Source organism: Thunnus thynnus, chromosome 8 (genome assembly GCF_963924715.1).
Source record: "Thunnus thynnus chromosome 8, fThuThy2.1, whole genome shotgun sequence".
NCBI classification, from domain to species: Eukaryota; Metazoa; Chordata; class Actinopteri; order Scombriformes; family Scombridae; genus Thunnus; species Thunnus thynnus.
The window spans coordinates 4,558,000-4,630,088 of NC_089524.1; the positions used below are offsets into that span (position 1 = coordinate 4,558,000).

The 72,089-nt window shown below is 39.1% G+C and overlaps 1 protein-coding gene and 1 pseudogene across 1 annotated transcript; both read left to right on the forward strand.

The window, feature by feature from the left end:
* Positions 1-5,513: 5,513 nt before the first annotated feature.
* Positions 5,514-56,881, forward strand: LOC137187349 (BMP/retinoic acid-inducible neural-specific protein 3-like). Its single transcript, XM_067596183.1, has 9 exons — positions 5,514-6,392; positions 21,817-22,185; positions 35,571-35,761; positions 38,328-38,518; positions 44,083-44,188; positions 44,436-44,672; positions 46,429-46,651; positions 51,385-51,727; positions 52,784-56,881. The coding sequence occupies exons 2-9, from the start codon at positions 21,965-21,967 to the stop codon at positions 53,552-53,554; spliced, it is 2,283 nt and encodes a 760-aa protein (XP_067452284.1). The 5' UTR covers positions 5,514-6,392; positions 21,817-21,964; the 3' UTR covers positions 53,555-56,881.
* Positions 23,162-24,705, forward strand: LOC137188487 (uncharacterized; annotated as a pseudogene).
* Positions 56,882-72,089: the final 15,208 nt, after the last annotated feature.

Sequence of the window (72,089 nt, forward strand, 5' to 3'; positions counted from 1 at the left end):
AAACCATATTTTAAGTCATCTTATTGGATCGACAAAAGTCCAAAGATATGTCTTAACACAATAAAAATAAGTTAATAGATAAAATACTAAGTAAATAGATAAAATAAAGTAGTGAGGTCAGGGTCAGTGAAGCTATTTTTCACAACTAATGCTAATAAACAGCTTTAATCCCTTGTTACTGTGGCTTGATTTTTGGTTCCCACAAAGACAGTTGGCAGTCGTCATCTGTGGGAAGCCAGTGAGGGATCATGTCTTTGTCACTGCCACTTGATTTGTCAGGGCACCTGCATTAAGAGTGGTGATTTTCTGCATTAACATCTTGTTTAGCACCTCGCTAGCAGGCGAAAAGTCCCACATTTACTATAGTAGGCACATGGTTGTATACCTAGGCCAACAATGGAGTTTAATTTCATCAAATTAGAAACATGCAAGCTGTTATTTGCAGCATGAGATAATTTCTTCTTGCTCATTTTGACATGTTTCACTAATCAAAACAAATGACATACTTACAACCCATACATGGGCAAGCAACAGCCCTGCAAGAGCCCTGCACAAATGTACAGTAATTTGTGAGTGTCAGTCATTTGTGAAATGTCACCATTTGCATTCTGCATGTAAGCAGTGTTTAAAAAGTCCCTTTTGTGAAATGTCCCCATTGAATACAGTGCTGGTTTTGGGGGAAAAAAAGAAAAAAGAAAAATAGTTGCTTTGAATCTATTTTAGCAAAATTTCAGTCAAGGGTCCATGATGTTAGTTTACAATTTATAATAGTTTATCCAGACTCTTCATTGAATGGATCAGGTAGGCTATATTTTCTTAATTAAGCCCACAGTGGCACTATGAAAGAACATTTTAAATATCGGGTTGACCAATCAGCAGACATTCAATTTTAAAGAATTAAAATGTGGACTAAAAATTTTAGTGACACATTCCTATGGGAATTATTACTGCCAGGGAACTATAATGGGAAGCTGAAGGTCATGTTTTTGAGTGCTTTTTTAAGACGAGTCATCTCTTTGGTAAACCATGTTTATAGACTGGCGAGGGTGCTTATGTGGCTGTTTATTGATGTCCACAGTAGATGATTCCTGGGCATTAAAGTCCTCAAAACAAAGTATTTCCTCTTGCTGCAATTTGGTGCTTTTAACTTGCAAAACAAATTCCTGACTGGTCATCAGTCATTTACAGAAAAAACACATAATGTAGGCTAAGCTGCAGTTTGTTAGTTCCTGGTGGTATGAAATAAAAACCAGGTACTATTTGAACAGGTTAGGTACAGGCTAGTGAAGATGCACATCAGCTGCACAGTGTGAGAATAGCCTTTTGACTTCTCCTTCAAGCGCTGATGTTGAGGAGGGGGGTTTTCTATCCCATGTCTAGAGACAAATTGTGTGTTTGTTCTATTCTGTCAGTGCACACACCACCCCCAAAAAGTAATAGTGTAGATATGAGTTCCCTTGCACAGAGACAAGCTCTGACTGTTGTATTGAAAAGAGGGGGCTGTGTACGCTGGGATGGCCATGGGGGAGTTTTCGCTTTCATCAACGAGGTCAGTCTCTCAGCAAGAGCTTGTTGCTGCCTAGTAGTTTATCTGCAATACATCATCAGTGATGGATGGGTAATGGAGAAGCCATAGCCTTCTCATTCACAGCACTATATCATTTCTGATAAATCTCCAACCTATCTGTTCATTGGGTTTCAATGATAGGCTTCCTCCATGGCAGCATACTCTAGGTATAAAGGCACACTGGTCTATCCTTATCTGGTCTCTTGGTTTCTGGAAGAGAATTGACTGACAATGTCTGCACTGTTGAAATGTGTAACTACAAAGAAGGATTCCAGCTGTGCTGCAGATCATAATTATTATTTGTTTATTTTGTATTGTTATTTTTTTATTTTGTTTTACAGTCATGTTGAAAAAGAATACATTACAACAACAACAAAAGGGGAGCAGCTACAGTGTTAATTCTTTGTCAAATGTTTATTACAGCTACTAACCAAACTAACCAAAGGGCAGTTTGACAGTAGTTGGTGTTTGACTGTTTCTTTTTTTTTCTTTCCTTTTCTTTTCTTTTGGTGCCTGTCTTGAGATTTGTACCAATAACTTTTTTATCATTTCAATTTACTTCTCCAACCACACACAGAAAATACTATTTGCATTTGCAGTTATGACTCAAAACTTTGCTAAAGCACTCTAAGCCCACAGTGCATGTGGCATTGTATGACTGAGTGAATGATTTTCAAAAGAATATAGCACATTATCTGTATGAGATTCGGAATTTGATCTGTGTTTACTGAAGGGTAGACAAAGCAGCTTACCTTCCTTATATCCCCCACAGTTGTTTTATCAATCCTACAATCCCACTGAATTAGCAACCACACTGTTAAGCACTGAAGCTGCCATACCATGATAAATATCTTGAATGCAAACTCTGATTACTATCGCAGCATTACTGTTGTTGTTTCCAACCCAAAAACAAGGTTATCTCACCTTAATAACACAGCCTCTGGTATCAACTTAATTCCTCTTCTCATCAGGGTCATCATTAAGCCTCATATTGGCCATTACACAAAGTGTTGTTTATTGTATAATAAGTGAAACAGTAGGGTACATTTGGGAGCACAATCCTATTATGGTTATTATATTATGGGAAGTTCTGTTACAATAAAACATCACCCAGAAGAGGCTTCGTCAAGCCTGTTTCACCCCATAAGGAGGAGTGTCAATGAGGTTATTCTTAAAATTTTGTTTTGTTCAATAAAGGCCAAATAATGATGATTGCTACTTGACTTCTTAAAATGTCAAGAGGGAGAGCAGTAGAGACAAAAACCTGAATATGCTCCCTGAGCAGTTTAAAAGTTCTACTTTTCATGAACCCTTTGTCCTGGGTATGCAGTGATAAGATTATACTATAATAAACAGGGTATGATACTGCTGGCACTTGCTTATATTTTAATACCAAATCTGTAGTGCAGCAGTAGATAGAAGGTAACACAAGATAGCTTGAGGTAATCTGTATGAAGTATGAGGTATATTCATTCCCTGCACCAAATAATCCTGGCTGTTTTAAATATAGAATAGATAACTGCTGGTCTGATGGTTTTCTGGGGGAAATGATAGACGGTGAAATGGAGCCAAAATGAATGGGCTCTTAGTTGAACAGACCTAAATTCATTTCACAGGCCCACTGGTATGGAGTTATCTGAATCAACTGTCCTCCATGGCTGCCTGAGGGATATTGGAGACGGCTAAGGTCAAATTAGAGGGGGGTTCAGCTTGTGTGTGACTGTGGAGGAATTGCCTTAAGAGTTCACAGGAGTCTGACAGTCAGTCAGTCCACTACATTAAGATCTACAGAGATGGAGCACAAAATCGTGAGAAAATGCAAATACTGATGAGTGCTGAAGTTGCTATTGTCAAAAAACTAAAATCAAATAAGCATGCAAGTGAAACCAAACTGCCCAAAAAAAGTTATGTTTAATTCAAGAATGAGTCATCACTGACATGGATGTGAACTCCTTTTTGAACAGAACACTGGCATTAGAAAATGAAGAATGACAGTGAAAAAGGCCAAATATTACACGTGACACCTCTCTTCCTATTGGAGGAACATTTTCTGTGCCCATCTAGACCGAGACAGAACTGAAATGGATGTGATGCTCTCCAGACACTCCCAGGTCCTCTAATGAGACTGTGCTTAAGGTGTAAATTAGTTACACAGCCTTGCTCATCACAGACACTGGAGCAGCAAATCCACCGGGTTGCTCTAGTTTCACCAGACATGATGGAGATCCATTTCATGAACATCACTCATTAATATGCTAATGGAAGTCATTAATGGTTGATAGCAAAATTAATGGAATTACAGTACTTAGCGGGTCATGGCCAAGAAGAAAGGGACAGTGTTTCCAACGGAGCCATTTTGAGGGGAAAGAAATGTATTTCTGGTGGAATGTCAAGTGTTTTTGTCATGCAAATCACAATAAGATAAAGTGGCTAGTAATTATTATGTTTTTATGCTGCTATGTAACGAGAGTACTTTTGGCAAGGCTTTGCTAATATAAACACTAAGTACAGTGAATCATTTATCCAAATAGCCAATTAAGTAGGTTTTAATCTAAAAGTTAAACTTTGTTGATCCCTTTGGCTTAAAACAGTGTGAGGCTGGTTATTCAGCACCATGGACAGTGCCCCATCCATACGCTTATCAGCAACAACAACAACCACTGAGCTGTAAGGGTTTAAAATGAATGATAAATGGATACGGATGGGAAAAACCGCTGTCATTTCCTCTAATGTTGCATACAGATGGATGAATACACTTAAGGAAGTGGTTAAATTAATGACATTTTTCTAACAAGTTGTCACTTTTCGTGGAATTGACAGTTAGGAATATAAAACCGAGTGTATGTCACACCGAATCTGGCACAAATCTCTGCTGGGACACAACATAAATCAACTTCAGAACCAACGACAGCTCCAGCACAGTTGCGGCATACTAAATGGACACTGAAATACACGGGGAACTGGGTTAATTAGCACCACACCGAGGTTGCTGTGCCTGTAGAATTCCGAGCCCTGATTGCTTTCACAGATTAATTTCTGCTGTTTCTGGGAAGATTTAGTTTTTTTCCTTAAGCCTCAGCAGAATCATGAGTTAACAAATGACCCCCAGACACCACCCACATTGTATTGCATATGATACATCACCCTAACCCCACACAATAGTCTGTGTTTGTCAGTATTGATAACATACATGTGTAACACTATTTTGAATATATATTTAATATTTAAAGCTTATAACTATTTAGAATTCACTTTTATCCATCTTGAGGTACCTATTCAGATCACTGAGAGATTTAAATTGAGTTTCAGACAAAAGGCTCTTTTTTTCTCCCTGCATATTAATTATTCCTGCAGAGCAGTAACAGCCCATAAAAGACAACAGAATATGCCTTCCTGACCAATTCAAACACTGCGAGCCCTGGCACTGGTTTTGATCAATGAAATAAAATCAGGTGCCTGGGCATACAGTTTAACAGGGCTGATCGCTGTTGCTATAATGTGTGTTGTCATAGTCATTATGAAAATGCCAGCATCTATTCATTCACTCAGTGATGCTTATAGTCTCGGCTGCATGGTGATTTTAGCAGAGCTGCCTTTGCGGTGCCACTTAATGACTCATGGTTCATGCATAGGCATGCTCCACAAGACAAAACCAAAGAGGATTAGGCATCATGCTCAACACCTTCGTTCTTCTCTAACTAACGTGACAGCTCAGACAGATAAGGACTTAAATGTTGACGTCCTCTCCGGAGGCTCTTTTAGAGTGGACCAGCCAAGCAGTTATGGGAGGTATTCAATTAGCTTCCATTGCCCATGTCTTTATAAATAACTGCGGTATTAAGAAGAAGAAAAAAGACAATATCGGGGCATAAAGTTAATGACAAGAGTGTCATTTCACTTAAGTGCACACTAGCGCTTTTCATTTAAAGTAAGAAGGAGAGAGGGAGACTTAACAAAACGCTTGTTATTATTCTCGCCGCGTCGTCTACCTTAGTCTACCCTCCTTTGGCAGCTATTACAGAGGGCTACTTGTGTCTTAAACATGTGACTAAGTGAGAGAGGGGCACAGGAGAGAGCTGAGGCGCCCGTGTCTGTTATCTGCTGCTGGGCGCCTACCTACAGTTTCTACAGAATCTGGCTCCTCCGCTCCTGAGCTCCTCCAAACAGCGATGCGGAGTAGGCGGGTCAAGTAGGAAAAAACGGTGTTGGGGTGGAAATTATAACGGGATATTTAACCATCTCCGTGGGGCGTCTGTCCGCGTCCCGGTAGCCGCATTCCGTCGCATCTGTCCGACGCTGGACCCAGCCGTTTTCTGGCTGAAAACAAATGCGCAAACGCGTCTTTTTAATCTTCTAATCGACAGCCCCTTTGCGCTCCTTGAGTCTCTCTCCTCCTCTTCCTCTCTCTCTCCTCCTCTACTTGTCTCTCCTCTTGACTACATCTCCTGCTGGATGATTTCATTTTGTAAAGTCATTATCCCCTCAAAGGTCAAAGCCTCTGCTTCTAGGAACGCTGAATTACACTGGGATAAGCCGACTTTCACCCCCAGCGCACCCGGGCTGCTTTCTCAAAGTTTCTCACTGGTGTAGAACCGTGCGACGGATTGGTCCGGAGCAGTCTTCCTCACCGATCACATTTACCTGTTTTCGGATCCCTGAGTGTGTGTACCGGTGTTTTCGGAGTGCTGTGTTTTCTTCGGAGTTGCTATAGAACGTCAACAAACTGAAATGAGTTTCTCTACAATTTCGGCAGTTGAGAGCCAACGAGATTCACCAAGAGAATGGGAAATACTGAGTTAAACTTTACCTGCTGTTCCTAACCGCGGTGAGTTCTTGTAATTATACATCTTTTTTTGTCGAATTTGGATGGGTGAATATAAAGTAGAATCCCTAAACATTTAAACACTCTACCTGTGGACTTTCTTCTTATTTCTCTGGAAAGATAACTACATAGCAGCAGTGTGCTTGACCTGGATAGCGCTCTGAAATCTGCTGTGCTGTGACATGTGTGAAATGCTTTCTGAGGCTTGACCACAGTGTGAGAGGAAACTCACACAGAAACACAAATACACTCAACACATCTGCTCAAACGTGACTGCAGCCTGACACCGGCACATGCATACAAAGACATACACACATCTACTGCAGCTTTCAGGAAAACATACACAGTATTGCTTTTCATGCCTTGTCAGTATAGGAGCACAATCAGACTTATCTCCTCCCTCTCTCACTGCCTGCCTGCCTCCTTCCCACCTCCCCCATCACCCACACTGCCACCCTTTATCTGTCTTTCCAACAAACATCATTAATCTATATTCCTTAGGGTGTATTGGCATTCTCGCCTGTAGAGGATCAGATTTCTAACACTGATATGTGCACAGAGCATGATTTGCCAAACACCAGTGAGGCAGAAAACCCAGATCGCTTTCAGCTTGGAAAAAAAGAAAAGAAAAAAAAAAAAGAAAGTCCCACTCGTTTCATAATTATACATTTCACCCTCAAGCGTCACCCTCGAGGAAGGCACACATGAGTCAGGGCAGTCTTATGGGATCGTCAGTGGAGGGTCTGATACTGAGCCAAATGCCCTTGAAGAAAACAAATAACATTTTAAATGCAATCATACTGGCCCAAGGGCAGGCTGGCATAGGTGATATTTGTAGTATTTTACATTTAACTTTATATTAAACCAGTATCTTAGAGTGAATAACCCACTCCGGAGGCAGGAAGGTTGTTTTGTAGCTGAGCTTTATGGTGGAAAAAAAACAGTGAATCACTGCTGTAATTCTCATTGCCACTTGCCAGTGTTAGGCAGAGGTGCCAAAGCTTCAGACTGTTTATAGGGCCACAACAGGGCCACTGTTCAGCGATGTCCTCATCTATCCTGGGAGACTGGTGAACCCGACCGTGTCCAGGCCTGAAAGGCACACTGTCTCCTCCTATGAAAAGAGAGATTTCTCTCCTTGTATTGGTCACCTGCCCCACAAACAGAAAGAAGTTAACAGTTCCAGTTCCAGTTTCTACACTTTCCCTCTGTTAGGATGTCCAGCCTGACTGCTCGCATGCATGGGAGTGAGTGGATTTGCTTGTTTGTCAGGGTTTTGATGACAAGACCAGCTGCCTGAGATGAATACTTGAGAAGAGACAAATTGAGCTTGAAAAACACTTTTACACAGCAACTGTGACTGAGCAGGGGACCATAGGCTTCTAGACTAATGCCAACAAGAGGAATTACATGCCTGAGAGGGCTCCTTGTTCTTACAGTTTACTGTCGGGTGGCTGATAGGTCCGAATGAGGAAATCATTCGTAGATGTGATTGCTGAGGAGAGAATAGGAATGGAAGGACGAAGCAAAAGGAACACTGCCACCCTCCTCCCACACTCACCGTAAACACAACACACAGGATTGAAAAGACATAAGTTTGAATGCAAAATGATTCTCCATCGTTCAGTTTGGGGTAGAGGGGTGGTTGGGACGGGGTAGAATGCTAACAAGTCTTCGACTGATAAGGGTATGGCACTGATTTAGCATTGAACACCTTCATCATAGTCAGAATCACGATGGACAGTTTTTACGTAACAATCAATGCATCAGATTTATTTATTTTTTATCATTATTCCACACATTGGGCCTCATGCATGAATGTTTTCTTATTTTTCTCTTATATTTGTTCTTGCAATAAGAGGAAAATAAGAAAGTCCTACATTGGATGCAAGAAAGTCTCTTAACTGCCTGAACTTGTCGTAAATCGCTTGTTTCAGCCTGATAAATACCACCTGTTCATGAGGACGTGCGGATTTGTGATATGTGATCATTAGCATCATCCACACCCCTGAAATTGTTATATAAGGCTCCATGTTCCACTCCGTTTGTGAGCAAGATTCATTCGCAAAAAGTTCCCAAAGAGTATAGGGCTTTATACATATATATATATATATATATATATATATGCATATTTCACATATGCAGTGGTACGCCATGTCTTGTAAATAGACTTTACTGTGTAAAATCAGTGGAGTTCCACTTTAATGAATGGAGGGCCCATGCTGTGTGTAATACTACTGCAGTGTATTTGATCATAACTGCTTTTTTTTCTGGGAAGTGGGAGTTGGAAGAATTAAGTAAAAATGAAGTCTGAAATAAGAAGATAAGTGAAAGAAATAATGTAAGGAAGATATTTCAAAAAAGAAAAAAAAAGGATGGAAATAAGAAAAAAGATTGATTCTGCAGGGTTTGTGGTATTTCAGGGTCAAGTTTTGCCAGGATCTGCTCAATATCCACAGCCCATTATTTTATGATAATGAGCAAACTGACGAGTTTGACTTCAATCTAAAATGACGGAGTGGAGCAGTTGGAGGGAGAGAGGGAAAATGTGAGCGATGAGAAGATGAGAATAAAGCAAAAGAGTACAAAATCTTAAAAGAGTAAAAAATGTCTCATTGGGGGATTTGAGACTGACTAGGGTGTTAAAATAAAATCTCTCAGATTAAGACCGACTGGGGCATTAAACTAAAATCTCTCTCTGAGGCGAGTGGTAATTGAATGTTGAGTCAGAACATATTCAGTAAAAGCACACACACTAAAGGACAGGCACGAGACTGCATTTATATCAAATTTGTAGTCAGTCACAAAAAGTAATGTACTCAATTTCATATGTTTTACAAGATAAAGGGCAGATTTTGTTATTAAAACAGGCAAGCATTTAACTAACTGTAATCATTGTCAAAAACACTGACATAAATAATGTTACGCTAATGTTAAGCAAATTATTGTTACGACAAATTATGGTTAATGCTGCCTTCAAATTTAATTTTAAAGTCTTATTTTTGACATGGATAATAGAGCACTCATATGCCTGGCATTCACATTATCGTGAGAACACTGTTGCTATGTGACTGACTGAAATGGACGTTGTCTTGTTTCCTTTTCAAAAATGGTCAATCATTTATTTTCTCTGTCTTTCAGAGAAAAGAAAAGGGTTAACAACAAAAGTAATTAAAGGGGTACTCCAGCAATTTACTATTGCACTTCTTTAAAGGTGAGGGTTGAGGGTGAGATTTAAAAGATGGTCAAAACTGATGCTGCACTGGTCGCCAGTACTGACTTTTAGTCCCTAGTATAGGTCAAACCTACCTAAACTTCCATTTCCCATACTGCAGCTAAATAATGTCTTTCATTGTATGCCAGTTTCTTTCAAACTTGACTTCTCCATCTTGTAGGAGCGGGGGAAAAAAATCAGTTCTTAGATGCATTGCGACGCGGATGTGGACTATTCTGCACCGATTCACAAATGTCAAAAATCGATTTTCTAAATGTTACTTAATAATGTGATGTTGACAGAACAAAAAAAGGCAGAACTCAACTGCGAGAGCAGTGCAGCACCCAGACAGTCTACAGCACGCGCACACTAGAATTATCTTGTAATTCATCTTCACCAAATGCAGCAGTTGCCAGCATGTTTTGATTTGATTATTACCTTTGCAAGACAAATGTTAAGTATATTGTCAACTTTCTACGCCGTCACTCAGAGACTAACATTAGCGGAGCAGAACAGCGAACTCCAGCAGTAACAAAAACGAGACTGGCTGACCAACACACACTGCAGCATTAAACAATTTAAACCAACTCTGAGGTGAAGAAAATAACACAATGCTCTGTCTGTTTCACCTCAAAAACCCTGCACCCGCTCAGCATCTTGGACAACGATGGCTTTCCCCAGAGCTAACAGTGCAGCAGAAAAGCTGCTCTTCACTGCTGGAGATATAACAACACAGCAGAGCACTCCACCTCCCCTTCATTTTGTTATTCTCATACAGGCAGGAGACTGTAAGAATCTTTCATATTAGTTAATTCTTTTTTTAAATGCATTTTTACTCAAATTTTACAAACATAATATACAGTAGTTACAGAAAAGAAATAACATTTAACTTACATCACGAACACAAACATAATTATACAAATTACAACAGACATACCACACATATATATACATATATATATATATATATACACCTATACAAACATACATACATGTATATACATGTCAAGCACTATATCTAATTGTAGTACAAAAACAAATCACTTCTACAGCATTTCAAATTAAATATGCCGTTCTATAGAGGGAACTAAATGAAAAAGCTAGACAATATTAATTTATATCATAGAATAATCACAGCTCTGTAGCCCAAGTTTTTGATATTGTCAGGATCTCCGGTTTATTTATGCCTGAGCTCTTTGCTCTACATTTCATAATTATCCTTTCCTGCAAATAGTAATGTTTGAGAAATAATATGAAGGAGCTCAAATCCAGCTTTGTTGGAGTATCAAATTATATTAAGTTTGCAAAGCAACACAAAAGTGTTCAATAACATATTTTGATCATCTTGACACTCCCAAATAATAGTGAGAGGGGAGAAAGGGAAAGGGATTGTTTGTTCAGATAACCAATTCACCACCTGCTGCCAAAAAGATACAACCACTGGACAATACCAAAATTAATGCATAATATCCTCCTGCTCATCATCACAAAATCTACAGATATCCTCAGTTATTCTTCATATCTTAAGCATTTCTTTTTTGTCGGTAATATCTTACAAAAAAATGAACTGGAAAGCCCATGAATAAGTAGAGCGAGATGACCAGTAAATACACCTAAAAATGTATAATCAAGGAGTGTCAAACACATTTTTCTAATATATTTAATGATATGTATGAGAAGTTATATTCTCAAAGGACATAATGAAATGATACATATCAGAGTTGATTTTACATTTCCACCAACCATTTGTAATTTCTAATGCAAGGATGACATCACCTAAATTATCCTGAGAGTTTTTGATAGTAGTTCTCCATAATGACGGGATTGCGGACGATAGCTGCATATAGCAAATGCCTTGTACATATATCCCACATATAATTCATTAATTAATGCAGTTAACTTCTTAAAATAAAAAGGCTGCAGACCATTTATCTTAATTGTCAGTTATGTTCATATTGTATTTCAGTCGAAGGACACCAGTGAATGGTTTGGCACACAGTATACTGGAGCAAGAGACTGAAAGGGCCCCTTTGCTTTTCATTCACTAGAGAATTGTCTTGAGAATCGAATCTGAATGGAATCAGAATCAAATTGTGAGATTCCCAAAGATTCCCATCCCTACCAGTTTGCCATTCAGGGTTTCTGTCATGTCTGTCATTGTCAAATTTGTAGTCTCCAAACTGAAATTACTCAAGCGAATGTCACTGGAGTAATTTTCTCAGACTCGTTAAAGCTCCCTCTTGAGCCACTGAAGACTTTATTTTCACAGGCTGCGTAATTCTAACTCGGACCATTAAACGGATCTTTATGTGTAAAACTAGTGGAATGACCCTTTAAATAAAAGTGAAAAGTAACTTCCATAGGCACCATCCTTTTTGAAAACATCAATATACTTCACAACTCCTGAGTTCTGATCTTTTAGAAAATGTCAATTTTTGAAGTTATGAATACCATATTGGAAGGCAATTGAAATGGCTCCTTTCATAACCACTGTAATCACAACACCACTTGAAGGCGGCTTCAAACAAGACGACATACAATCTGCTTTCTGAAAACATTGCATACTTTCTACATCCCTCGGCCTACCTCTTCCAAACTGAAAGGACACGGAGCAAGAATGGCGGGAGAACAGTATTTAACTCTTTTCCATTTGTGGGTATTAAAGAAGTTACTGTAGCAATAGAACATACCAGAAAAATAAATACAAAGCCAGCCACAAGTGAGAAAGAAAACCATCCTTTTAATTTAAGAGCAACCTTTGTCCCTGTTTGTACAAGGCCACCAGCAGAGGAGGTCTATTTGTGTTTTACTGTGATTTATAGAAGCTTCACTTTGCTCTGTATGTTCTCAGCCACTCAGTGATATGCAGCCATATAAAACCGTGCAAGTGAGAAGTTTACAGTCTGGCTAGCAATCATTAAGGTGACTTTTCTCCTGTTTGCTTTCAACTTGAGTTTTTTATGTACAGTACCTAAACAATGATTTACTACAATCCCCTTGCAGATCAACAATTACACACTTAGTTTCAACTCGCTACACATGTACACATGTATAGATACTGATAGAGATCACCAGTCGAGTAATTGATTGTATCCACCTTAATAATTAATCTCCCATTACTGCCACAGCCACCAAGGACAACACACACATACATGTACTATATACGGTCTGACAACCACACACACACTTTCTGCCTGTGCTAACTTAATTACATTGCCAGTCAACACTCAAAAATCAAGGTCTGTTTTGATTTGATTTTGAGGAGCTTGGGCAGACACGTTGCAACTTTTTTGGATGTTTCTTTTTTTTCATCCTTGCATAATGATGTGATTTTTTGATGTCTGTGTGTGAGGTGACAAGGCTCATTGTTATCCATCTTCCATAATGAATTGTCACTGTATTAAAAGAGGAGGGATTGTTGTGTTTGTTATCAGTTTATTGCTTCATCTAGCCAAATTCCCTCCTTGCTTTTGTGAGAGGAAAGGATTTGTTGGCCTGAGCTATTACTATGCAGGCCTTGAAGTTATCTGCTGTGGAGTTTCTCCCCCTTAATAAGCCACTGTATGATTTTTTTTTTTTTTTTGAAGAGTGTGAGAAATATTAAATTGGATTTCACATATGCTCCTTTAACCGAAGTACATACTGTAACCAATGGTACCACTGTAAAATCCTGCAGTGCATTTGTGGCAGTAATATAGGCCTATATTTATTTATCTTCTTTGTGGCTCCACTGTTGATTAACTGCCTTCGTCTCATCTCATTTATGAAGAATACAGAAATCTCATTGGGTTTCATTCTAACATTAACAACCATACTAACAGCAAACAAACTCTTTTAGCACATAACCTACAATACTTCCTTGAGAAAGATACAGTTTGTGTCAAAAAATAGATCTACATGTACAGTAGTCTACATCATTATAGCAGCTGTAAATAACAAATGTAAATATGTATTTGTATGTATGTTGCGTGACTACACAAAAACTAATTTGCATACAAAGAGGATTATAGGAAATAAAGAATATTGCAGCTAAATGTAAAGCACTATAGTTTAAGGCAAACTTTACAGTGTTAAAAGCTTGAATTATTTTTTTTGGACTTGAAGACCAGAGTGGGAAATTTTTTTAAGATCTGTCTAAATCTGTCTTGAGTGGTTGAGGGAAAGTTTTTGTTTAGGAAGTTCGATCCACAACATCTTCTTGAGGCTCAAAAGTAAATTTAGGCATCCACAGAGCAACACCTACACAAGACTTTGTGCAGAAAAACACAACCTCACAAACCTACACACTTTAATTTGACCTTGCCCACGGCAACCCAGCTCTGCTGTTTCTTGTATTATGCATTGATTCTTCATGTCTGATGCTTACATATGCATGTTTGCAGATCTTTACATGTGTATATTCATGATAGAATGTGTGTGTCCATGTAGCGCTAATATAGTGACATTTTTTTCTCTTTGATGTTTCCTTCTCAAGACACCATGGGAGCTCATTCTTTGTATTTGTTTAAGACAGCCGGATGAGTGCAACTGGCAAGTCATATTATAATTTCACAAAGGCTGTGTTTTACCTCCGGCACTGGTATGAGAGGTATTGTTGACAGTTGTAGGAGTGAAGATAACTGGGTTAATTAGGGCCAAAAACCTCATTAGTCAGCATGGAGGGGAAGATGTAAAGTTTATCAGTTCCTGTTTCCCTACTTTGAGGATGGTTTGGGGGTTGGCTCGCAGACAAGTTACAAAGTGGATCCTGTTGAAGAAATTCTAATGAAATGTTTTAATCAAACCCCCCCCGCAAAGTGTGCGCCTCCCCTACATCGCTTTCTCTACAATCGTTTTCCTTCAAATGTGTTCAAAGTGTGAGGTATCACAAAAAGAGACTCATTTGAATTTGCATACTTCCAGTGCCAACAAAGAGGATCTGCTGTGGTGAGTGTTCCAATCATGGATATGGACAAATATTGTTGGAAAGCACATACACATACATACATACATACATCCACACACACAAAGCTCTGGTAGGTGACCGTTACAGCTCTGGCATACCACATTAAGCAAGCAGATGTTTAGAGGCTGAATGCTCTGTTTTGTCCCAGTCTCCAATGAAAACGGCTGCTGAAATTCTCAAGAAAGATTAGGCTTGGGAGTTCCCACATCTCATCAAGTTTACTGTATCCTCTAAAAGGTGAGAGTCAAGCTCCAACACTGCAGTCAGTGGCCAGGCCTATATCTCTAGAGGAAACATGTAATTCTGGCAGTCACACAAAGTTACAGGATGTGCTGCAGCACAGCCTGAGAGACGTGCTCCGAAATTTTGTGAAGACAGATAAATCCATTCAATCACAAGTCTAGCAGATTGGTAGGAAAGGCCAATAAATGAGTTTGTTTTGGATGTTCTCTTTAGCAAAATCAATTGAGATATTAACTTGAAGTGGCAACACTGGCAATTTAGTTAATTTAGCTCAAGGAGTCTGTGAGTCAATCATATCATTTCGAACAAGCTCTGAATAACGTCAAGAATATCTGCAATCATAGTTTCTATGACATTATCTCTTTTACTTAATGAATGACGGATTTGCAAGCAATTTATTTTTTTCTGAAGGCTGCCTGTCTCAGTATGTGTCTAGGACCCGACATTAAACAATATTTTATTTCCATTCTTTCTTGATTATTCAGAGAAAAAGTGGAAAAAACAAATAGTATTGTCTTTTCACACAGGTTTCAAATAGCTGGAGGACATGCCAAGCCGACACTACGCACATCATACCTTAATGTAACCACCAGTAGTGCTTGTAATGAAAAATGTCTTCACTTTCTCATCGTTTCATTGACTTTTTTAACATTATGCCTCAGGGAAGAACATTTTTTAGATAGAAGTTATGAGCATTGTCTTTCATTTTTGCTTGACTGGTTGTCTACTAACATGGGTTCTAGTTTTTCAATCTGATGTTTTCAGAACTGCATGAAGTTGCTGAATGAACTCACTGTGCAAAGTAATGTGTTCTTTTCTCAGAAAGGAAACATAATAGTCTCAAGAACAATGAATAGAAATACATTTCACAATTGCATGATTCACCTACATGAGAACTAGGTTTTGGATTCAATAGAATTGGATTGAATCAGAATCCAGTATTGAATCCACAAATTCAATTCAAATATTTTCAAATGTCTAATTGGACCTATTTAGGATGGTCTTTCAACAAATGTAAGTATTTAAACAGACAGATGACTGACTGAAACATTAAAAAGGAACTAAACGTTTTGCCAAATAGATTAGATATCTGTTGTTAGATATCTAGATATATTAAAAAAATCAATCACTGGACCAATCTGCAATGCACAACGTATGACCAGTGCCAACATTTAGTGTCATAGCAGGAAGTAGTGTGACCTTTATGTAGCAAAGTAGAAAGTAAGGGTATGGAGTTTGGGGTGGTGGACGGTTGTGTAAAGTATCCTTTCCCAGCTGTAAGTGTCTTAGTTGCCTTTACTTTACCATAACCATACCATCTTTAAATGTAGGTTTTTAATGCTTAAAATCATTGTCATTGAACGTTATTTGCTGTTTTGCAAAATCATCCACTATCAATGATCTTTTCTAGTGATAGGGTTGATTAAATGACTATCTGAATGATTTCTAGAGTGCTCTTTGCAAGTAAAGAGAGAGAGAGGAGTTATACTTAGAATAAATCCAGGTATTTTACCAACTGAGAACCAAATCCAACATGAAGTGTTGAATGAAGATGTAGCTGTAATGAGTCCAAAATCTCCTTTTTATCTAGTCCTACATGGCTGACATTACTCATCATTTGTATTTGTTAAAATTTTTTCAAATCACTCTCAGAGAACTTGCATTTTAACGACAAGTTTTAGTTCTAGTTCTAGTGAATGGCGTGCTTACTCAGCCATTTATCTCCGGGGCCTTTTGGTCAAGTAATAACAAGATATTAAATCTGACTTACATATGATGGGAGTCATCACAGAATACTTGAAGCATTTTTGCAGCTGAAGTATTTGATATTCAGTGGTGCTTACTGAATATAGCTCACCATTATGATGGGCAGTGGGTGTAAAAATGTTGTAGAATTTGATCCACTGTTGGCAGCACTTCACTTGAACGGTCATTTGTTCAACACCCTCCTTTCTCTATCAAACTGACAGAACAAAAAAAGACTTCCAAACTGATATTTCTTCCCTGCAGAGATAAACAGAACCTTGTCATAGGTGTCATTTAAAAGATAAATTGCAATGCCTGTGCTTTCTCTCTACTCAAAGAAACTTTATTGGTGATCCTGTGCAAATTTGTTAGACAGTTGTTCTTTGTTATAGGTATGGAAGAAAAATTGAGCATCATATGACAAGGTTGAGGTGATTGTGCATGGGGGCACATGCTGACTGTAAATTCCACCAGAGAGCCATTTCTAAACCTTGAGGGCTCCATGACAGATGTTTTCAGAAGCAGTAAAGAGTGCTTATGAAAGCGCATACATCTTTTAATTGGACTTAAAATTGTGATTACCTTGGTGCTCTGAGAGTATGTCTGGTAATATTCATAATCTACAAAAACTAAACAGTCACTTGATAGCCAGAACTTACATGAAAGGGTTTGAATTTGCTATATGATGTCACGTTGTGTCAATATTATTCTTGGCATTTGCCTATTCAGGGAATCCAAGTTCTCATTACATTCTTGTGTGGGAAAATCTATCCTCTCATCATTTGCACTCCTCTCACAATTCCGTTGAGAGGACCTCACAGGGACACACAGAGCTTTCATTTTATACAGAGGTCCCAAACAGCCTCAGGTTATTGCTGGCCCACGTTGTGCAAAATCATATTTGAGTGGATCCACTGGAGTCCCAGTTCTTGCCTACTGCTGGAATTGAAAATATCTTCCTGTTATATCAACCAACATTTGATTTGTTGTTTCTAGATTGTGTGAGGACTTCCTGCCTCAAGGAGGAGCATTTGCTAACATTGTCTGATGAAAAGCAGTGTTTGCATAAGGTTGGAAATGTGACATAATGCCCCTGTAAAGTGGGAATGGCATGTATCTGATATCATCCAGGCAGCTGATAACAAAGGCTTAGTGGATGGCTTTGTTTGGGTGATAATGTGATTATAAGGCTGACGCAGACCTGTCTGAAAACAATGAATGTTTACAGACAGGACTGTCATAGCAAGTGTGTAAAGCAACATGGAGGATGTGAGTCAAAAGTGGGATTTAGATGTATTCCAGAATGCAGAGGAGGAAGAGAGTAGGTTGTTTGAGTAGGGAGAGACACAAAACAAAGACAAAGGGGTGTGAGAGGAAGGAAAAGAGAACAAGCTAGCAACACGGAACGAGAGCCCAGCCCAGAAAGAGAGAGCTCAGTGTTCTTCGTCACTGTTCTCCTGCATCAGCTTTTTGGACAGCTGCCTGTTGGATGATAGGATTAAAGAGTCTTTTAATATGACCTCTCTGCTCTATTCTGATATTAACACGCCACACACTCCCCTCTGACCAAGGTCACTCTATACATTACATGCACCATGTTTCACCTATAATATTTAGGTCATATTTAGTCAGAGTAGAGGCTAAAGGTTTTAGATTCAGCTAAAAAAAAAAAAAGAAGCTGCAATTGTAGCTATTTTGGGGCCAGTTTTACTGCCGCATAGACACGTCATCATGGTTGTCATACATGATCATGCAGGAATGTATTCTTAAACCTCCCCCTATATGGTACTGTGCCATCATTTTAGTGTCACATTTTGTCAAATCACACACAAAGTGGCGACCGCTTGCTGTGTGGCGGTTCACAGTTGAAGGAATAGACGGAAAAGTGTGACGTTCAAGCTCGAACAGAGAACTTAGCAGAAGAAACAACAACAGTAAAAACTGGGAAGACAGACATCTCTACAGTACGAATAAACTATTCAACACTGCTGGAATGAGAACGGAAATTGCTAAAGGACTCGTTCACAGTTTAACTGCATCAACAACAGAGGAAGTTAGTAGCAGTGCTGTGCAGAACTGTATCAAATTCATGCCTTCCTCCTACTTCATGCCACATATAAGATCAAATGTAATGTGTAAGCAACAAAGACTTGAGACTGGAGACTTAGACATGATGCAGACCTAAGGCAAGGACACATATTGCGGTTATAAGTCCAGTTATATGATTGATTTGGTATAATGACTTATTGAACCAAGTTGGACTGAGTCGATCACACTGTGGGCCAGTTGGTGTTGACAGTTGAGAAATAAAATACTATAATGTGTGATATTTAAAGATTATTGAAAGATTAAGTCTCTGTCCATTGTTACTGGCCAGATTATTTGATTGGTGTGATTTTTACAACTGGAATCAGGACCAAAGAGCAAATGGTAAATTAGAAAATTATTTAATCAGGTTTCAGTGCGGAGCCACTGCTTAGCCGAAGTTCACCTCACTCTAATGAAATGTTCTTCTCCAGCTCCTCGTTGCTCACATCTCTCCTTTCAGGATCTTATCTAAATCAAGATTTTTCTTTGTTTCTTTGCATTTTTACAACATAAATTAGCAAGAGAAACGGTTTTTGATGCATGTCTGTTTCTGTTTTGGTATAGGAACAAAGGATTTTAGGGGTTTCCTATCGATCCAACTTTAATCATTGTATACATGTCGTCCTTAGTATCATCCATTCTTTTCAGCCCCTCAGGAATAAATTTATGATTTAAGTCACAAAAATTAAGATTTGAGACCTGACTTGGACTTCACTTCTCTAACACTTGACCTACTTGATACTTGCCTCACTAAAGACTTGATTCAACATGAGTCTTGAGGAAGGAAAGGAAAATATTCAAAAAAATATTTGAAAGACTTGGATTGTGACTTGCAATTTGCTAACTTGTGACTTGACTTGACTTGAGACTTGACTTGTATTTGCTCCAAAGGACCTACAAAGGACAACTCTGGTGAATATGCACATGTCAACTCAGGAAATAGATGTCACACAGATATATAATTATTTAAAGAAGGTGGAAGGCTAAGGCTATATTCTCCCACACACAGTGGGGTCAAATAGGCAGAGTCAGAGGAGCGATGACAGCGATGTCAGACTGAAATCAATTTCCAAATTGCCAGCTCATCTCATCTCATTAAAACTACAAAATTAAACTCCTCCTGCATGCTTAACTTCCAATAATTAACCCTTATCTCTGTCTCTTCCTGTGGAGGATTGTGTAATAATATTGAATATCACATTTTAAATCAGTTTTTGCACTTTCTATCCACCCCCAGCTGTTGTGCGTTCTTCCCATGCTGTCTGCTGTGTTGTCTGAGAGTAATGATTTTTGAAACCCACACACATGCGAGCACACACCCACACGCACGGTCACATGGCTGAGTTAACTTGACAGATTGTCATCAGAATACTGTAATGGGACTCAAACCCCCCTACACCCCAACACACACACACACACACACACACACACACACACACACACACACACACACAAATGCACAGCAAAGCAGTGTGTCACTGCGGGGGAGATGATTGACAGGGCTTGAGATGGTGATAGAGACTAATGTGAGCCCTGGACAACAGTCTGAACAGCAGGTAGTCTGATAAAACACAGAAACTAAGATTTTTTATGTCAGCAACAAAAGCGTTTCTGTGTGTGTGTGTGTGTGTCTCTGTGTGTGTGCATGTGTTTGAGGGCTTGTCTTGATTGATTTGCATTTGAGTACAACTTATAATAGATCTGCTGTGGTGTAAAACAAGTGTTGTAGTACGATAAGTATAATTTTGAAAACAGCAGCACAGCAATTATTGCTGAAGTTAAAGGGATGAATTCACAATTAGAATCACAACTTCTACCACTTTAAAGCACTTGCACTATATGGAAGACTTTTACATCAGACTATTTATTTAAATCTTTTAAAAAAAACTTTTCCCTTTTTACCCAAATTAAATTCTTGTGTCATTTCTTGTATGAAAATCTCAACTCACAGGAAGCGATGAATCAAAATGAAATACTGTATTCTAAAAAGTGCGCTGTGATTTTCTATTATATGACTTATTTCCTCACAGGCCCCCAGGAGAACCAATTTTAGTTTCAAAGAGTATAAGGCTGCAACTAACATTATTATTTTTATTTTTTTATTTTTCATTATTGATCAGTCTGTCAACAAATCATTGATAAATTATAGTAGAGTTTGACCAAAAGGTTGTTTCTTGTTTTTGATTCAACTGAGTTGAAGGTAGAGGACAAATATTGACAATTATTATATTCTTATTGGAGTCAGCATACTATCAGTAGTTTTTATTAGTTTGTATTGCAGCATCCTTGGTGTATAAGCCTTCCAGCATGCACTCGGCCATCAAACTGACATATGTCAGATATTTTTGTTGCTTGACTGTTTTCATGCTGTTTTGTGTCATGACAATACCCCCAATACAGTTTTTCAGAGCAGTGTGAATCAAAATAAAAGTAAAGTTGTCCATTAATCTTTGGCTTGGTGGCTTTAGCCTTTTCTCCTCCTGTCCATATGACTAAACCCCAATTTGTGTTCAGTGAGCAGACCAGTGCTTGCATGGCATCCATGCAATACTGCAATATTTTACATGGTCACAACTCAATAAAAAGAAAATGACCCTATCACCAACCTAAAACAGTGTGCTCTGCTAACATTTCTACAGTTTGTCTTGACATTTAAATAAAAAAAAAAAAAAATGTGTCAGTTGGATGAATGACATAATGTTCATTCAACTTAAAATATTTAGCGAGAATCACTAACTCAATGTTTTAACATTTGATGAGTCAAGGTTAAAATGTTTTAGTGTAAGGTGATGTTTTCAAGTTCCATGTTATATTCAACAGTCCAACATGGGTGTTAGCCATTAACAATTTATGCAAAACAGCAAATCCTCACATTTGAGACTGAAACAGAGGAGGTTTGGCATTTTGATTGTAAATGACATTGTTGATTAATTTTCTGTTGTTTGACTAATTCATTAATTAAAAAATTATTTCAACACAAAAGGAGTGTACAGTTTGCTGTTGCCATGTCTTAGTATTTCTGTGTGATGAAACCCTTCAAACTAATAAAAAAAAAACCAAGCAGCTATATCTTGTTGCCACTTATAGCCGTTAAATTGTGAAATAACCGTAATGTTTCTCTGCATTTGTGGTTGGTTGTCCTCTTTTTGGATTGTATATATCCTTATCTGTGTGTTTGTGTTATTTTTTAGGTGTTCGGGGGGCGTTGAGGTGATGCAGGTCCCCCGGTCATCCCAGTGGAGGAGCCAGCTAACGACAAGTGGCTTTGGCTGTTGAACCCCCCACCCCACCACCACCACCACCACCACCCTCATCCCTCTCTCGCTCCCTCCATCTCTGATGGCTCTATGGGGCGTCGTCAGCCTCAGCCTTCACTGCTGGGTGTGTTTACGGTCTGCGGTAACAGCAGCAGCAGCAACAGCCAGCCTCCCAAATGACAAGCCTGGGGGCCCCCTGGACTGGCTCCTGTCTGATAAGGGGCCCTTCCACCACTCCCCTGAGTACATTGACTTTGTGGAGAAAAACCGACAAGGCTTCTCCACCAGATACAAGATATACAGGTGAGTCATGGCTTCAGAGCCAAAAACTGATCAGTTAGACCAATGCAGAAATAGCCTGTGCCTGTTAAAAGAATAGTTTAAGTATCAGTTTGGGAAACAGCCTACTCTAATCTGCTTTCTTGCTAAGAGTGAGAAGAAGATCAATATGTTTGTATGTTGATTATGAACTTACAGCCAGCAATTCACCCCACAACCACTGTGAAACCACAACTCATTTACAAGGACTGGAAATTTACTAAGCTTTCTCAGCTAAGCAACAACTCCTCCTTTGAATACCATGCAATCAGGGTTACTGCTATTAAGCTGTTTATGGTTGTCATATACTGCTCACCAGGGTGTCAACTGGGGAACTCTGTAGAAGAACTAGAAATGTTATGTGCTAGCCATGACACACCACTGATTGTCGTGTGAGACATGAATATCCATACTGACAAAACCCAAGCAGTTGACTTCCTGTCAATTCTGTATTCATTTGACCTCAAACAGGTCTCTACCCCTCCCACACACAAAGCAGGCAATACTCTTGATCTGAGTTGGAACTGCTCCACAGCAAATCTGACTGTCACTCCCCTACATCTATCAGACCACTTCTTTATTCAATTCGCAATCTACTTACCAGAACATCCTCATGTTCCTCCACAATTGGTCTTTCACCGAAACATCCGGTCCCTCACACTGACTCAATTTTCTAATCAGGTCTTGGCTACCATGCCTACCCATAATGAATTCTCCTCATTCCCTGTCAATGAGGCTACAGACACGCTCTGGTCCTCACTAGCCTCCTCTCTTAGCAATATTTGCCCTTTAACATCCACAGCTGCTTGCAACCCCTCCACTAGTCCATGGATTTAAGCTCAAAGCGGGGGAAAGAAAATGGCATAAAGCCAGAGAGTCCACTGACCTCAGTGACTATCATGGTCTCCTAGCATCATTCTCCTCCAGTTTAAAAACAGCCAAGACCACTTACTATCAGAACATGATCTGTGGAGCCACAAGCACTTGGAAAAAGTTCTCTGCTTTTAACTCACTCCTCAATCTAACTCCTCCTCAGCCCTTCACTCTGCTCACTGCAGACATGTTCACCTTGTTCTTTACTGAAAAGGTCTCTGCCATCAGTAACCAGTTCTCTGAGCCTGACCGACTCAGTCTGCAGTCCTCATTCTCCCCTCTGACCAAGGAGGAAGTCTCCAAACTCTTGTCTCACCTGTCCACTGGAACCAATACCATCCAGTCTTCTACAGACTATTCTACTGGCAGTGTGTTCCCCACCACATTTAAGCAAGCTTGGGTCAACTTGCTGATCAAAAAAACTACACTCAACCCAGCCCAGGTTGAAAACTACAGACTGGTTTAACTCCTGCCCTTCCTATCAAAAATACTTGAGCGCACAGTCTTTAACCAAGTCTCAGAATTCCTTTCAGAGAACAACCTGTATGATCCAAATCAGTTTGGCTTTAAGTGGTGTCACTCTACTGAGACTGCACTCCTGTTAATAATAGAATCACTGTGTTCAGCTAGAGCTGCTTGGTCAGTCTTCAGCTGTTTTACAGCTAGATCTGTCCGCTGCCTTTGACACAGTTAACCACCAAAGCCTCCTCTCCATACTCACTGAGATTGGTATCTCACCTCAACCTTCTCTTCTGAGTATACACCACCTCACTTAGTGCAATCATCCACTCCCACATTTTCTCATGCCATTGCTATGCTAACGATACCCAGCTCTTCCTATCGTTCCCGCCGGAAGACCACACAGTCTTGGCTCAGATCTTGTCATGCCTTGCCAGTATCTCAGCATGAATGAAAGAATGCCACCTTCAACTTAACCTCTCTAAGACCGAGCTCTTTGTCATCCCAGCCAATCCGTCTATACAGCAACAGATCAGTATCTAGCTTGAATCAACCCAACTCATGCCCACAAAGTCCGCCCGAAACTTGGGTGTCATGGTTGATGACCAACTAATCTTTAAGGTTCATGTGGCCTCAATTGCTTGGTCATGTTGATTTGCCCTGTACAACAGGAAGATCAGACCCTACCTGTCTGAGCATGCAGCACAACTCCTGGTACGGACTCTCTTAATATCACGCATTGACTACTGCATCTCCTTACTGGCAGGCCTCCCTGCATGTACGTTCAAACCTCTGCAGATGATCCAGAACGTGGCAGCACAGCTGGTCTTCAACCAACCCAAAACAGCATGTCACCCCGCTGTTCATATTCCTCCACTGGCTTCCAGTTGCTGCCAGCATCAAATTCACAACCCTGACACTCGCTTACAAAACAGCAACTAAAACAGCTCCTTCCTACCTGAACTCCCACATACAGGTCTATGCCCCCTTCACTCATTAAGCTCTGCCAATGAAAGGCCTAGTACTACCATCACAACAGGGCCCTATTCACTAGCCAGACTCTTCTCTTCAGTAGTTCCCTGGTGATGGAACTCTGTTCGATCCGCAGAGTCTCTCTCAATCTTTAAGAAAAGACTAAAGACCCAGGTGTTTCGCGAACACCTCCACACTTGATGGACTGAACAAAACAAAAAAATCTGCTTCTACACATCCTATGCACTCTATGCCTCTGAGCACCGCCTGTTGGCACCTACATCCTATTGGACTCGAACTTAGCTTTATTCACGTTACTTACTCACAGCGCTTACTCACGTTTTTCTCTCCTGACTAGATCCTTGCATGTGTTGTATCAACTCTCAGATGTATGTCGCTTTGGATAAAAACATTGTCATTTTACATTTCGGAATTAATTAGCTTCATATTTACAGGAGTGGCATCAATCTCCTCATCTAACTCTCAGCAAGGAAGGAAATACGTTTACACTATTCTTTCAAATGCAGTTAGCACACTCCTGAAACAGCACTGTTGAAAACCACAGCAACCCAAAGGAACTCCAAAATGGCTGCCAGTTTGCAAATATCGTCTGCTATAATTCACCAACATTTCTTTCATTCTGTGTGGTCTATATGTTGGTTTGAGAGGAAAGATTCAATACAGTGTTTTTTTTCATAATCAATGTTGGAAGAAAGAACTCCTCTATGTTTTTATTAATACTATGTATTAGCTGCAGGCATCACAACCTGAGTAAACACAAGTAAATAAGTAAGTGGTTAAATATTTGAGATGTATAGTAAGAAAAAATATAGATTAGACATAGTCAGTGATGTGACTCTGAAATTTCAGCAACCTCAAGCCTGCCCAAAAATTGTCCAAATCATTACTTGACCCTTAAAACACTGTGGTAAAAATCATATTGCTTGCATTGAAATATACTGCAGTTAAATCAGGTAAGGTTGAATTAAATGAAGGGAGTGAACTTGCATCTGTCTTGGTTGAATTATTCTGCAAACTGTACATCTGTTGTAATAAGGTGCTGGTTAAGGTACAAATTATAGTGGAGGACATTCCAAGGACATTTTATCCTTATAACATGTGTGATAAGGTTACTGTAACAGTACAGCTGCAGCTGCAGAGGATTTTTATTACTAGCACATTTGCTTTTTTATTGTAACATCAAAATGAGGAACGGGTGAAACTGCAACACAACAACATATTCGATATTATTGCACACAGAGGACAATATGGTTTATGAAAACCTTATTTCTGGCTATCTGGTAGGCAGTAGTCGTGCATTATTTGCTTTGTGTTGTCATGCAGAAAAGGTTTCTCACTGCCAATGTTCACAAGATATCTGGCACATGCCTAGACAGACCCATGATGTATTACATGCAGGCATGTTGCTATCAGCTGGTTGTATATCACATTCTTCCACCTTCCAAACCCTCAGGGAGTCACCTGATCAGATGGTCAACTAAAATATGTTGATTAGCACCGGGAAAAAAATGATGATTTGTCATGACAGCAACACAGTCTGAGGTATCGGCATGTGACCGAATTAGTGGTGATTGTGTCATGAATCATATCCGTCATCATTTAGGAGGATGTTGTCCAAGCTCCTGGAAACAGATGGACAGGGTTCCTGACATCTACGGATCGGTGCAGGGATGCTTTATGGCTTCGGTGATCAGTTGCCGCATTAGAGCTTTTTAATATTTCCTTCTCTGGCAAAAGGCAGTGGTCCGTTGGAGCTGAGCTGCATGGGCGGCAAGATTAATAGTCTTATCATGTGGCCAAGTGATTAGTGAGCTCTTAGTACTTATTACTCTGCATTATCACAGAATCCCCTGGGAGGCTTCTGTCAGCTGCAAGGTTGTGTTTGAGGCCTTCTAGATTACCACAATGCGGCAATGATTAATAGTGATGATATTAAAAGGAAAAACTAACCTAAAAAGTAAATAGCCTGTAAATCTTCCTAAATTGAATTCACTTGGATTCAGGCCCATTTGATTTCAGGAACGAATCTGATGAAGACAGGAGGGATACAGCTGTGGGACAGCTTCTGTTTTTCTGTTTTGGCTAATAATAGCTCTCTTTCAGTGCCAGTGTTGGTGGGGTTGGTGGTGATGATTTTGGGAGCTCACACCTGGAAATGGCTCATAAAAAATTCAGTAGGATTGTTTTATTAAAGAAAGTGGGCCCACTGCAGTATTCTCTCAAGGGGTACCAAACTCTCCCAACTATGTTCCTGCTGTGTAACAGAGGAAGAGATGTTCCTTGCCAATGGTTCCCAACCTTTCTGTCTTGTAAAGAGCAAAGCAATGTCTACAAGCAATTCCTCGCCAGAAGTTGAAAATGTGGCTGAGCTGTGAGCAGTTCAACTAAAGACTGGTGTCCCCTTTTCAAAATGTTTCATTTGAATAATAGCAGTCTGGAGAGATGTGATTGTATAGCATTTCTCAAAAGTTGACAAAGTGTAGAAAGTGGATATGTGTGATACAAGATGCAGAATCATACAATAAAATGCAGTGTGAAAAAAAAAAAAAATACACAGACATAGTTATACATTAAAATAAATAGAACATGACAATATATTACAAGCTAACTTTAGCAGTGGTTTGAGAAGTTTCTATGAGCATAATTGTATTTTTCCCCAATGTGAAAACCTTTCACTATTGGAATCCATTGTAACTCATATAAATTCAAGCTGACCATAGCTGTTTCTCTGTGTGTACAGATTTAATAGCCATGCATGTTTCAAGTTTATGTGGCATTTGATACAAATGAAAATGGGTGGAATATCATTTTATGGTCAGATCTGGAATAAATCAAGACCCTTAGGTCACTAAGGATGAAATATTACAGAGATACAAAGTGTAAAAATATTGGTCAGCAGTATGGACAGACAATACAGTGTGTGTACACTTTTAACTAGATTCAGACAGTTATTCCTTGTCAAAAGCTCTACAGAAAAGTTACTAAAGCTGCTGTCAACAGAGATTTTAAAATCACTGACAGTAAGTAATTGCTTTATACTTAAAATGGACAGCCAATAACAAATACTGTAGAAAAGAATCTTGGGTTAGTAGATTATAGCACAGATAGTTTAAATGTGTCATCACTTTGCATTAACAAATAATAAATTAAAACAATAGGATTCTAATAATTATCTGCAATTACTTTATTCTGCAAACTGGAGCACGTAGGATGTGCCCACCCATTGTGTTTAACTAAATCAAAAGAGAGCAGCTTACTGTTTGATGTAAGAGCCACTTCAAGTACAATGAACAACAGCAGATTTCCTAAACCACAGGGGAGTCTGCAGGTGCTCTGAGGGTTGAGGTGAGTGTATAGAGCAGACTCCCTCAGCGCTGTTTCTCAACATCCCACTACTACATTCTTACTGATGTTCTTTGTCTCTTCTTTCCTGATATTCCCTCAGAGGTTTTAGCAACTCCAAGTTGCTCTTGGTGGTAAATAGGATAGTGAGAGAACTGTAATGAATGATAGTTTTTCACCTTTAAGACACTTTTACTCAGCCTTTATGTAAAATATCACATAAAAAATATCGGCCTCTTAGCACTTCTTTATCTAGGAAGACATATGAGACAGTCCTATTAATTGCTCAGTTTTTACTTTTGTTCTCACTTTTATTAAATTTGCAGACCCTGGAGGCAACTAAACTCTGCAATTTCTCTGTCTCCCTGAAGTTTAATTTAATAAAGATCATGAGTGTAAAAAGAGGTGATAATTCTACTGTAAATTGAGGGAAGCTTCATTATGGTTTTCCCTCTAATTGTTCTGTTTTCTGTTTTTCCTCTTTTTTGTTTTTACTTTATAATTTAAAGCTGTGTCAAAAATCCATAAAAAAGGAACCTTTAAATTACTGATAACTTTCATGATACTGAAAGTAACAAATTTGTTTTTTTAGCTTTAGAGTCACAAAACTTAAACAGCTTTTTTGCCTTTTAAAGAGTCACACAATGTCATATACTACAGTTATTGAGGCGAAACAGGTAAAAAGAAAAGAACAGGAAAACATAAGCACCTGCTGACGTCTCATCATCTCAGCAGTTTCTGTGCTCATTACTAGTCGTGTTGCTGTGGAGGAAGTTACATCAGTAAGTGTCAGTGGCCATTGCTCAGATCCAATAATAGTTACATGCACAGATAAATCTTAAGCTTTTGTTTGTTGTGCATAATAATTTTTGACAGTTTCTTTTTGGGTGAAAGGCACATCACTTTGTGCAGAAAGCAGGGCAGAGGTTATTGAAAATGACAATATTATTTTCTGGTCTGGTCTTGCTCATGTGCAGTGTCTGCTAAATCCTAATAAATGCTCAATGACAGGAGAAGATGAATTACCAGAATCTGTGCTTCTAGTTACAGAGTGAGCTACCTCAGCAATGATGGAGTAATGAATTCACCGTATTATCCCTCTACTCAATTTCCCGCCTTTCTTACTGATTGAATTTGAAAGAATTTTCAACGAGCCCTGTGAGGGAAAGGAAAGAGGGTTTGTGTTTTTGTGGATATGTGTATACTGTATGAGGGTGTATGTGTGTGTGTGTTTTGGGGATTCACTGGAGAGTATACCCATTGCTTGCAATGCAAACACAATGTGGGCCTTCCGCCTGCACCACCTGTCCACAGCAAACATTGCCAAGGGAAAGCTGCCGTATTCACCAGGGTGAAGGCAGGAGTGTTGACATGTATTTGGCCGTGTTCTGAACATAATTGCGCTTGGATAATGCATGTGATTTTTAAGGGGTTTTTTTTTGTTTTTTTTCATTATAAATATCATTTAACTGTGGAAAATTCACTACACTCATTAAATATTATTAAATGGTTGTTTAAACCTTAGGCAACATGCCTGTTGCCATGCTGTATTAGTTCTGCAGAAAAAATGGCCCCTGTGAGATATTCTTATGTTCTGATGTGATATATAACACTGCAATATATATATATATATATATATATATATATGTAATATAACAATGTTAGATTGTTACTGATGCATCAATATTTAAGCAGCATTTTACTGTTGTTGCTGGTCTAAGTTAATTCCAGGATCAAGGGTCAGCAGATGAATCTGGGGGTTCGTGAGGTTATTAATGGGGCAGGAAAGAAGAAAAAGTCAAGTTTTGCAACATAAATGTGTATTCATATTTTGGACTTTTCTCTAATTGTTGCTTTTGTGGTGAAATATTGGATAATTTGACCCCTTTGGACCTCAGACAGGTATTTAAAATATTTAGGGGGAATCATTTTTTTTGAAAAGTGACCATTACTAGACACTAGATGCTTTGTTACCTCAAGCCAAAACAGGTTGGGAACCATCGGTAATAATAGTAAAAAGGACATTTCCCTCTGAAATGAATTAGAAGTATAAAGTAATATATCTAATGTTAATATGCAAGTACCTCAAAATTCTTCTTAGTACAGTACTTGAGTACATTTCCTGCCACTGTAGATGTAGATATCATGAGCCAGCTAGGTAAAAAGGGGCCTCTTTGAATTTGGAGAAAATGTAAAAACTCTTGGCCATGATAGCGTCCAAAGAGTTAAATTGATGAAACTGATGTACCCCACCGGAAAGGAGCAATGAAATTGATAATAATAATGACTTAGTTGGTTGTAGGGAGGATTGCAACCCCTAAAATCAGCTCTGTGGTGAAACCCATTTCATTTCCTCCTCTCCCTGCAGGACGAACCATTTGGCCTATCAGGGGTTTAAGATAAGACGGGGCTAGCTTATCACAGTCAATGATAACTGAAGAAATGAACGACAGTGGGGATTTGCGAACACTCTTTCTATACCTGTTCTGTGCCCCGTTCCCCTCTTGCGCTCACTCCCTCCCTCTCTGTGTATTCCTCTTTTTCCACAAGACGTGCTGTGGCTTTGAACTAGTGCTTTCACATTGCAAAGTGGAACTCAAGAGACACAGTGTCCCATTTGAAGAGGTCATTTATTTGTATGGCATGAAATGAGGTGAAGATTAATAGCTACATTGGATACAGTATATCTGAGCAAGAGATTAGTCAAAGGCTTTGTCTGAATACTACAGTGTCAGCAAAAAGGTCAACGGGTACCACATATCCATTTAACATCATTATGTTTGCTTCCCACACTCTGCCTACAGTTTCTGCTTAATATTGTGTGAATCAGTGTCTCGTTTCACGATGCAATAACAGAAAATGAAATTGATGCAAATCTTTGCCACAAGCTCATCATAACTTCTGTTTGTAGTAGTTTTGTATTCTGTTGGATTTATACTTTGTATCATTCAAACATCTGGGTGTTCAAGCTTTCCTCATTACTCCTGGTTTAATGTGATATATACCCTTTCAAAAGGCCACACTCTGCCCATCCATCATCAGCAGCCAAGGTTGTTCAACCCGTTCTGATTACAGCAGTCAAGCTTTTAGTTTGCAGATAGAAAAGTGCAACATTTGAGTGATTGGACAATGCAGTTCATATATATTTACTGATTTATTTCCTGCCACACAATGAATTCTGACAAAAAAAAACGTGTCAGTCAAGACAATTGATCATATTCATTTCTATGTGACTCATCCATGGTTTTAATATACATAAGAAAGTATTCTTTTTATTGCGTTCTAAAAAGCATTAGGGATGTTGCCCCTCAAAAAACTTTTTAAAATGAACAGAGTGCTCTTTGAAAAAAGCTGGAGGCTATTTGAGGAATGTTTTTTCTCATTATTTTTGTCATATAATGTTCTCATATAAGCATGAATGTGAAAATTCACTCTTACTGAAACCGATACGACTTTTTCTCATATTCAGCTCACAACATGGGTCTCAATTCATTTTAAGCTTCTAAATTGGTTCACTAGAATGGGCATCTACATTGTTTGAAGTGTTTATAGAGTTATGTGCATATACTGTATGGTGAGAGGTACTCAGCAGCATTTTGACATTTCATATTTAGAGGCATAAAAGACATACAAACCTGTGGGATGCCCTTAAAACACAGCTCTTCTATTGTTTCAGCAGCAGTGAGAGAAAGTGGGAATAACTCAAATGTTGATAGAGGCAATTTATTAATGTGTGGGTTGGCTTTAATGTGAAACCATGATGTAGAGGAAAAATCAGCTTAACATATTAGAAAACCCACCTACAGGGAAATAACCTATTTTAGTGTTTGTAACTAGAACTAATTAAATATGTACTGGCAAAATGAACACGCTGTTTGTAGAACAGAACTATGTTTGATGTTAAAAAATGAAAACCCTGATATAAGACCAGGGAGGATATTGTATTTATTTTTTGCAAGCATCTTCCCTCCATCACAAATGTGCATGGAAATTAATTTATAAAGAGACAGTTTTGAAGTCATAGACAGGTATCACAGCTGTAATTACAATGGATTGGTTGTGATTACTTTGAAATTTCTCAGGAAGGCTACAGGAGTACTTTGCCTGTCTTGCACACGATTTGATGCAATGTAATGCAAAAGCGGGTTAGGGTTAGGGAAGGGCATTGTGTTGGGAGCGGACTTTGTACGTTCAACTCCTGTTTGGTCTGCTGTGGGTGGGCTTCAGTCCATTTCCAACTGCAGCCAATCAGCCGCAATCACACCTATCTGAATCCAAACACCACGATCTCTGGAGGAGGAGGGGGGGATATAGTAAATATAATAGGAAATACAAGATTTGTAAAAGGTAACAAAGCGGGCTGTCTTTGTCTCCATAGCAACGTTGGCTGAGGATCATGGGGAATGTAGCCTTCTGCTATCCATAACTGACAAATTAAAACGGACGGCCATAACATGAACCTATCATATTGTTAAGTTATCAAGGACACTTTCGTGTTTTTGCGTTGAGAAATGTTGAAGATATCATTGAAAAAAAAGCTTAACACAGGAAATGACAGTGAGAGAAATACTTCCAGGCAGCAGGTCCTCTGGTCCTGGCTGATATAATTAAAATAAAGAAAAAAAAAAAAGAAGAAAGAAAACAAGGATAAAATCTTGTGATTAAATTTGAGTAACCTAGTGGTTATAGACAGAAAAAAAAAAAAAAAAAAAAAACGTGGTGCAGGCACAAAAGATATTCCAATCGAAATACGTTAGTTTTAAAGTCGTGAGTGTCTGTCCATGTACACAAATCTATGGATTAAATTTCGTGACTATTTCACAAACTGCCATGATACTGGATTGGACTGTGGCAGGTAGTGGTGTGTTTTCATAGGATCACTTCCAGTATAAAGCTGATTGAGAAAATAGATATTGTATAACCTTTTAATCCCAAAGCAGATTTGGATTTTCTGAGGTCAGTGTCTGTTCTTAGAACATATTTTCTGTAAAGCAAGCTGTTTTGACCCTGCATTTATATCTTGTGCTGATGTAGTCATATGAAGTTTGGCCGTTGGTTCTTTTATCCAGTTTGTTATGACAGCAGGTTAGCAGTGGTCAGAGTACAACTTGTAGCCTCACCTGCTCGGGGCAAGTGGCAACACTTTCACTGAAATTAGTTGAATTTTTCTTTGGGAGGTACTGAGCTAAAAAGCCTGGCATTGCAGGTCACAGGAAACATGTGCTGGCAATTCTGCAACTGTGTTTGTGTGTGTTTGGAAGCTTGGATTCATAAACATTTTTGAAGAGGGGCAGAGCCACAACAAGGTGAACAACTAAGTATATACTATACCACAGCAATGGGTTTTGTTTAACAGTTTCCGTGGTTCATATTGAGCTTTTTTTCAGGCTTGTGTATAAGTGGAGCCAGCTTTTCAGTCATTTTCATAATGCGTTTTTTAGCTGCACCACTAGGGCTGTAGGAGCAATCTCAACTTTATGTCAGAGCTCACAGCTCATCCTCCAAGAAACTACAGAAGTTGCTGATTTAGTTTTATCTCTACTTTTGCTTCTTTGGTGATTAACTTTGCACTCACAAGGTTTCTTCAAAGCTTTTCAGTGATTAGTGTCTGGGATCAAAACTAAAATGAGCTACCCTCTGCTATCAATGTAACTCTGCAAAATAGTCTGAATTCAAGCTCCAGATGTCATAGGTACAACTTTATATTGACTATAGGCGGAGATAAATACGGGGTTGATCAGTTTAGATGCATGTGATCAATCTTGTTCCGTATCAAAATTACAGATAAGGAAGATTTTTTCATGTCATCAAAATCCATTATATTGTGATTCTAAAACAATAATTCCCACTTACTTGACTTTGCAGAGCCACTCAGGTGAATGATGTCATGCGCACCTCTCTCCTCAAAACATTTCCAGCCTTTGTGGAGAGATTTGTATTGTTTTGCCAGACAAACACACACATCTCATTTTAATTCATGATGTCCTCTCTCCGTTAGTGTAGAACTGCAAGTGAAAGAGTGCAAAGAAGTATCTGTGAAGGACACTTCACATGGGAATCTTCCACTAAATACCTTTTTTGGTAGTGGAATAACATTGTATATGAGTCGAAGCACTGTCAAGTGCGATAGCAGCTCAAAAAGCTGTGCCTTGGGCAAATATTCTAGAAAAACATTGGGAAAAGTGCATACGGGGTGCCAGGCTGGTCTTCTATTGATTGAACATCCGTATCCTTTGGTTCATTGCTGCAGTTCAGCTTGCCATGCTGCCTTTGACATATCTATTTTTTCTCCTCTAATGTATGTGTGCCAGGTTTTTACATAAAAGAAGAGAGTCACAGTAGCTCAAAAGCTGCAAGAGGGAGATAGGCAGGAAGAAAGTTCTGCCTTTATTAAGAGTCTTCATTTCTGCTCCCTGGGTGGTACCTTTACATCCGTCATTGATTATCTTCCAGCTGTCAGATGTAATCAAATATGAACATGTCCAGACATATTCTTATCAGTGAAGTACTTGGGATAAATGCAGCATATAAACTGCACTCATCTATGAGGTCAGACATATTAGTTGTCAGAAAGGAACAGGAGAACATGAAAAGGCAACAAAGGCCAACAGAATCTTTTGTTCAGGTTTGCTTCATGACATTTTTGCTCCTACTTTGTTTCCTTTCTCATTACAGAATACATTCTCTATTTGAGCAATTGGGCTGTTTCTTGTAGCATCTTGTACTTTATTCATTTCAAAGTATTTCTCTGTCATGATGTGGCTATTAAAGAAAACATCTGTCAGCTGTGTAGTCAGAGCAGATTTCCATCCCAGGTGACAAACATTGTTCCAAATGATACCAGGTTTTTGTCTAGATGTTTTTGTGTGTTTTTTTTTTTTTTTTCTTTTTCCTGGCTGTCCTCTCGTTAGCTTTTTCTTTTTCCCTCATTCTCTCTTTCTCTCTCCATCAATTCACTTTCACTTCAGTTCAGGCTGTATCGGCATAGCTGAGGGATTCCTTACATTGCAAAAGCACATAGTGACAGAATGAATTATATTCGCTGCTCTCTCTCTCTCTCTCTCTCTCTCTTCCCTCTCTCTCTCTCCTCATCATTTATTCCACATACTGAGCTTTAGGCAAATGATGTAACTATGTGATAATGCAGGAGAGGAGGCAGAGAAGAGGACTTTCCAACCATGAACACACCTTCAATGACTGCAATTAACAGTTATTTTCATTGTCAATTAAACTTTTTTGACAATTGAATGACGGTGTATGTGGGGGGGCTGTCTTGATAAGGCTGTCTGTCTTCCTTGACAGTGTAGTTCATAAAATGTCCATAAATTGTGAAAAGTGATGATCAGAATTTCCCAGAATCCAAGGTGCCATTTTCAAATTTCTTTTGTAGTTGAACCAACAGGGCAAAACCCAAAGTTTGCAATAATATCAAAATGAGTAGAAGCAGAAAATCTCACATTTAAGAAGTAGGAACCAGCAAATGTGTTGCATTTTTGCTTGAAAAATGACTAAATGATCACTTCATTATCAACGTTTGGATCACTTTTCTGTCAATCAACTTATCAGTTAACTGAATTATTATTTCAGCTCTCCTTACAAGTCTCTTATTCACCAAACTGCATTTTTAATACAGAGCATATTCACTAATCACCACTTCTGATGTTGTTCTGATGTTTCTTTCTCTTTTCCCTGATTCTGTCCAGGGAGTTTGGAAGATGGAAGGTGAACAACTTGGCCGTGGAAAGGAGAGATTTCTTGGAGTCTCAGTTACCTCTGACTTCTGAGTTCATCAGGAACATTCGACTCCTGGGCCGCAGGCCCACCACCCAGATGATCACTGACAATCTGATCAGGAAGTATGGGACTCACTTCCTGTTGTCAGCTACACTGGGAGGTAAACAGAGAAACAAAATTGATTGATTACATTGTTTAGACATCTTTATGGTGGTCTACATTAACTTGTATGCTATTAAACTCCTTGGAATAAATTAGCCAAATGACACCCCTAACTAGTAATCTGTTAGTTCACCAAGCCCTAGGCATCTTAGTTTTGTGTTTCAGGCTTTGCATTCTAGCTCAGCATGCATGCAATTTAGTGTAACAGCAGGAGCCGATTCTAAATTCACAATGCAGTCCTTGATTTCATACAGAAGTAGACAAAAGCAGCCTTCTCATTTTTAGCGGGAAAACATACATTTGGCCAAGTGAAATTACAGATATTGCTGGCAGATTTTATCAGCTCTAGTTATTTAGATAATGAGGGTTAATTATGTGAGTTGGTTGAAAACTCTTCATTTGGCTGATTTTTTAAACGTTTCCAACAAACAACAAAAATGAGAACCCTGCAAAAAAGGGCCACATATCAACTCAATTGTATTTTAACCATTTTTATGGTTATGTTTAGGGACTCACAGCACTTGGTTTGGATCTGGGTAAGATTGTGGTCTGGGTTGAATATTGAAGTCAAAAGTGACTTGAAGCATGAGAGAGTGTATATGTTTATTTATTGACTGTTCACTGACACCACAACCTTTTCCTAACCTTCACCAAAGTGCTTTTGTTGCCCAACCCCAACCACATGTGAGACTAAGAATGTGAACTCTTGAGAGTGTCAAAGTTCTTCACTTTGTTCGCCCACCATCCACTCCAACCTCCTCCTCCTCCTCCTCCTCCACAACTTGTGTGTTATATCAAACCGTAACCCTTCCTTCCATCAAGAAAAAAAAAAAAAAACCCATCTCTATGGAATAATCCAGGCAGCAATTAATCTTCCCTCTAAACGTATTTGTTAAAACAAATTAGTAGTAAACATAATTACTAGGAGGCAGGGTTGGATTAAAGCTAAAGTTTGCAGGTCTCAAGTAAAAAGTCAGCCTTCTCCCCAGTTGCTTATCCATGTAGAGGACATGAAAATGAAGGAGCAGTATTGTTTTTGTATTCCAGGGTAGGGCTACAGTAGCTGACGCAGGTATTAAAGTATAGTGTTGTAAGGATAAACGTGCATTTGGTAAATTATTCTCTCCCAAATGATATTGGCTTTAGTAAAGCATACATTTTGTGTCGATAAAAGCTTTTAGAATTTGCTCTCCCAGGCTTTGCATATGGAAAACAGATGGACATAGCACAATAACCCAGTCACAGTAAGTAACTGAATAACACATCACGGTGGAATAATATGCGACTGGCAGCACAGAAATCGCTCTTCAAAGATGTATAAATACATGTAAAAGCTTGTGTACTGTAAGCCCACCACTCCCAGTGACAGTCACCCCATTTTTTGGTTTTCTGCTGTGTGATGAATGGACAAGCTTTAATGGTCCTTGGAGTGAAGAAAAAAAGAGAGCAAAAAAAAGTCATTTAAGATGCCAGAGAGGCACAGGCTAGTCTTGCAAAGCAGATTTGCTTTTACAGAGCAACACTTGTCAATTACTTTAGACCTGACTCCCGGCTTAGAAAAGGTTGCCACAGAGTGTGAGTGGCTGCATATAATGCAACCCTACCAGCTGCCTGAGCTGATGCAGCCCCACACTCTGGCTCTGCGCCAGTACTTAGTGGTATGAAGAGAGGAGAATGAGGAGTTTGCCTTGGGCTGTTGCCAGAGATATGCCTCTGTGGTTCTGAATGGATTGCCTCTGTGTTCAGAAACATATGGACTTAATGAAATTAATAAATATATTGTGATATTAAGAGGGTGCCCTTCAGCAGCAGAGGAAGAAAGGCAGTGGGCAGAAAAATGGCCCTGAAGCATTAACACTGCATTATGATGAGAAATATGATGTGCAGTGTCTTGGGGACTCTCAAAGCAATGAGAGTGTGTTGCGCCATGGTCTCAAGACTTATGAAGTTCTGATTGCTATGATCAGTGGCTACTGATACAGGGTAACATGGTCAATATTATCCTGCAACTGTATTTATCAAGGTTTATCCTAATTGTGGTTAAGTGTCTTTGTGCCCCAGTGGCTGATGTGCTGGCTACCGCTGTGCATTTAATCTATGCATCGGTATCTCCTGGAGTAGAGCAGGTGGTGGGTTTTAAAATTATGGCACAGTGTTAAACTGTAGATTAATTGGAATAAATTGAGAACAAAAAAAGGTATCATGAGCCATGTAAGCCACCCTGACTGCCATGAAAAGAGTGCCAAATACTCACTCCAAGTTCATTAACAGAAAATTCAAGGGGATAGATGTGACACTACTTGGCACACTGTTTGATTGACAAGTGATTTGTGGGAAGTGCAGTGAATAAACACCTCAGTGATAAGTGCTTAGCACCAAAGATCGAGACAACACCAAAAATCACTTAAACACTTAAGATATTAACTCTTTGATTTTATGTCAGAGTCATCCAGGAAAGAGTGAGAATATACTTCGAATTCCTTAATGGCAATACAGTACATTGCACACCCTTTTCAGAATGTATTAGCATTTTTCTAACAATTAAATGGTCTGTGTCTGTGCAGGAGAAGAAGCCTTAACAATATTTGTTGACAAGAGAAAACTGAGTAAGAAAGCAGAGGTGAGCGATTACTCGGGTAACTCCTCCACTGTGACTCTGGAAGCTCTGCACCAGCTGGCTGCCTCCTACTTCATCGACAGGGAGAGCACTCTGCGCAAGCTGCACCACATTCAGATCGCCTCCACTGCCATCAAGGTAACACCTCTGTATCTTTATTGTTGGGGCACATTCACAGACTAATGCACTGATTATCAAAGCTTTCACCTTCTTCAATCTTCCATCAGCCCAAAATCAAATCTAAAAGAATTACACCATGACAGTAAGCTGAAATCTTTCCACAGCAAAAAGCAAGAAGGCTGGTATTCTTGGTAAATAACTCTCTCCTACCACTTTGGCAAACTTCTGTTTTCCTTTATTCTCTTACATTTGTACAAAACAAAATGTCTGGTTTCCTTTCTTTGCATACTTATTTGGTAAATGGTTTTGTTTAACTAACACCAAGCAAAACTCATATCATGTCTCTATGAGAGGAGGGTAAATTACTGAAGATCCTGTCCACTGTCAACTCCATTAGCATACATGAGGAGGGCAAAATATTAGGAACATGTACTCCAGTACACCACCACCACTTACTGCATCCTCAAAAATAAACACAAAATGGAATCACCACCTTTCTGACACCGTCAACAAAAACTGAAAATGTAAAAGCTTCGTAAAAGTAGAATTTATGGAAGAGCTGTTGTATTGGATTGCATCAGATTGCACAGGAGTACCTAATAAAGTGGCTAGTGAATGTATTTGTCCGAATAAAACTGGTTTGTATGACCAATATAAACAAATCTTCCCCAAAAGCACAAAAAATGTTCTCAAGAACAGCAGGTAGTGAGTGCACTGTTCCAAGAAGACGAAAATGACAAACATAAGACTGTATGCTCATGCTTCTTTCTTATCCTTTGATATAAAGCATTAGACTGGCTCTGATTGGAAACACGAGCATGCACAAACTCACGGTACATGATTTTGGGGTTTTAAGATTAGAGATTTACCTCTCCCTGCCATCTGGAGCTACTAGCATAGGAATGTGCCCAAAAAAGCTCCCTCTGAAACTCTTCTTTGAATGAAAGCAAAGCATAATTGCCATAGCTAAAAGTGATATGATGTGATATTCTGTTGTTGACTAACAGTGTCCTATATAGACATTTAAACACTTGATGCTATTAGTATTGTCAACACTTGTTAATCTACATATTACATCTCTAACCATGAAATTGTAAATGCACCAGTTTTAGTGTTTCTCCACACTGCAGATATGTATATGTGCATAATAATAATAATAATAATAAGAGATCCATGATTCAAGAGAGCTTTATTGTCATTGTCTCTGATAACAACACTGCAGTTGAAACTCCAATCAAGTGCCAAGAGTAAAGGTACAAAAAATAAAAGTACAAAGTGAAACAGAGGTTAGAGGGTATTTAGCTTCAGTACTGTGATTTACTCTATTTCCCAGTGAAACAGAATATGTGGGCGGTGTACAATTACAAGAGGGTTTTAAATCAAATCAGATTTGATTGGACTGTTAAAAGGTAAGCATGGCTCAGCGAATACATTGCAATATGGAGCTGTTGAGAGATACTGAGCTGTGGTTATATCTGTGTTGTTATATCATGAGGACGAGGGAGAAATGAATAAATTAGACTTCAGCCACATTCTTTTGGAAATGATCACAAGGTTTTTGCCCACTGTTTTAATATGATGGGTGTGGTTAGTTCAAGATCTGTCATGAAACATATGAAAATGTTTGACACAAAGAGAAAAGGCATGGATTTTAATATAAAATTACTCAAATATGTTTTTTTTTTAAATGTATATTTGGCACGTAACAAGAGATAACTGAACAATTAACACTGGGGAAATATATTTTTAATTCCATTGTCTTTGACAAGAAAGACAGCTAATAAATCGAAGTACCACTCAGGTATAAACACTATTGTTAAGAAATATACTGAGTTAAATGTTTTATGAAAGTGTGAAATTATATGAACTCATTCCACTCGGTCTCTATGCACACATTAACCACTATGCACAGTGCACTAACTTCATAAGAAACTATCACAAATTTCCATTTTGATTTGTTGGTTGCTTCTGTGTGTCATTTCCAACAAAGAAAACTACCTCTCTAAAAGTCGTTCATATGGTTTTGGTTGCCATTTTCCTTCTTTACAATTTTCTTGTTATAAGACAATGATAACCACAATGAAAATAAAGATATAGATTGTGCTTTTTTATCAGCTGGCTTGTGATGAGATATGATCTTCAGCTACCGTAAGCACATTGAGTCTGCAGGAAGCTCCGTGATGAGCACATATGGTGAGGGGAAGATAAATGAATCTTGTGAAACACTGCTCATGACAGGTTTCTGCCTCCGGTTGTCACCTTCAGGTAGCATGGGGTTAATAGGGTGACGGAGGGGAGGATGACCCTCTTTTCTGCCTTTTTCATTCCTCGGAACACAGTGGTAGTCAGCGTGTGAAGTGTAGCTCTCTCTGCTGTAGCAGAACATGAATCAGACCGACTGTACTTATATCAAAGCTCTGTCCTCTCTCTACATTGTGTTCAGGGAGGGTTGGGTATCTCTTTTTCTCTTTTGCAGCAAAGGTGGGCACATCTGAGGTGCAGAGGCAGATGCTTTTGTCTGTTTCATTTCTTGGGAATTAGGGTTTTTCTCTGTAGCTAAGAAGAGGAAGAAGAGAGAGTGCGCTTTCATGCTCCAAAAGCAGTCATCTGGCGTAACTGACAGGTGGGAAGTGGAGAGAGGAGAGATTCACCTCCATCTCTGGTAGAAAGTGAGTCAAAGGAGCGACAGATTCCTCCATGCTTGCGCATCATTTCCACAGGGCGTTGACCCACACAGTAGCGGAACCGATACAACTAAGCACTCCTCTGCATGAATTTGAAATCAAACAAGTTGAGGAATGGATGAGAGAAGGCTGGCATGGCGAAGGCCTCCCCTGCTGTGTCCATGCAAAGGGGAAATTGAAGCTTATTTTGGAGGAAAAGCCTGTTACTGTTGTGGTGTGCTGGGGATTGGCTGTGGAAATCTAGGCTCTCTTAAAGAAGTCACGGTGCAGAGCAGTCAGTGATAGGACCATCTTGTTTGTACGATGAGTAATGACTCCGGTTGTTCAAGAGCGGCGGGATTCATTTTTGTTACGATTTGAGAATTTCCGAGACTGAATCAATGGCGATATCCTCACCTGACACATGCAGTATTTGCAAGTGATGTACAAGGTACCAGAATTGAATGAGGAAACAGCAGGATTTTCTGGTTCATATTATCTTATATTATCATATCATCTTGTGGACAGCCTCTCGATTGCACTGTGCTCCCATTATAGCAGAGAAATATATTTTTGTGTTTCCAGTCCCATGACTTGATCAATTACTGTCTAGACTATCACTGAGTGGATAGACAAGTAACTTGATCATCTATGGAAATGCTAAAACTAAAATTTATTTTCACAGCATATTTCTTGTATACAGTTGGAAAAAAATAGTGCAAGAGGCACAAACACATAGACATATTGTATCTCATAACTTACATACTCATAAACATAGACACATTAATGATAAGGCTTAAAGCTGTATTAATCATTATTTATTTTATATTAAAATTAAATCAAATGACAATGTCAAAGATGTCACCCAATGTGCCCCCAGAGAATAAGCAGCCAATGCACAGCTCTACGAAGGTTTTTAGCCTGTGTTGTCTTATTTTGGTTTGACAGCAAACACATCACTGCTCTCATCACTCTTGTCCATTAAACAAGCTGTAATATACCTACTGTACACCGCCAAATGACAGACAAAGTTAGTGACTATTAGCCCACACTAGTGTGTTTACTGGCCTCTACTGGCCAAAAATCATTCAATTTAGCTTTAAGAAAAAAAAAAAAAAAGTTTTCTGCCTTCCTTTAGAAGAGGTTAAAGCACACCTAAACTCCCATGGCTGACTATTTCAAGAATCAAACATAAATAGTAAAAGTACCTGTATCTGTGTTAAAGGTTTGTTGTAATTCAGGAAACGTCTGCCTTGAGAATTACTTATCTGCTCTAATGATCACAACTTTCTTCCTCCTGCTTTCTTCTTTTCCCCACTCTGCTATTTGAATAAGTCAGAGAATTTTAGCACCATAGTACCTGGACAGAAAGTTCACATCATAATGATGGAACTTAAACCCTCAGAAAAATAAAAAGAAATATAGGCAAGTCTTCAGAAGAACTCAAGCCTTTACTTCATGCTCTCATACAGTCATTTGCCAAGATACAGGTGGCCAATAATGTCCTATTAAGTATTTTTAATATACCAGAATGTATCTACAGTGAATAGCAGCTGCTATGTGAAGTGGAAATTGAATGCTCTGCTCATCAGTCAGTGTTTTGCCATATGGCATATCATATGGCATATCAAATAATTCCTTATATGGCTTCAATATTCATGTGGTCTGAAACCCAGGGTTATATTTCATTTCCTCACATTCATATCAGCATTAAAATCCCTCATGAGGGAAACAAGGGATTTATAATGTGATAAAAGTATTATAGTCGAAGAATTGCACTCAAATTATCTTCATTTTCCTTTTCCCATTCAAAGAAGATATTTATTCTTATCCTCACAAACCCCTTTCTTCTGGATTAGGCTTTTGATTAAGGAGCCCCATACAGAGTTTTCACTTCCCTGCAGCTCCGGCTTCATATGAGTTCCCAAGCCCTTCAGCCCTCTATGATTGTGTTACTGATCGACTGACCCTCATTGTCTCGCCTCATCCATCTGTCACTTTACACCAACTGTCCTCTGACAAGCCTGACCAGGACAAATCGCTGAACAAAATATGGTGTCCCGCAAACACAAAGAGAGAAAAATGAGAATCAGTTAGGTGCTCCCCACCATGTCACAGCAAGAAAAAGGAGAGTGCTGAAATAAGATCTCTTCTTGCAAATGAAGTGAAAAAGGATGCTTTGCAGGAGCTGCTTTGTGGCAAAGGTCAATCGAAACATCTTCAATCAGCGACTAGACAAAAAAAAGGGAACGTTATCTAGCATTCTTGCAGAAAAATGGGAGCAGCAAAGCACTCTTATAGCAATTTAGAAGAATCTAAATGAGTTCTATTTACTTTCACATTCACAAGTACAATTGATTATAGACATACTTTATTTAAACAAAACAGAAAAAAGCCATTTATGTTACAAAGACACACATTATCTTGTGCTCAAACCAGTTTTATTTAGTTCAGTCAGGACACTCGCGTCAAGATGTGGCTCTGCTCATGTGATGCTCTGGAACAAATCTGAGCAAGCTTGACTCAGACTGTCCCTGAGTTCATAAACCCTCCTGGCAGAGCCTGAGGTACACATTATTTGATGAGCATGAACACATATCAAAAAGAAAAATGTACAACAACTGATACAGGAAGAGGCTGGGGAGGTGGGGGGAGTTAAAATTCTGAAGCAGGCAGCAGTGTAGTAGGGAAGGTAGAATTCAATATTGTTGTATGCAGCCTGAAGGAGTGCCAAATGTTTATTTAGACCACCTATTGCAAGAGGTAGGTTGTGAACTTACATGTTTAGAGGGTGTATGGAACATGTGACTATACATGTGACCAAACTGCCTGAAATACTACCAGACTCCATTTGAAATGTAGTACCCTTTAAATGCTGTGCAGAATTTACAAATGAGCTCTTTATTTGTTGTTGCCCAGGTGACAGAGACCCGTACTGGTCCTCTTGGATGCAGTAACTATGACAACCTTGACTCTGTTAGCTCCGTGCTGGTTCAGAGCCCTGAAAATAAAGTGCAACTGCAAGGTTTGTCTGATTTATCTACTGTTATGGTAAATGTCATGATCAATTTTTACAGTTAAAATATTCCTCTTAAAAGTATATGTACAAGGAATAAACATCAGTAACACAGGTGGCCGTCTCAACAGTTTGATAGATTCTATTAAGTAAGTTATAAGCTCAGTCAGCTCTATACTCTAACTCCCTAAACTTTCACTGTCACTTTGTAACTTCAAAGTTTGAAGACAGCACTAATCCCAGCTTGGTTTTACAGGCTTGCAGGTGATCCTTCCAGACTACTTGAGAGAAAGTTTTGTGGAAGCTGCTCTCAGCTATATAGCCTGTAATGGAGAGGGTGAATTTGTCTGCAAGGACAACGACTGCTGGTGCAACTGCGGCCCCAAGTTTCCAGAGTGCAATTGCCCCTATATGGACATCCAAGCCATGGAAGAGAGCCTGGAGAGAATCACAGAGACATGGGGATTGCTTTACAAAGAGTTTGAGGAATCAGGTAAGAAAGCCCTCTAAAAAAATAACCAATTCTTACTTTCTTTTGCAATGCAGACATCACATTCATGCCATATCCTAAACGCAGGAAAATCTAACTTTCAGCGTATAAATCATTCATATGAGAGGGAGTGAGAATGAATTCAGGTGTTTTATCTGCACCGTTAAATCTGAGCGAGGATCCTATATGTATGATCCTCCCTATTCTGTGATTTATTGGTGAACTATAATAGGTGGTTGTGAATCCTGGGTCCTGGCACACTATCTGCATCTAGCAAATTAACAATGCGACAGGAGCGGATTTAAAAAATCAACAGCTTTCGGCTCAGGTAGTTTACAATATGTCTGGAGCAGATTAATCAGCTATAAAACCCATTTATTGCTGGTCCGACTTTTCATATCACCGGGGAAACAGAGTTTGAATGGAAGTACTTAGCATAATGTTTGGTTATTATTGCTGTGCTCGGTCACCCTGCCTTGGTGATTATTACTCAGGTGAAATCAAAATGGATGTCTTTTTTTCCACTCCTCAGATTTGGCTGAAATATTCCTAAGTGCAATTACTTTCAAAGTTTATGTTTTAATAGCTGGGTGTAAAGTGAGGGCAGGTGCGTGCCCAGAATGCAGACATCCTCAAGTGTCATAAAAGTGTCCTTCAGCGAGGGATATCACAGATTTCCAGCGTGCTGCCTTATCAGCAGTAGAAGATGCCAGAAAGTGGTCTAACTATTGACACAGACTGAGATTAAAAACAACATCTGCTACCCAGCACCAAAGCTATTATTAAACTTGAACCAAATAGTGACAAAAAAGGACATGATAGTATCAAAAAGGCCTTTCCTGTCCAAACTGTTATTTGTTGTTGAAGCTCATTGCTAAGTTTCAGAGTGTGAAATAATAAACCCTCCTGTCCATAAAGTATGAATTTGCTCAAGTTTCATTTAGATTAAACATGATGAACTCACTCCAAGTGAAATTAAGACTGTGATGATTAAGTTGTAAGCAAATAAAATGACCTTATTACTCTGAATTTCTATCCCTCTTTAGTGTGTCACTCTGAATGCTTTGGTTTCCTATTAGCTTTACTGATTATGATCAAAATGTTAAAAGGGACTTTTTCAAAGCACCACCTGACAGATGCCGTGGCCCAATTCAGAGGCTTGATCCGCCAAAGTCTGCATTTCTAGATTGAATATCTCAGAACAGCCTGCCAAGGCCTGTCCCATGTCAAACGCTCCCTCAAATGAGGCTGAGATATGCAGCCTTCGGTGTATCCTCTGTATTCTCTAGTATCACACACTCCACTGTGTGCTGATCAATTGTTTAATAGACTGTTGAGGTGATCCATGCCCAGTCGTAAATTCAGGACATATGATGTGACCACAATTTATTTACAAGGAATTTTGTTTAATGTGCTCATCATTGACTGGTAAATATATGACGCGAGCTGGACTGATGGAAAAGCCACCGCTGCCATAGATTATTTCTTCTTGCAGGCGTAGACAGAAAAATCAAAATTAGGCTCTATAAATATAAATCTGTTCTCATGGTATCTTATTTTGCGAGTTATTTATCATTTGTTAAAAGGAAATGTCACATCTCACACTGTATACTCATGCCCAGTTACCCAACCTTGGTAAAAATATGGGTGTGGTAACCGACATACAGTTGCACGCTGTACAGAGGACAGTGAATGGATCCTCTTGGAAATGTAATTGTTAAAATTATACAGATATCCCCTTTCTTTTCTGCTGTTACAGATGAATTCAAGGCGTTCTATGCGAGGCTGCCGCAGAACTATTTCCTGAACGTGTCAACCATCCAACACTTGTGGTCCCTGGACAGCCTTTTCCAGTGGCGATATGAGCAGTTGGAGAACAGCATGCGGGTCCTCTCCAGACGAGCCCAGAGAGTCATCTTCAAGCTCTTCAGTCTGAGCAAAAGATGTCATCGACAGCCCCAAGTCCGCCTACCAAGAGAACGGTGAGCACGTGGAGCACTGAAAAATACATTTTGATTCTCTCTACCCACATCTCAGTTACATACATCTGATGCTTTTTTAAATATCTTTCAGTCAAAGCTAACTTTGATCCTGAGTAAAGCTACTGCAGCCAAACTTTTTACATTGAATATCTCTTTTTAATGTAGCGTCTTTTTTTACATTCCTCCCTTTCAGTTTGTATGTTTGATGTACGCTCACTGAGCACTTTATTAGGAACACCTGTGCAATCTAACGCAGTCCAATACACTACCACCACCCACTACGACCTCAATAATAAACAAAAGTAGAATTATCACCTTTCTGACAATGTCAACAAAAACTGAAAACATATAGGCTTTGTAAAAGTGGAATTTATGACAGAGCTGTTACACTGGATTGCATCAGATTGCACAGGTGTTCCTAATAACGTGCTCAATATGTGTATACCCTCAGAGGAGTTGCAAGGTTCTAGCATTTGTTTTTGCAAAATCCTACTGTACATCAAGTCACAGCCTGCAGCTCTTTCTATAGACTAATCCAGGGAAGTAGGTGGAAATAAATAAGCTGCCATTGCTGCTGTGGCATTTCACTTGTAAACCCTCACATTAACCTTTAGTGAACTGCATGTAAAGGATTTTAAATTTTACTGATTTTTATAACTTTTGTAGCTTTTGCCAAAAATATGATCAGCCAGTGAAACCAGTTGAAATACAACCATCCACATGCAATTAAAGCAATGTTGTTTGGAAGCAAGAGATCTAAAAGACCTTCAACTTTAAACCAAATTCAGCCAAGCTTTTCCATGACAATCACCAAAACAGAGCCTACTTGGTTTGCAGCTTCTCCAACACTAAACTTCAACTTCAGAAAACGAAAAAAAAAAAAAATTCACAAGTCTCTGCTCCATAAAATCTTCATTGAGCTTCATGAAATCTGCATGAGATCATGAAATTTTCATTCCATTTTACTGGACTTCATCTCCATGAAATTCTCTGAAATGCCTCTGAAACCAGACTCTCTAAGTTTCATGGCTGTCAAGAATAAAACTCCGCTTTTACAGTTTCATTCAGTTTTATTAAAATCTGTATTTCTTGTGATTACAAAGCTTGAAATCAGTGACTAAAAGATTGTTGACTGATGATCACATGGTAGTACATTAAGTCTAATGAAGTGTAACCTAATGCTGGCTAGATCTAAATTACTGCAAAGTATTTAAAATCCATTCGAGTTGATCAAAAGTGGTAAAAGTAAAACAGTTTTTTTTTTCCACTGAGGTATATGCCATAACTAATTTCAGACTTACCTTTATAGACTAAATATTCATAGATCTTATACCCAAATAACAATGAAATGTGTTAGTGTTTTCCTATATGACTGTTGCAAAAACCTCTCATACGTGCGTTTTTTTGATCTTCCATCTCCATGATTAAGGTTTGGATATGTCTAAGGTTAGGAAAAGATTGCATCCATGGTTAAAAGAAACTAACATTGACTGTTGTTAGGAGACAGAATGCAAAGCACGCTCGCTGGTTGGCTGGTTGTATGGTTGTTTGTCAAACTGTCCATCCCAATCTTCTCTATAAATCCTCAATTTTGTGGTGGTTCAACAACTAAATGCACCTTGTCCCTTTGCTATTGAAAGAGGACAGTCATTTTCCGCATGTCAGAAAAATGATACTTGTCAGAAAAAAATCATTAGATATAGGTCATTTTGAGTGTTTTTGTGTTTCCGGATTTCAAAATTTTCAAAATTACAGATTAGCGCCTTTACAATGCACATTTACATAGGCTGCCTTCATCTGTCAGAGGGGGTGACGGGTGATGAATCCAACCATCACTGTCAGTCACACTGCGTTCATTTCAATCGAACCACCACAGTAATGGTGACGATGCCAGAAAGCACAACACATAAATCAACCAGCGGATTAATCTATACAGTGTACTCTGTTCAATGTCCAGACTCTTGGTTTTCTTTCTTTTCTGTCTCAGCGCATCCCCCCTCACCCCCCCACCCTCCACCCTTAATCTGTCTCGTTTTCTCCACCACATTGCCAAACCACATTAATCACTGATCTATGCAGCTGATATTCCAACCCACTCACCAGGAAAAGGAGTGGGAGCGCCATCACCCTCATTCAGGCAGTTTTTATCTATTTTATTAGCATGGCATCAACTGTGAAGCCTCCCCTTTCTTTGTCTCTCTTCATGGAAATTTCCTTACTCAGTGGAAAGAGATCAGGATGTTTGTCAGTTTGCCTGGAAGTGAAGCGGAAGCTCTTAGAAAAAAAACAAACAAAAAAAAACACACACAAAAAAAACTCAGTCTCCCTTTAAGATCCTATTCATGGCACTTGAGATAGATGAGACAGATGTGATTGATTTTGCTTCCTGGGGGGTATTTTTCCTCTGTGCTGACAATTATGAGTGAATAAGCCAGTCAAAACACCAGTCAACTTGGCTTTTATTAGGTGGGTAATGATAAGACTGCAGATTACACTGTGCTAAAACTTTTGCCATTAGGCATAATGATGCACATTGTCATTCAAGTGATGTTTTCAGTACTTCTGCTTCAATCAACTTAGAAAATGTCTTTCTTATGCGTAGGCCTTTCCCACAGAAGAGGTTCAGTATTTTTTCACACATGCCAAGGTGAATGCTTCACTGAAGACTCATCTCATCTTTGTTTGACTACTAAGAGAGTGCAATTAAGAGTTGATTCTAAAATGTTGAATAGCTTTGTAATGATCTTGTCAAGGCATTCAGTAGATCACACCAGTCTCATCTTTACAGCCTCACTCTATTTCACTCACATCATTTAGTACAGAGGAAATAATGGCCAGAAGGTGTGATGATTGCATATCAGGACACTTTCCTTTTCTTCTCTGAACCCTTCAGATGTCTTTCTTTGCTTGTTTAAAAAAAGAATGAATTTAATGTAACATGACCAACAGATTTATGGACCTGCACAAAGGCATGTCCGTAAGGAAGTTGATCTCCCAGTTTCTTGTGGAAGAACTTGATTAGCCTAGACACCGAGACCTGACCTCAACCCCATCCATCACCTTTGGGATGAACTGGATCTCTAATTGAGAAATAGGCCTGATGTGCCATTGCTGGTTTTCCTCCATATGATTTTGTTTTATTACTATTAATTTTTCCACAGAAAGAAAGCTTGATAGTCCTTTTACTGACAGTGTGACAGTTGTTTGTTCAAGATTTTTTTTTTTCCCACAAAACAGCAACAGTATTTTTCATGGATTTCAGTTCCAAAACACAGTGTTGCCTGCTTCTTTAAAAATGGCCCAGAAGTTAGAGGACACTGTGATTTACAGCAGTGGTTTGGAAGAAGAGTTGCGGGGAGCAGGAAAGCTGTACATAATCACACCAGGGAACTAACAGTACAACTGCAGTCTTGTCTCGGCGACTGCTTTGCTCTGCTGAAGCTGTGGGAGGTGAAATGCCTTGACCACAGGTAGCGCATGATGGAAAGAAAGAGCCCTTTCGGTTCATTCCCCACGACCGCTTTTTCCATTAGGGGGTTTTGATATTCAAATCAGTGATTTTCTGAACTCAGACTTGCTTCCCACTGCCAAGCACACAATAAGATTGGGATTCAGAGGAAGGATGCCCTAAATGTAATCCAGCAAACATTTTCAGATTAGCATAAAGTTTACCACAATACATCCTCATCAAAGAAAAAGCTTTTTTTTCTGAAAGGAAAGCCAGCGGTGTGTACTGTGCATTTCTTCTCTTCAGCAAGCAAAGAGGATAAGAGGCGTAAAGGGATCACAGTCAAGAAAGTGCTACAGACGGGAATCAAACTCCAGCCCACATGGGAGAATTGTATGTATGTCTGAGAGTTAGTTACCCTACGGCTGTAACGCACTTCTACTGTAATATTTATGTCACAAACTGATCAAAGACAACTTTCCCTCTCTCCACTGTGTCTTGCATTTTCTTCCATTTTAAACACCAACATTTGTGCTCATATCCTTTGTATGTGTAAACTATACATTCGGCAATTAAAGCAAAAAAAAAAACATGAAAACTGGAAATACTCAGTCCAAGCTAAGTCAGTAACATGAGGGTATTCCTGCAAACACTTCCATACCATCCCAAAGACTATAATACAAAGCTTGACTAGAATTAAACTCTAAACCTTGTAATGCCTATAAATCCTAGAGATACATTTATTATGAGATGGTGAAACCACTGTGCCCGATTTTTAAACACACATTTAGCTCATGGATGTGGTCATTTTTATAGCTAAAATGTCTATATTAAAATTGGGCTAGATTTAGCTTGAACATTCACAATTTACCTTGGAAATATTATTTTGATTAAAGAATACTTACCACAGTCCATTTGCTAGAAATTTTCTGTAGCCTTCAGCTACATCTTGTGGCCGTCGGCCGTCAGCTTGCTCAGTTGTCATGCAAATGGTTCAGTTGTCACATAATCTAAGTATGGAATTTCAGTCATGTCATAACAGGTGTTCATATACAGGGAAACCATGCTTTCTGGAATCCTCTCGGCTCTGTCTGCATGCTTTACATTATGCTGATGACACTTTTTTATTTTTAACAAGCAAGCTGTCTGCAGACCCAGACAGGTGTCCTGGACCTAATAAAGCCACTAACTATTGAACCAGCTCATCCTATAAGCCCCATTCAATAACCATTCTCTCTCTGCCTGTCTCTCTCCTTTCTCTCTTTTTCCTCCTTCCCTGGTGCAGGCCTCAGTCCTACTGGCTGAGTCATTTCCAGTCTCTCCTGTATTGCTCAGAAAACAACCAGCTTGGTGCATTCTCTGAGGAACTCCACAGCTGCAGCTGCCGATACGAACACAGCCCCTGTCAGCTGCCTCCACCCTGCTCTGTTGGGGAAGGCTCTGCCTGTGCGGTTTGTGCATTAGACAACCACACCCGCTGTGGGAGCTGCAACCCAGGCTTCGCCCTGATGCAGGGGGCCTGCAGGCCCATGGTGGCGGACTCTACAGAGAACTACCTGGGATTTGAGACAGACCTCCAGGATTTGGAGCTTGGATACCTACTGCAGAGAGCTGACCGCAGGCTAGAGGTATTTTTCTTTTAGCCTTTGTTTAATCATGTCAGGCTGACCGAAGGCTGAGCTGTCTTTCACAGCAGTAACCTTGGAGGGATATATTCACTCATGGGAGGCACTCTGCATTACAAAGTCTTACCCTTCTAGCTGCTGAGGAACTTACTTTTTTATGTTTTTCCTCATATTTGTTGTACCAAGTTTTAGATATTCTGTATGTCTGAGGCAGCTCTTGGTTCATTGCCTTTGCTTTACATGAATCCCGAATATTACCTGGTCCAGCAGGTTTTATCTAACAATACATACAGTACAACCAAAAACATTTTTTGCCACATCATACTAGTCAATATAAATAAAAGTAGGGTAGGGTTATTCAACAGCAGCTTGATGCCTCAAGGCACCCTCCTCAGAGCTACAAGCTTTAAAAAAAACAAGTCGGACCTTTTTTGTCAAGTTAAACAAAAGTATATAAAATGGAGTGAAATTTTCATATGTAAAAGACACCATAGTAGCTATTTGTACTCCTTTTAAGTTGTTTTTTTAATGCTTTACTCGTTTACTTTTCTGTGAATATTGGCTCTATAATGTAACTGTGCTGACATTTTTGCCCATGGATATATTAAGAGAACAGAATAACATGTTCCAGGATGGTACCCCAGTCATTTAAATTAAAGTTGTTTCACTTGGCACAAAAAATGTATTTGGACCCACACCACATCACCACATCAGCATTAGAGTGTTTGTGGCACTCAAAAGGTTATGAGGTATGCATTTCAAACCACATGTGGTTTAAAATGCATACCTCATAACCACCTGATTAAACTTTAGCCAGATACCTTTGTGTGTCATCCCCATCCCACTGCAAAAATGTCAAGACTGTAGACCTCACATAATTTATTTATTTGTGAACAAGCACTGACTATTGTACAGCCAATGATTAAAATTCAAATGATAAATTGAGATCTTTCTTTACTGTAAATCGATGCAATTAAAATGTATTCACTATAGGTATGTACTTATTGTGTTTATGTGTGCAGTATGTCCTTACTGTTTTCATGTCTTTTTTTCTGTTAGGTCCATGCAATCTTCATCAGCAATGACATGCGACTCAACAGCTGGTTTGATCCATCGTGGAGAAAGAGGATGCTGCTGACGTTGAAAAGCAACAAGTACAAGTCTAACATGGTCCACATGCTGCTGGGAATATCCCTTCAGATCTGCCTTACAAAGAACAGCACACTGGAGCCTGCCCTTACTCTCTACATCAACCCCTTTGGTGGGAGTCATTCAGAGAGCTGGTACATCCCAGTCAATGAGAACAATTTTCCAGACTGGCAGGCCACTAAGCTGGACCTGCCCTTCGAGTGTTATAACTGGACTCTGACGCTAGGCAACAAGTGGAAGACGTTCTTTGAAACCATCCATATCTACCTTCGTAGCAGGATAAAGACTCAGGATGGAGTGAATGACAGCGTTTATTACGAGCCTTTAGAAATGACAGATCCTGGTCGTAACCTGGGTTACATGAAGATTAACAGCATCCAGGTCTTTGGCTACAGCATGCACTTTGACCCAGAGGCAATTCGTGACTTGATTCTACAGCTGGACTATCCATACACCCAAGGTTCCCAGGACACTGCCATGCTTCAGCTCTTGGAAATACGAGACCGGGTGAACCGGCTGTCCCCTCCAGGTCAACAGAGGTTGGACCTGTTTGCCTGTCTTCTCCGACATCGGCTTAAACTGACTGCCAGCGAGGTGGTTCGCATTCATGCCTCCTTACAGGCCTTCAGCTCACGTCTGCCCAATTCATTAGAGTATGAGACCACAAAGTTGTGCAGTTAACAGCTGCTTGATGGGAGGTCTGGATTGTAAACATCCACAAAGAAACTCCTGAACATGTGAATTGTGCCATTCATGGTGCAAATGCTTACAGTTGTGCTCTGTCTCTATGGATTACCAAACTGTATGGTTAATCAGGAGAGGACCAGCTGTGGGCAGCTGAAGAATGTACTCATCTGGTTGTTTTGGTTTCTGTTTCGTGGCGACTACCTTCAGTGCTATATCATAAAGAATGAGGTGGATCGGTGAGAAAATACACAACTGTTTCTCAAGAACATATTCTAAAACAAAAGTAGGAATTCAGATACCACTACATAAAGTTGAACCATCCTGTTGCAATATGACTGCTCATTTATACTGTAAGTACCAATGCCAGATGATTGGACATTTTATGGTAAAAATGTCTGTTTGTTTGTAATTTTTATATGTTCCTTTGCTTCAGTGACAGTGCACTTTCCATGAAGACCAGAATACAGTGGTGTCAGTCAAAATTTTGTAGATAAATTGATATTAAAACATCATGTTATAACAAATTCCAGCTGTTGGAATATTTTTCATGATACTTTTAACATCTTCTAATTTTGAAATATACTTAAAAAGTTGTTACAAATTGGAGTTGGGGTAAATGAATTTGATCTAAATGATTATAACAGCTATGCAGCAATGATCAGAGTACTTTTTTTGCAATTATGTCAATGTGTCTAGGCATTTTCTGCTCACTTCACTTCACAAAAATTCACCCAGGAAATTCTGTTCCAACAGCAAACAACCTAAAACTCAAAGAGATGAGAAAAACACTGCATGTCTGATCACACATATTTTCTTTTACTTCATCCACACTAGCAGTTCAGACAAACAAGTTAAAAGATGCACTGTGTAGCATTTCCAATCATCAATCTATAAACCGTCACTCACCTTGATAGGGCTATTTTAAAATTATATGGACACTATTTGGTTTTATTACATGGGAACCTATTTGTTCTCCTCTTTAAGAACAAACAACAGTATATTATTTACAGTTTTACTTACTTTGAGCTTTACTCACTTATGCTGTAAACCCATCAAGTAAATTTCCTGCCAAATCTGATACATCGGTGCACAATAAAAATTGCAGCAGGTGAGTAAAAGGCAGAGGTCAGCTACGGTACTTGACAATAACTGACAGGTTCCATGGTTCAGTGCAGGTTTCAGGCCATTTTTAAACATAGTGTACAGGACCAGTACCAGGTTTGGGGGTGCAAGTAATAAAATGTATTTTTATTGAAAGAAATGTAAGAAATAGGCATGCCTGCTTCTTTCTGTCTTCATCTTTCAAACGTTCTCTCTTTGCAGTGTGTTGCATGTAGCATCCTATTTTCACCAGATGTGTTTGAGCTATGTTTTCCAATCTTCTCAGTCTTGTTTGTGATGAAACAGATACATGCACTTTAACCAATGTAGCTACTCCAGCTGTGTAGTAACTTGCACCCCACTCACACTTTATATGGGTAACTGTGACCTGATGCCTTTTTCAACACTTTTTTTAATAACTTAGTGTACATCTGCAGTTATGCTTATTGTGTTGTGAGCTCTGTCAAGCACGTCTTGATTGCACAGCAGTACTGTGGCCGAACAGATCCAATGTAGACACAGATAGAGAAAGCAGCTGTTGCTATTGTACTGCTGACATGCTGCTGATATGCTGCCTCTGCTGCGTGGCCAGTTTAGACAAGGTGATGGGACCAAATACCAATTAGATTCAGGCAGCACACAGCACTTTGTGTTCAATTCAAGTGGAGCTTCTGAAGGAGCACAAAAGGGGAAGGGGGCCAGGTGTATTTGTTTGGGTGTTCAAATTTTTAGCAATCTTTCTCCAGAATGACTGACTATACCTTTAACACCAGGAGCCTGGGTTTGCATTCCATCTCATACCAAAAGTCCAATGGCTTCATTTAATATTTTAGCATGACCACAGTCCTTGCCCAACCTTACTCAATTATTGGAACAGGCTCAAAGGACAGAAAATGAACAAAATGATGTCAATCTGATTTTATGAACCTGTGCTATTGAAGAATCTTGGCAGTGAACTATCAAACATCACTGAATATAATCAAGTTTTGCAAGAACTTTAAATGTTGTGTGGGAAGTGATGAAAGTATACTGTAAAGGTAATGTTGCGTTGGGTATTGGTTTGGGTATTGGTTGGGTAGGTTGTGATTCAGTCACGGTCAAGCTCAAGCTGCTTACAATTATTATACTAATGTCTTCAGATTAATTATGAGTTATTGATGTGAAAGAGATACACAAACATGGACTTGTAGGTCAGTCACCATGATCAAACACTGCTGTGCCTCTGTACTGTAGGTCAAACATTCTGCCTACATTATTAATGTCAGGTAGAGGATGCCACCTCTAATCTGTTAATATGCACATGCCTCAGTGACACTGCAGACCAAAGGGAAGTCAAGCACCTATGAAGGTTAACAGTCATCACCTCAATTTGTCTGCTTCTCCAATCAAATCCAACTCATGTCAAAAGCTACATTGGATGAGGATTGTACATGGATGAGTAGTGTTTGATGAGATGCGTGAGTGGTGGAATGTATTACCAAATGTCAGCACATCTTTTCGTCGATACAGCCGTGTCAATTACATGGAGGAAATGAGTGCTTCACGGCAGCAGCTCTGGAAGAATGAAACACAGCACTTTTGGTTGTGTTGGAGAGTGTGTGGTGACTTTGTTTCAACTTTGAGGTCACTAAATGTCCAAAAACGGTCTCCTACAGCTGGCTAGTCCAACCCTTTTACGACCCTGCATAGGAGGGAAAGGGATTACAAAACATGAAACTGCAGGGGTAAAACACTAATACATTTTACTCATCTTCACCAAAAACTTAATTAAACATCCACACAGTCTGAGTAATTAGGGATATGGATTGTGCTTTTCAAAGAAAAATGGAAATGGAGGACTTAAAAATAATTCTGCCCTCCCTACAGTACATGTTCTTCCTCCAGCAAAATAAAAAAAAGACCCAAGGTAGTATACCCGTAATTATGTTGTTTAACAGCACTCTGCTCATTGTGCAATTACCAGACTCAGTTTTAAAAACCTGTCCTGCAGAGGCAGCTAGCCATAATTCATTATCGTGAGCTTGTAAATAGCTACATTTTCTATTCCACCAGTGACTGCATGCAGCCTTCCTTATGACAATGTGAGTGGGTGGCAAGAGGTGAGCTTTGATTAGAGAGGCTCTGACCTTTAGTAGTCTGTCAATCAAAGGCATCAGAGAAAATAAAAGTCCACCCTATTCAATGTACATCTGCTTGATTAAATCCTCTGTTTGTAATTTATTGAAGATGATTTCTCTGACTTTTGGCTCTTATTCTGCCTTGACTGAAATTGAGGGGAAATTTCACCCAGCAGCAGAATATTTTTACTGATGATGACCTTGGATGGTTTAAACCAACATCTAGGAACATTAAAAAGTTTTATTTAAAGCTGGAAACCAGACAGGCAAGGCAAGTTTATTTTATAGAATGTTTCTATGTTGCAATTGCGATAGATATTAAAATCAAGTACTAAAACAAACTTAGACCATGTAGAAGTTTGTTCCAGATCTGTGCTGCTTTGTAGCTAAAAGCAGCTTCACCAACAACCAAGAGACCAGTACCAGGAGACCTCAGAGGTCTGGTGGGTTAATATTCCAGCAGATTACCTGAAATGTTGTTTGGTCCTAAAGCCATTTAGTGAACAAGCAGTCATACTTTAAAATCATTAAATCCAGAGCAGATATGATAAGATAATAGATAAGATAATAAGATATTAAGAGCTGGACTGATGTGCTCAACTCTTTAAAAAACAAAGACTTGAGAAAAGCTCATTATAGAAGTCAAACCATGTAGAGATAAGGGAGTGGATTCATTTTTCTAAATCTGGTCTAGACATGAATTTTCTGATTCTTGCTGTATATTTAAGGTGGTAATAGGGTGACTTTGTTATTATCTTGAAGTAGCTGTTTAAAATTAAGTGTGAATCCATGATAATATTTCTTTAGGGTTTTGCTTTTCAGCAGAGTTAAAAAGAACTTTCAGATTTTTGTTTTTGATGCAGAAACAATTACGGAGATGTAGTGAACAATCATAAACACATCTGTCAGTAAGTCTTTATGGTGTACAAGAACATTGTTAAAGTTTCATCCTTGGGCAACCATGCCCCCAAGGAATTACATTTATGTACAGCAAATGCATTGCAAGAGAAAAGTGAGGTATGTCTTTTATTGTTAATGAACATTAATGAATCTGCCAAGCTGCTAAATATTTAGACAGAATGTATATGTATCTGCCAAATGTATATAGATATTTTTCTTTTCCTACAGTATCCATTTCTGGCAACTACAGTATGATAAAAAAATAGTTATGTTTAGACACTTATAGTAATTGGTGAAGGTTAGGGAAAGGATTGCAGTCACAACATACCAACATGTAACCGAAACCACAATCTTTCCCTATAACCAAAATGCTTTTGTTGACTAAACCTAACCATACACAGAACTAGGAGACAAGGTTGCCTTAGGAAATTTTTATTGGACCAATTAGGAACATCCAATCGTTGATTTGGTCAATTCAATTTAATTGAAATTCCAGGGGTCCATGGAATCATGCTTTATTTTTTTCAGAGTGTATATGAAGATTGAATGTGTTAAAATAGACTAATTTGGGGATATCAATATGTAATTTGAATGTTCTTATTTAAAATGTCATCTTAGAACAGGATCTGTTCAAAATGTATTTAGTGTGAACTCTCCGTATGCAGTTTATGTAAAAACAAAGGGTCGGACAGCGGCTTTCTGTCGTATTGATGTTGGTGCAGCTGATATTAAGCTGAGTCAGGTTGCTTCTGCTCTCACATCTGCCACTTTGCTTCCTGCATTAATTCCTGCTCACATTTACACAATTATCGATGCTCACACTTACTATGACAACTCAAGGAGATAATTTATCCCTGAGTAGGGATTAGTACGGGGCCTGTTTGGCCATTTGACAGAGTCAGAAAATCAACAAACATATTTGTGCACAATGATAAAGCCCTCAGTCCTAACACACATTCCAGAGAAATCTACTTGTCCAGATCAATACCTTTTGCATTGTATTTTCACAGGGAGCGTAATTCTCAATGTCAGTACGGATGTGCATTGTACTGTGGCAAAGTGTCAGGCTCCAGCTTCCATACAGACCAAACTTTTCCTCCCCCGGGACCCGGCAGTGCAACGAAACAGAGAACAGGAGGAGGAGGCAAAAGGTAACTGTCGTCCGCCAATAAATCAATACGCTGCTTTATTACTTCAGAGAACAAAAGGCTCTGCACTGAGATCGATTGTACCGCTGAGGAGCCTCCGATAAGACAAAAAATATAAATAAATAAAATTCTCCTGGTATTTTGCTGCTCTGTCCCTACGACCAGATCAGCATCAATTTATTACCGATGTGATGGTTTCCGCCTGATGTGTTTTTGTATAAGCACAAATCAATCCTGAGTTTATTAGCTGCTATGATGCATTGTAAAATGACATTACTCACGGTGCCAGATGAATGCCATTCATTAGGAAGCAATGCTGCATCGACTGTAGATGTGCAGGGAATAAGAGGGTGAAAGATGTATTGAAAGGTGTTTGGTGTTTGGACTTTAATTTGTTATTGTGTTTCTTTCAGTGTTAATTATTAAATCAGTTAACATTTAGTATCTTCGAACATTAAAGATAGATAGACAGATAGATAGATAGATAGATAGATAGATAGATAGATAGATAGATAGATAGATAGATTGATAGATAGATAGATAGATAGATACATACATACATACATACATATATACATACATACATAGCTTCAAAATCAACCACTGCAATATGCTGCTATATGGTACCAAGTTGCCCTTCATAATATTTTATTATACTCTAAATTGTATTATTATATGTATGACTATTCAAGAAGCTTGCTTATTAAAAATCATATACTTTCATTTCAAATGTTTAGACAGTGAGCAATATGACAATGTGATTTTAGTCATCTGAGGTGAAAGTACATGAGTATTACTTAAGTATCAAAGGTAAAAGTACTCGTGTGTTTTGTTATTATATATTTTATATTATTGGAGGGAGGCCAAAAACAAAAAAAACTGCCCTTTAATTAACTTATTTACAACTATCCATGTAGGCTACATCTTAAAAATTCAATTATATACTTTTATTTTAAAAGATGAAAACTCCAGTGCACTTCTCAAAAGTAGTTTTTATTTTGATCCATTCTGTTTATTATTATTATTATATATATTTTTTATATTTTACTAACATGATTGCGAGAAGTGTCTTCAGAAACACCACAATAAAATGTCCTTGTAAGTCGGGCCACACACAGAGTGGAGGAAACGGCATGAAATCATCAGCATGGATGATGAGAGACTGACTTGGATGCTGCTTCTGCTTTCATTATGTAAATATTCCTTCAAACGTCACACACACACACAACATCATTGTAATAACACCAATTGCACGGCGCCAGACAACACAAATATTGTACTATGCTTGAGTAGAAATGCCTCTCACAAGGCAGCAAAAGCACATTGCAAACCATTTTAGAGCATTATCGTAATTGTCATATTAAAATAGCATATGTTACAAACAGCACCTCATGCAAGGGCCACCGGGTCTAGTACTACCGGGCAGCTGCACGTTAATGTAACCAGATAGTGTATTACGCAGGTTGCATCATGTGTTATATTGCACAGTTAGCTAAGATTCTGCATGTGATGCTTATAATGCTCATGCAGTGCCTCAGAATGCACTAAACTGATTTGACAAAATCATATACACATACAAAGGTCATATACACAGATATATTTCTGTTCTTCTTTCTGTGTCTGTTACAAGGAGGGGGAATCAGCAGACCACAAATCCGATTAGACTTGATGAACCCTGTTGGATCGAGGAGTAAGTGGAACACCAGGACATTTACATTGAGTCCAATGGGTCCACATGGCAGTGAATACAGAAAATTAAAAAATAAATAAATAAACTCAAGCAGCTTGTCTTTGTTTGTTTTCACACAGTTCATCAATGTAAGAGATAATCAATAATCAGACTTTAACATAATACACAGAGCCTTCTAGTCTGCAAACACGCATTTAGAGATGAGATGAGAAACACATGACAGGACACACACAATGCAATCGGGCTTAATGAGGTAATTGGATGTGAAACTGTCATTCCACCTGGTGAGTGACTGTTTGAAAGAGGCAAATGGCTAGACAGCAACAAAAAAAAAAAAACAACCTAATCAGCCTGGCCCACTGAGAGCCATTTTATGCTGCAACATCAATTACAAAAGAATTGCTTTAGGGATCCTCTGGCCAGGCTTTCCAATGCATCACTTATTAGAGAATCCTTTGCTGTGACATGTACTCATCAGAGGATAGAGGCACAGGCGCTAGACAAGGTCATTTATGAATTATTTGGATTTGTGTCACATTTTTATAAATACATTGTTCCACAGTCAATGTCTGAGTCTGTCTGTGTGTTAGGGGAGTGGAGTGTGAAATCAGCACTTTTTCTTCTTTACGTAACTGCCACTTCCATACAGTGCTACGATGCTTGAATACAGTAACACTTACCTACTTAACACTGATCAAGCATCAGACTTGTCCCTTAGATAATGGAAATTCTGTCCGAACGGGGTCATTTAAATTGGGCTCATTATATGATATTTCGCAAAGATAATGTAAATGGATAGGTACACCAACATATACTGTATATAAAAGCGAAATCAGCTGTGAAAGGAGGAGGATGAAAATGAAATGGCTATTCATTTCTCAAACTATTGGTAGGTATGTATCTTACACAGTTATTGCACCATTCCTGGTGTCTCAGCTCCACACTGTTATAATGGAGGTCATTTACTTACTATGGCAGTGGGGTAAGAGGTATTCACACCCTTTACTTAAAGCAAAAGAAGGAATACCAGGGCCACATTAATCAGGTAAAGGGACCTGAGGCGAACATAGTGGCCCATATTAGAGCCACTATCCCATCTTACTGATATGAGCAATACCAAAATAAAATAAAAGCCATGCATTTAAAACTTAAATGTACATGAGTAATATTATAAAATGTATCAAAAGTAAAAGTTTTCATGATGGAGAATGGCCCATTTTAGAGTGTTTAATTCTTATGTGCATTACACTGTTGGACTTTTACCGATAGATTAACAAATAAGCAGTTTTTTTAATGTTGTGGCTGGTTGTAATGGAGCTAATTATTATTAATTAACTACTTTATATACTGAAAGGTTGTTTAATATGTCACTTAAATGGATTATTTGTCAAAACAATCTCACCACAAGGTCTATTTTGTAGTTTTTCCAGAGTTTGCCCAGTTGTCATGGAATTCTTCAATTTAAGGACTTATCATCTGTGCTGGCAATCATCAATTTTCTACTTTTCTGTATTTTATAAATCATGTTGTCTAGTAACACCGCAATCTGTAAAGTAACTATTTAAGTTAATACCAGTACAATATTGCCCCCTAAAATATTGTGGAGTAGAAGTATAAAGGAGCACAAAATGAAAATACATTGCACCTCAAAATTCAAAAGTACAATACACACGTTTAAGGTGCCCTGCTGAGTTTTTCTGTATGCAAAGTTTCTGTTTAAATTCAGTGTAGCTCAAAAAATCACTGTGTATCCTTGAGGTCTGACAAACATGTTGAATGTCTTTCCTTCCTCATAAAACATTCGTAAAGTCGTTTTTTTGTTGTTGTTTGTTTGTTTGTTTGACAATTTGAAACCTGCATTATTTCATCCATGTTTACATCCTAGCAGTCTTCTTCTTCACTGCCTTTGCTCATGTATGCATGAAAACAAGCAAAACATTGACCCCAAGTGCAAAATAATAGCTGCATAGCACTACCGGTGGTCATTAACTCCACAGGGTTCCTTTTAAGTATAGCTGCTGTACATACATGAGGCAGAAAATCTTTGTTCCAAAGCCTTCCTGTGTTGAAAGCCTCAGTGTTGAAAACAACTGTATCAGGAAAACAGATTCATATACAGGAGATGCAGTTTAAAAAAAATCTGTGACACCTTCCTGCAGGGTTGTGCGGAGATGTGCGGAGGTTTGAGTGTGTTTATTTGTGCTTTAAAACATAACCGCCGTAAAGCAATCAGAAAATGTTTCATTTCTTTGATTCATGGCGTTGTTGGCGCCAGCGCCGCTAGCTCTCTTCATTCACTCTCTAGCTCGATCGACCACTGCTGCTCTCTCTCTTTCTCTCTCTCTCTTGCTTGCTCTCTGAGCCAGGAAGGAGGGCCCAACTTAGAGTGCTTTGTTTACAAAGAGTAACTGACAAATCCTACACAGTATAGATTTAATGCCACATATTTATCAAATCCTAATGGTATTATAAGATAGCAGCTTTTATCTCTGCTTTGCCCCTGATCCTCATTTGACACCAGTTTAATTGAAAAAGCATAGAAATCAATAACATATTCCAAGATCAAATGAGATGATTATATGATTGTATCTGGGTCTTTCTTGCCTGTTATCACAAATCTTAATGTGATGTAATGATATTAGCTATGTATTTATATTATTTCCACCAGTCCAAAATTGTTACAAACCACACAATCACGGTAAGTTTACAATATAACAAATTTTCATTAAAAATTAGTTATGTAGGCTTGCAGAGATACTTCTTATGTAAATAACAGAAGGCAAAGAGGTAATTCAATCACTTCAGAGGAAAGCAGGTCTTAACATTTTTAAGACTGATGATTCAAAAATAGGCAAGTTCATGAAAAAGCAATACTTGTGTGTGTTTGTTGAAAAAGCTTCCGTTCCAATGACAACACGTTCTCAAATCCCGAAGCCTGGAGTGCCGGGAAATGATCATTAGGAGACTCAGTGGCACTTGAGACGTCGCTGTTGATGCTGCTCCTTGCAACCTCATGGTGATATGCGTCGGCAATCAATGGCAGGAGATGCATACCAAACAGCCGGGATAATTAAGGTTGAACCAACAAATATAATCAACGCCCAATCAGCCTGTATTGTGGCACACCACTCTGCCTGAAGAGGCCTGAGTTAATTTATGTGTCCACATAAAGTGTTTGGTCGTTAGAACATAGTTGCCTGAATTTGAATAAGCATTTTGTATGGAAGAAACCTAATATATGAAACCTTCAGAGGCTTTGCAGTCAAAAATGTGGTCACTAGCACTGTCCTGATTCCATACTAATTCCAGCAGGTTTTCAGCATGTGAGGGGGATGTGGTAGGATAACAGGTGTTAGATGGTGTTATCAAGCTACATAATTTAGATGACAACGGAGCGATCTTTGCTATCTAGAGCAAACACCTGCTATGGAAGACCATGCAAAATGAAATAACTAGTAAGTGAACCTTTTGGGATAAACTTTCATGCTAAATATTGTGTGTGTGTGTGTGTGTGTGTGTGTGTGTGTGTGTGTGTGTTTGTGTTTGATTACTCTTTAAAATAAATTGTGAATGGTAGTGACACAACCTGAAAATAGGCTGTGGATCATGAGGTAGAGCAGGTTGTGATGTTTGATGTTTCAATGTTACAGTGTTACAATTTTATTTAGCAGACACTTTTATCCAAAGCAACGTACATCAGAGAGTTAATATAACACAAGCAAGGATCTAGTCAGAAGAGAACAATGTAAATGCCATGAAGCTAAGTTCAAGTCCTACAGGCCATAGGTGCACAGAGGCAATGCATAGAGTGCATAGTAGCAGAATTTTTTTTTCAGTCTATCAGGTGTGTAGGTGTTTGCAAAAGAGCTGGGTCTTTAGCTTTTTCTTAAGGATGGAGAGGGATTCTGCAGATTGGTGGTTCCACCACCGGGGAACAACAGAAGAGAAGAGTCCAGCTAGCTACTTAAAGCCCTTGTTGTGGTGGTATTACCAGGCACCTTTCATTGGCAGAGTGTAGTGAGCAGAAGGGAGCGTAGACCTGAATGAGGGAGTCCAGGTAGGTGAGAGCAGTTTTAGTTGCTGTTTTGCAAACAAGCGTCAAGGTTTTGAATTAGATGTGGGCAGCAACTGGGAGCCAGTGGAGGGATATGAACAGTGGGGTGACATGTACTGTTTTGGGCTGGTTGAAGACCAGACGTGCTGCCACGTTCTGGATCGATCTGCAGAGGTTTGAATGTGCATGCAGGGAGACCTGCCAGTAAGGAGTTCTAGTAGTCAATGCGTGATATTTCAAGAGCCTGTGCCAGGAGTTATGCTGCATACTCAGTCAGGTAGGGTCTAATCTTCCTGATATTGTATGGGGCAAATCAACATGACCAAGCAATCAAGGCCATGTGAACCTTAAAATTTAATTGGTCATCAGTCGTGACACCCAAGTTTTGGACAGTGGGGAACACACTCGTTGTAAGTTAGGAGTTGATGATATGTGTGACTGTGGGGTTAAATGCAGGGGAAATTGTCAGGTGGATGGATGGTATCAGGTCCAGCAGACGGGTAGTGGGATGAGAGTCCAGTAGAAGCTTGGAGACTTGGTGTGACTTGGTGACTAGGTGTGAGGCCCTGTTAGCTGGCGGCAGCAGACTGAGTCGGTCAGGCTCAGAGAACTGGTTACTGACGGCAGAAACTTTATCAGTAAAGAACATGTCTGGGGTGAGCAGAGTGGAGGTCAGAGAAGAAGTGAGTTAAAAGCAGACAACACTTTTCTATCTGTGATGCCACATATCTTGTTCTGATAGTAAGTTTTCTTAGCCATTTTTAAACTGGAGGAGAATGATGCTAGGAGACCCTGATAGTCACTGAGGTCAGTGGACTCTCTGGATTTATGCCATTTTCTTTCTGCCACTCTGAGCTTTGCCTTTTGCTCCCTGATGACTTCAGTGAGCCATGGACTGGGGGGACGTTACGAGCAAGTTTGGATGTTAGAGGGCAGAGATTGTTAAGAGAGGAGGCTAGTGAGTACCAGAGTGTGTCTGTAGCCTCATTGACAGGGAGTGAGGAGAATTCATTTTGAGGAGGCAAGGTAGCCAAGACCTCACTTTCAGTGGAAGGAGACCATTTTTGGAGGAACACGAGGATGTTCTGGTAAGGAGACTGTGAATTGAATAAAGAGGTGGTCTGACAGATGTAAGGGGGTGACAGTCAGATTTGCTTTGGAACAATTCTGAGTCACACAGTTTGATTCCCAACTCCTCCTGTCCTCCTGTTCCAATGACTCCCAAAATGACCTATATGAGTGTTTTCACCACCCTCTAGAGGATGGATGGGGACCAGGAGAACGACTCACAGGACTGTTTTATAATATAAGGATGTTTTATGGTGTGACAACGCTGTGGTTAAGGTCTGGTTAGGTCTAGGCACAAAAACCACTTAGGGTTAGGGAAAGATCATGATTTGGACACCTGAGCCACTGCAAATCATGGTGCAAAACATCGGTGAAATACACTGCATCTTGCGGGGAACAGCATACTTAAGCCAGTATCTTTCGTGGGGAAAGACTCGAGAGACGAACAGCGGTCTCTTGCAGTAAAGGCCGCTTTTTGTCTTTTTGCCATCTCTGCTATCTAACCAACCCAGCCTACCCACCTCCTCCTGATAAGGATATAAATGTATATTGACGTCACCTGAACAGCGTCACTTCCATGGGTATAATTACAACAGCTGCTAGATGGCGTAAACGTAACCATAAGTCGTTTTTTGTTTTTGTTTTTTTTTGGCTTATACTGTTATTTTTCTTGTGAGGACAGGCTGGTCCACAAGATACTGAAGCCCAAATTGCTCTAAATGGTCAGGTAAGCACTTTGCACTATTACCACACAATGCAATTCACAAAAGACACAAAGGAATTACTCACAGATGTTTGAAAAAATAAATCGCTGTAAATTGCCTGTAAATTGCTGATGGTGATGAGAAAGGTACTGAGAAACAACAACACCAAAAAAGTAATAAACTTCACAAAGAGAAAGCCAAATGTGTCATTCAATAGTCACAGTTAAATTTTTGTCCATTGGTGTACATAATGAGTAATCTACAAAAAAGTACAACATGTTAAAGTACATGGATTCCTTCATATTAACTGCAAAACTATGCAGTATACATACAGCACTATTTAATAATCTGTTGAAGCTGAATCTCTGCTGCTCAAGAGCGGAAGAACATGGCTCCCAAAGGGTGTGTTAAATTACCTGACAGCCTTCTATATATCATCGTACAGACTCTTGCTGTCCCCTCCCAACTCTGCTGTGGTGAAAAAAAAAAAAAAGCCAGATCCATAGATTAGACAGCATATTTGTCTTTGACATTGAAATGAATCAAACTAGTAAAGCAGAATTTGAGTGAGAGTGCCAACATTTTAATGCAAAGGAGTGAGTTCAAACAAGGAGTTTCCTCCTACTCCTAATCTTTCTTTTCTTTTAGCTTAATGACTTTTTTTTTTCTCTTGTAGAGGCATGAAATTCAGTAAAATAATGATGAGGCAGAAAAGCCTCTGCTTTAATTAAGCAATGCTATCATTGTAATCATTTTTATTCATAAACAAGAGTTAAAAGCTGTAAAAAAAGATGCTCTAGAGAGAGGGATATATTATTGATTGAAGGCAGAGATTAGAAATTAATGACCCATGTGTCCCAGATTGAATAATCAATTTCAATTAATATCAATTTCACAGTGCAGCTGCTCTGTAACAGTTCCTCAGATCGGCTTTGGTGCCGTTCATTTTTCAACCTCTCGGGGAGAACGAACCCACAGAGGGAGTGCAGAGACCATGCCGGGCGGAATCAGAACCTCCCAGGGGCAGCAGGCACTGTTATATATATCTTTGATGCTCTTTCTTCACAGGTAGTTAATGTGTGTCTCACTAGCCCCTAACTCAAACCACCCATTGCTTTGTTTTCAGCTGAGGAAAATATCAACAGCACATATTGATGCCATATTTGGACTCCTCCTCACGGCAGAGAAGAGAGCAAGCGATTGTAGGAGCTGGTAAGAGAACTCAGTGTTCCTATTTGGCCTTGAATACATCCCCAAACCATCCATCATTCAACTCTTATTCAAGATGACAATGATGAGGTGCCCACATGTGTGTGTATGCATGCATTTGTGCATGTACCTACATGCTGTGGAGAGGTAACAATCTCCCCTGAGAAATGCAAGTGATATTTTGAATCCAAATTGAATGGATGGGGTGATTGCTCCGCGAGAGCAGAATAGTGACATCTCAATAGGCATGCCCTTATCAGGAAAATAATAAGGCTATTTTCATGACCAAAATTAGATGCGTAGACTGTCAGATGAGGGAAAAAAGGTCTGAACCAATTGAACCAAAGAAGATGCTTATTAGAGAGGTTCAATTTGCATATATTGCATGTCAGACATATTGGCAAAAATGTCAAAAACTAAATCAAAAAAGACCTTCTAGTGTATCTGCTGAAATTGCTCCTTGATCAGAGTGAGTGAATTTGACAGAACAGTGACGTTATGGGTATCTGGTGGAAATAAATCATTGCTGAGACATTTATCAGACATAGCAGCAATGCAAGTTTCCCTCCCAGATAGGTTAGAACAGGAAGAGAGCGAGTGAAAAAGGCTACACTTCAATGGAATTTGCAAATATTTCTGTTTTCTTTGAATTCTGGTACATAATGATCTAGAAATTATGTGGTGCAGAAAGTATTTAAGAGTTGAGTTAGATAATTTTAGACTTGTAAGACACATAGGAAAAAGGCACATAATCGATTGAAGCGCTGCTCTGCCTCCTGCTAGCCTCCATCCCACCACTTAACTGGCTTTGGGTGAATTGCTAAATGGGCCAAATCCCATCATGCTGCAACACTCAGTGAATAATCTGCTCATCTTCTCATTGCAGCATGTTGGAGCCTGTCGACTGGCTTCCTCTTTGCAGTTCAGGTTTGGTCTTAGGCCTTAGCTCAAGTTTCCTGAAAGTCATCGTAGTGGATAACTTTTAAAGTGCACGAAGAAGAGACTTCTGACAGATCAGTGCTGTCTCAGATGGCTCCAAATCGCCTGGCAGATCCCTTTCAGCCTCTCTTTGAGATGCGAGCCGGAGGGCCTGTAATGTCAAGTGCCTTTGACACCTAAGACAAATGACGCTCTCAGCCCACGTTCGAGAATATTAGAACAGCGCAGATGGATGTATGGCAGACTGGTGCCTGCACAGACACCGAGGAATCTAAATAGGGCTGTTATCATCATCGTCATCATCATCATCATCATCATCATCATCACGTTCATGTCCACTGATTACAAAAATCGAGTGTGGGGTGGTTAGAGAGCCTTATCATTCGCGCAGGCACCGGCATCTTTCAAAACTTACAAGCATTAATTAAGAATCCATTATGAGTCCAAATCCATCAGAAATGTGGACATCATGCAGAGTGACACCCCATTATTTGAACCTCCATTGTGTTTTGTATGCAAGAGTTGAAACAATTTCTTGTGGGTTTATGTAAAAAGAGCAGCAAAGCCATCTGTTCGAAGCAGTTCCGGACGTAGAGTGAATATTGATAAAGACACCAGTGTTCTCTGTAATGTGTCAGCTCGCAGCTCCATCAGATAAGCCCGAGCAGCAGGGTATCGTGTAACTTATGTCATAACTATCAATCTGACACAAACAGGTACAGCATTTGTCTTTCCACTGGGGATTCTAGAGATCCTGACATGACAAATCTAGCTAAATTACAGCCCATTTGCTCTAAAGAGATACATTTTCACAAGAATTTATGGCTTCCAAGCCCAGGAATTTCCATGTAAATTTACTTTACTGGAAGCCACAGAGTGCAATATTTGCAGATAATACTGGTTGTCTGATACCTGTGAGGGCATAGCATTCACATGCAGGTGTTGGTCAGTGAGAGATGCAAGTGAACTCGTGTCTCAGATATCCTTTCACAGACACACTTTTTTTTTTTTATTCGAACAGGGTAAACCACTGGCTTTTCTCCAGCTTTGACTCTTTATACAATCAAGTGTGGTCTTCTAAAAAGAGCAAGATTATTTTGAATTAGTGAGATTAGAGCTGGTTGCAGATTTGAAATTTGTTCAGGTTTTCTTAATGTGAAGCTTCAAGGTGACATCACTGTGAAAGAGACCAGTAGGATCATGTTTAAGAACCACAGGCCTCGGTAGGATTTTATTACAGAGGACAAGTTAATTTGTAGTGATTATAGATACATCACCTTTGAATTTGAATAGTTACAGGGTCAGATTGAGTCATAAATAAATCATCTGAGAGGTCAAATGTAAGGCACAGTGCTCCGAGATAGTCCCAACATATCCTTTTAAGGTGGCACAGCTCTTTCTAATCTTCATCTTCAGCCTTCATACCAAAATCAAACAGGGAGCAGAAAACGACAAAGAAACAAGATTCATCTCAAATCCCTCTAAGCCTTTATCGAATAAATGCTCACTCACAATGAACCCGGTGCACTGGAACAGATGTAAACAAGGACTTGACACATACATGCACACACACACGTGCGCACACACACACACACACACACTCAAATACGTAAAGAAAAAAGCTGTGACAAAAAAGCCCAGCGGGTCTTCATGACTACATACAGAATGAAAGTTAATTCAACTTATTTACAATTTTGAAAAGTCTATCAATTATTTTTTGACTACCTGATTAACAATTTCATTTATAAAATATTAAATATGTGAAAAATGTCCATCAGATGACTATTGTAAGATGCTTCACATTGCCTGTTTTTATCTGGCCAACAGTCTAAAACTTCACATTTGAAAAGCTGAAAAGCAGCAAAAGTTTGGCATTTTGAATTAAACTATTTCACACATTGAAATCAAGTTTTATGTATATTGCCAAGTATCACAAATAACAAATTTGCTTTGCAATCATACGAGACCCTCAATTCCAAAAATACCCCCACCCACTTTAACAGCAAAAAGTGGAATATTATGTTTCATTTACCAGTCTTGTGGAGCACTACTCAGCCTCAGGAAACAGCTGTGTAATATGTTCTGTGGTACTGGAGAAAGACCACAAGTTTGTAAGGGAAAGCCTGAGTTACAAGCTGGGGACATGGAATGTGAAAGACATGGGCATTTCCCAAGCATTGAGGGTCTAAGGCCATCCACAGATGATTAGCTCATAACAGTATTTGATGGGGAAGATCTGAACACGCCAATTGTACTCAGGTGTGGTCCAAAACAACAGCACCGAGACCCTTTGAGGAACTGGACTGGGTCTAGTCCCAAATGGATTCTGGAGTGGTTCGTTTGTGGTGAGAATGTGATCTGACCCAACTACAAAGCATATTCTGCAAGTTTGAGCTAAACAGCTACTGTAATCAGGTGCCCTTTGCATACAGGGATGCAGATGAGTGAAATCAACAGTTGCTAGCAGCTAGTCAGAGACTGAATCAAGATCCAACCTGGACCAGTGCAATGAAGTACATTGCCAGGGCCTTCTTCCTATGGAAGAAAAGTCGTTCTTGCTCCCACCCAAGACACATCTGACCAATGAGTGGAGTGAACATTCTCAGGTGTCTTTTAGTGATGGATTTTGGGTCATTTGAATTTTTCTGCTTGGAAAAGAAACTAGACCAAGGGGGAAATGCAACAAGACCCTTAGTTGCCAAGTGCTAACTATTCCTTAATCATAGTTCATTTGCCAAAACCATCATATGCAGATATTTATTTATTTGTATGCAAACATTTAATCCAGAGTTTTGCAGAATTGGTTTGCAGAATAAGTTTATGTCACCAAGTCGAAACTAACTGAATGTTAAGCAGCTCCAAGGTTTTTGGAGTTTGACCCATACTGGGGAATAAAAGTAAGGATCTCTCAGTTTCTGCTGCATATTAATCTATCTCCCCAACTTTTTGTTGTGCAATACTAATCACTCAAGTGCAGTTTTAATAAATGCCTTGTACATTTGATTGACAGATTGTAAAAATACTAGACTAATTAACTAATCGAATAACCATTTCAACACTAGTTCCCTCTGCCTTGAACTGTCATTTGAAACAATTTCAAAGTCAAATGAGTGTTTGCAAATACAGAATCTCTAGACATCCACTTAAAATGACAATTATCATGGATAACAAACATGAATCAGTTCTCGAGGAAATGAGCTGCCAGGGTGCCAAGTCAACATTTAATGTCAAAATGTCTGGAGTATTGTGATTGCTTTTGGAATTACTGACCCAGTTGAAGCCTGATTAAAGTTAATTGCTCCCCAGTGTGCTATGACCAAGCATGACAGATTGCATGACTACGTACATTCACATTTATGCCTACATAGCTGAGCGTGAATGAATACCTCTATGGGTGCTGCCAAGAGGGATTGCAGATGAGGGCTAATGTGAAAGCTATCCATCACGTTTTGATCACTATATTCTTGAGAGCTACTCAGTGGGAACTGATGATAAACTGCTGAAAACCCACATAATCTCTCGTTGAGCCTGGAAGTATTACAGTGCTTTTCTTGATAGAAGAGATTATTTCATGTTTAAAAGTAATGACCTAAAAATAC

Coding starts and splice junctions, on each gene's coding strand:
- LOC137187349 (XM_067596183.1), top strand. CDS start 21,965: ATGGCTCTATGGGGCGTCGTCAGCCTCAGCCTTCACTGCTGGGTGTGT. Junction 44,189..44,435: donor AAATAAAGTGCAACTGCAAG/GTTTGTCTGATT, acceptor TTGGTTTTACAG/GCTTGCAGGTGATCCTTCCA. Junction 46,652..51,384: donor GTCCGCCTACCAAGAGAACG/GTGAGCACGTGG, acceptor TCCCTGGTGCAG/GCCTCAGTCCTACTGGCTGA.